This window comes from Neltuma alba, unplaced genomic scaffold (genome assembly GCF_004799145.2).
Source record: "Neltuma alba isolate B1F8T4 unplaced genomic scaffold, ASM479914v2 tig00003105_pilon, whole genome shotgun sequence".
NCBI lineage: Eukaryota > Viridiplantae > Streptophyta > Magnoliopsida > Fabales > Fabaceae > Neltuma > Neltuma alba.
In genome coordinates this window covers 1-70,267 of record NW_021633140.1, presented here as the reverse complement: position 1 = coordinate 70,267, position 70,267 = coordinate 1, and the positions used below count along the sequence as shown (strand labels likewise).

Genomic DNA, 70,267 nt, shown 5'->3' with positions numbered 1-70,267 from the left:
TCATTCCAGACGGGCCCCAAACTTTTAGCAGAGGCTCAGGCCAGAAAACGTTTTAAATTATGACATACAATTTATTTACTTTTGTAGAAGCTAAAAATAGCAAGTGGGGGAATGATTCCGTTAGATCTTCAAATTAATATTGAATGGACTACTTAATTTATGTATTGTGCACATCATAAGAAGTTGAAAAGAGGAGTACATATGGAATGCGGCGTTAACGTTGTGTGCTTGAACTTTTGAGCGCCGATGATTTGCATGAAGGGATCGGAACTGTCTTATTTTATTCCCAATGATCACAAAAAACAAACAGAAAGTACAAGGAAACAGATTTACGGATTAAGCAGCTTTCAAATGAACATCATTAAACTCCAATGTTTGTGGTACCCACCAAATAATCAAATCAAACATATAGACATAAAAAGGAACAAATAAAGAATAATAAATAATACAATCATATTGATGTATCCTACACACACACATAAGCAACTACTTAAACTGCAGAATCAATATAATGGCGTTCGCTTCATCTGCAAGATTGATCTGCATGGAAATGAAATCCAAGGGTCATAACAAGAAGCGCTTCTCCTCATAAAGAACGTCACCTAAATTGATTTCTAGTAAGTAATTCAGAAGGGGGGGTGTGCTTATATAGAAGATTAATTATATTAACCTGAGAAAATATGGAATTATGAAATGAGTCATCATCGACTCTTGGAAAAATGATCCTTGGTGTTTGGGATGCGAGTGCCTGGTCTGATGTTAGAGCCCTGAGTACGAGGAGGCTGAGGGGACAAAATGCTCTGGATGTTGATGCTTGAAGAACTCATACTGCTCGCTTCTTCTTCTTCTTTCACGACAGGTTAAGCAGAGAGATAGACCAGATAGGGTTTGCTGTGAATAATAATAACAACGAAGCTTCAAGTTGAAGCAGATATATATATATATATTTATAGACAAACTGGTAGGAAAGATTGTTGATGATGATCGATGAATGAGAAACAGTGAGATAGATGTCTAGGGTTTTCTGTGAATGAAGCTTAGAAGAGGAATGAGAGATTTAGCTATAGGGTTTGCTGTGAATGAAGCTTGAGGAGGAATAAACGTACATATGTATATATAGAGCTTGGCGTGGCTTAACATGGAAGGAAACTGGCTAAGAGATTATTATTAAATGAGTAATAAATGAAGAATTGTAGTAATTTACAGAGAAAGTGCTGTTTCGAACTAATGTACGTAAGTTTATTGGGGAGGAAGCAGACGACCGCTTCAACTAGAGAGCGTTAAAGCCGTGTCGGTGATACATACAGGCGATGGTTATTGTGTGCTGGCAGTGAGTCAAGTCATTTATTCAGTTTGCTTGGCGTCATGCTCCACGTATAACTTCCAGGAATAATGTGTACCCACCCCCCCCAAAAAAAAAAACATGTGTCCCACTTCAAACTTCTGTTTTTGGCTTGCAAACTATAGGAATTGAAAAATGAAAGGAAATTTTGATGGAATTAGCTCATATACCAGCTCCAATCCTAAATAGAAGAGCTAGTTGACTAATTTAAGTAGATTAAGAAAATAAGTTTAGTTAGTTATTTGTAATAAATAGGTGTTGTTTTCCCTAAAATATCCTTACTAATCGAATTTGATGACTAGAACTATCATTATTAGAAGAGTTATTTTAGAAAAAAAATAGATAAATATAAGAAACAAAGTGGATTAGAATCTTATATTTAAAATCAAAATAAAAATCAAACAAAAACTTATGTTAAAGACCGGACGTAGTATTAAGGGTAGAAGGTGCTAAGAAAATGCTTGGCTGTCTGTGGCCAGGCTGTCCTAGCTAGCTACAGCAGGTCAACATACAGTTTAACTAGAACATCATTAAAATATCAATTGTTTGACTAAATTCATATTGTGCGGCCGCGGCCGCTAATTAACCAGTATAGTAATAATTTTGAAACGTGAGATTGCATTTGTCTTTTAATAATTCATTGGGATTCTATACGTATCATGAATTTATCTTACATAGACACACGCCTTTATAGTTTGTGTGGGGCCCGTAATAAACCTTCCTTCGTGCCAAATAAGTTACCATTCCTTGTAGTTTTTAATCGCTCAACTTTCTTTTTATTTATAACATTGGTCCCTATAATTCAATAAAAACTTAGACCATTTTATCCCTTCAAAGACTAAAATCTATGGTTTGAAACTTGAGGGACTAAAACCAAAATGAGGGCAAACTTGAGAGATCAAATATTATATTAACCCATTTGAAAACAAAAGTCTATTTCTAACATATTTATTGTTTTTAACTAAATTTAACTATTTGTTCGTTATCTGTGAATTAGTTATTTTAAACTTATAATAAGGATTGGAGGAATTACTATATATTAATCTTGCCTTTGTTCCTTGCCATATAATAAATTACACTTGCCATGAAATTCGATATTGAAGTTAAAATATGCTTTAGAGTGGCTATTTTTAACGCTAAGGCATAACTTATTTTTATATTATTTTAACATGTTTTGTGAGTCTTTTTTTCCCCTATCACCAGTTAGTCTAAATTTAATGGACTTCTCCTTGCACACCTCTAGCTTGCCTTTTACAACAGAATAATTCAATTGTTAATCAAATTCAAGACCGGGGAAAAATCAATGAAATATATATATCTTAACATAGAATTGCATTTTCCTTTAATTTGGCCATGTGTGCACCTCATTGCACTTAAACACAATACATTTTGACCAAACTAAACTTACTCTATTCATACATAGAAATTACAGGGTCTAGCAAACTATGTTTATTTGGGTGGAATAGAGGCCTACAGAAGTATTTGGTATAGAGTATATCTAGGTAAAGAGGGAATTGCGGGAACAAAAACAAAGGTGTTGGAACAAATGCAAGTACTGAAATGAGCCAGGGGACCCATTTTAGACCATGATAATATGTGACAAAGAAGGCACTAATAAAAGCTACTATCATGCTGATGACGGAGATGAACAGTATTATTACTCCTGATATCAGCTTCAATGGCAGTGACTTGGGAAAATCTTGTTCTGCATAACATGAATTGAGGATGGACAAGGAGATTAGGATGGAGGTTGAGATGAAATAAATGCAGATACAACTGACATAGTGAATATCTAAAATGGTAGTTTCTCCAAATAGTTAGGATCTCCTGCGTCGTCGTTGTTAGCACCAGGAATGGTGAATGCAACACAAAATACTCCTGTGGCAATCAGTGTTGAAACAACCATGCAATACTTTGCAGTTCCCTTCATCCAAGACTCTGCTTCTTTTAGCAGTTCTTTGTGTTCTTTGGTGAATAATTCCCCAGGAGTTAGGCCTTCAGAGTTTTTCATCTCTATGAATGATGGTCGCATTATCTTCTTCACTTCCTGCCACATCAAAACATGAATTTTAGGCTATTGACACAAAGTGAAAGAAGCTTGAACTTTATACATAGACCATAAGGGGAAGATACCTCAAACCATAATAGTTCAACCATAATCTGAAAGCTGCTCCTGAGAACAAGTCAATTCTTGTGGTGCTAATTTCGCAGCAAAATGCAATAAAGTGGATTTATCAATACTATCCACGGAAGAAACTATGAAGTCCATGCCAGGGCCTGTTTTATGTATGAGATTGAAGATGCTAGCATGCAAAATTCAATGTGAATTATACTTTGTTTCTGCTATCCTTTTCTGTCATCAAATCAGGGCATGTTTTGTGTATGAGATTGAAGATACTTGCGTGCAAAATAGCATTGTGAATTATACTTTGTTTCTGCTATCCTTTTCTGTCATCAAATCAGGGTAGGTGCTCAAAAGCTCCACTAGAAACTCAAAATTTCTAACTTCAGCGGCGTAGAATATAGCTTGGGAAGGTTCTCTTATGAGTCCCATCATGCTTGACTCGTTTGGAAGAATTTTATTCCAGATATTCCTAACAAGCTCAATAGCCAGATTCTGCCTCACATCTGGAACAATTCAATTATGTAATGAAAAAGTAAGACGATGAAAATGTCTTCTTAAAAGACCAATTCCTTAAAGTATTGATATATTTATGGCATTTGTAATATTGCTCTGTTTTTGCTTTATAATTTAAAATTTTTGAGTTTGCTATTAGCATAACATAAGAGTATTTAACCAAGAAGTCTAGAGTTTAATCCTTCCCACCTCTTAGCATAAAAGCGTGGTGTAATTGTATTGACACTTAATCCTAAAGTGTTTTCAAATGAAGGGCTAGTTAGATACTGCAATATAGCAATAGATGAACTCACAGAAAATGCCACATTGCAGCTTGATATTTTGAGTTGAATTGGCCACTGACAATCTATTCCTAGTCTTACCCTCGGATGAATACATTTATTTACGAGTTAAGCATCTTTGCTCAGTATCTTTTTTGTATCAAAGTTATGCATCAAACTATGCTTGCCATGACGAAAATAAGAATAGGCAAGAACAGAACAGTTTTCTTCTCTCAGCACCCTCCTTTCCTTCTTTCAAGTAATCAAGAATACGAGGTATTTCTACTTCAGCCCATTAAATAACATAAATGGGAAAATATTCTAATGACTTAGTTTTCCTGATAATGTTGATTGTAGTCACTTACTGGACTTCATGATCTCTTTTTGATGTGCGGGACTGGACTCCGGCAACCAGAACTTGAAGGCTTTCGAGCTAACACATGTAAAGCTGTGCCATTGTCTCCATCCTGATTGGCCTCTTTTGGAGCAGTACCAAGGCTAAATCTGCAAAACGTTCCAATAATGCTTGAATTGCAGATTCTAATGCATAATTGTTGGTGTCTACCTGTATATGCTTCGACTTCTTTGGTTACAATTCATACAATCCTTTAGATATGTGTGACTAAGTGAGGTGCTTGTGGTTCACGCACCACAACTAGTGCAATCATACATATGATTAAGTTGGAGTACTCTAAGCATGCACTTTTGAGAAAGGTGAAAATGATGATTGAAACAGTCAATTATTTGTATTTTGATCAGTCATCAATTGCAGGATGGTAATCTATTAGTTAAGCCTTTCATTCTGTCAAGTACACCCTGCATATTGAACTTTGCCAACTGAACTAAGAAACACGAGGGTCTGTGTGAAAGCTTCATGTTTCTAGAGAAATATTCTTGCCCTCCAATGCTTGCAGCAAACATGACTTGACTGGTTCACAAGCTAAATCCCTCCAAGTCTACGGTGAAAGTTAGCTTGTCATACCATTTAGAACAAGCATGAGCAAAGACTAGCTTAAGGAGTTTATAACATAATGAGAAGAGATGTTTACTTCAAGCTTGCTTGCTATGATCTCTATTTTCCCCACGACAATAGATGTCACTCCTTGTCCACCCCTGCGAGTTGGCAAGAGTACATTTTTTTTATAGCATTGTTTCAGCAATCTTGGTGTTCCCAGCTGCCGCAGCAAAGCGGAAGGCAGTGTTCCCTTTGTAGTCTTGCAACTCCAAGTCATTTTCCTTCATTAATTTCACGAACTGTTCAACCAGGTGGACATGTTTTGCTCCTGCTGCTACATAGAGAACCGTTAACCAACCCTTGGTTATGGCCGCAGTCAGAAGGGTCAAATCTTGTTCCATGATGTGCCATACTGCTTTCCAATCACCTTTCAAAGCTGCTTTACGAAGAGGTACGCAAATATTGAAGCATTTTTCTCCGGCTTCTGATGAAACAAGTAACAGCAGATTAAAAAATATATACATGTTTTAGTGGATTCAGATTTGTTAAGAATCCTTGGATTTCTTGTGCTTGAGAGTAGGAAGTTCAGTGTTGAGTCGCATGAAGTAGCTAATCTTTAATTAGAAAGTGTTGTTTTCATCATTCTTACCGACGTAACTCATGACAGAGGGACAATTATTTCAAATGACAGATATAGGTCCGTACATAGATGTTTAACATGAAAAGGGTTTAAATGGAAACACCTGAAATGAGACAGGGTAACCTGACAATTTTGTAGGTAATATTACTATTTCATAATCTAATATATTTTATTAGACATTAATGCAGAATGTTTAGGACATGGCGCGTGAACTGTGAACAAGAAATCAAGGAAGTAATCATAATCCCTAAAAATAAGACAGCAAGTTGTCAGTTGGTCACCAGGGGTAGTTTTTAGTCATTACAATGACTCTGCAAGCCTCTCAAAGAACTATGAAAAGTCAGATATGTATGAGCCAAGTATCATCTCAAATTAGAACATAGGACCCTTAACATATTCTGATCTTGTTGTCTTTGCCGACCCACATTTTGATATTATATCAACTAACGTATTGATATGGCCGTGTTTAGTGTAAAGGGCGCCTATATAGTTGTAACTTGTAAGTTCCGGAAAGATAACTAGAGCTTGATCCATGAAGATACTTGCATATATGGGATAGAGAGATTACCCGTATCTGATAATACATGAAGGGAAGGCGTCCTAAACTGAGCTGAAGCAGCCCTTTGAGGCTGCCGATGTGATTCTGAGCTAGTTGTTGAATGTGCATCAGATGTAGCTACGTGTTTAAGTGATTCTCCTTATAGTATTGTTATTTGTCCTTTAGGTTTTCTGATAGTGATTTAGACCATGAAGTATGTGAACAGAGAAACAATTGGAATTACTACCTCTAGTCCTTAATACAAGACATTGTTTAACTTTTTTTTTGTCTTAAATATAAGACCCCAATCCACTTTGTCTCTCATATTTATTTATTTATTCCTAAGGTAATCCTTCTAATAGTGGTAGTTCTAACCAACACACTTGATTAGTGAGGATATTTTAGAAAAGACAATACATATTTATTAGAAATAACTAATTTAACTTGTTTCCTTAATATCCTCAAATCAGTCAATTAGCTCTTACAGTTAGGACTGGAGGTAGTACTTTGTAACAATGAACTGTATTGCTCTTTGATCTTCTTGACAATTTTTTTGCCAAGAGCACTGAAGAAAGCAAAATATCATGAATTAAAAAATATACACTGTACAGCTTCTTGAGCCCCCCGGGGGGGATATTTCAATGTATACTACACAGATCGTCTTCTTCCTCCTACAATGTGCCAAGAATTTTCCATATGCAATCTCCAGCAAATTTGCCTCTGTGAAATTGATTGACAAGCAGACCTAAAGAAAGAAATCCTCGGAACAATGGAAAAGGTGATGTTGACTAATTCGGGAAATTATATACATGAACACAGAAGAGAATTATGAAGAAGATTAGCAGACGCTAGAGCAATCAGATCAAATAACCTGAAAGCTCAAGAGATTTGTTGTTTTCAACTTCAAATGCTTCTCACAGAATTGAAAAGGCAGAAGAAGAATTGTGAAGGTCTGCTCTGTCATTGGTAGTCTGAGTGAAATAAGAAGAGAAAACGGAAGACTAGCTTATGGTCGAGCTCGAGTCAATAGCAACATTAATTTTTAATTAAAAGTGGAAAAAAATAAATAATTGTAATAATAAAAATAAAACAAAAAGGGTACAAGATAAGGGGTGAGTGGGGGCTACACGCTGTTGCTGTGTTATTTGTTTTGTCGTCTGGAAATCTTTGCACGTGTCCAGTGGGGCCCACCTTAATCTCTTGATATTCTACGATGCGACCCTCAGTCGCAACTCTCAGCCACTGCCAGCGGCCATGGAAGTGAACATGGATACGTGCGCGTGGTTGTGATATAGAAAACACTGCGTTAATGATGGGCAGATCAAGTCTTTCGACTTCATGGATGCTAATCAACTCATTTGCCCAGCGTAATTGTTGGTTCCCCTTTGGAGCCACCAAATGGTTTATCATGTTCTTTAAAGTATCATATAACAATTTGGCCCCAAAAAAAAAAAGTATCATATAAAAAAGGATAAGAAGATAGAAAATCATATACTACTTTTGGTATTTAATATAAAAGTTAGTTTGACTTTTAATTTAGTCCTAAATATAAGACTCTAATCCACTTTGTTTCTTATATTTATTTATTTTTTCCAAGGTAATCTTTGTGGTAAGTGCACATGTTAAATGTTTCATCAAATTTTACGGCTAATATAATATATTTGATTAGTTAGGATTTTTTTTTTTTGCATGTGATGATCTGCTAAAGTAGGGCCACTCTCTCAAATGGTCACGATTCTACGGGACTTTTTTTGCATGCAAAACTAGAAATACATTTGCAGACAATAAAATCAGTGTCTGCTCTCGCCCTCTCTCTCAAATCCTCTCCGTCGTCATCAGCATGCCCTTGCCTTTTCTTTCAGATCTCTCTCTCTCTCTCTCTCTCTCTCTCTCTCTCTCTCTATTACACGGAGGCGCCAATAAACGACACCGAGGACTCTATTTGCTACAATCTTTTGGTCACAAGCAGTTGAACCCATGTCCAAGCAATCTCATGCTTCAACAATCTGACTTTGCCTCTCTCCCTGGGTCCAACATTTGCTCCCACTCATCATTCCTCAATTAGCTTGTGTCGAATATCTGAGTGCCTCTTCTCTAGATAAATACCTCTACTCTACTGCAACAAGCTTCAAAGCAACTCTCTGTCATCTACTTGAACAAGGTTATTTCTCTATATCTATCTCAGAGATCCCCAGATTAAAGCCAAGCTCCACTATGAATTCTAAAAGCATCAATACCCAGAAGGTTCTTACGCTGCCCACTCAGACTTAGCTCGGCTCTGACTCTCCAAGAACTGCTAAGGGCACTCAAATGCCAATCACGCATAAGGCTTTTTCCCTGGCACATACGCCGCATCCTCACACCACCACTTCTTCAAGAACTCCCACTCCAATCCCAACCCCCGTCAAGATCTTCTCGCACACACCATGATCCCTCTCATTAAGTCCATAAACTTGCCGGGTTCGTTTTCATTGACTTGAATGTTATTTTTCGATATCAGCCTCAAGAGTGTGTGTATGTATCTGTTACCTGGCAAAAGCTTTCGCATGTTGGCTATGTTTTTAATATATAACTAAGAAGAAATCTTTTTATTTCTCGTCCGAAACTTAAATACTTTTATACAGTCTTAAAAATATTTAAAAACTCTGAACCAATCAAATTAAAACTTTAATTACAAAAATAAATGAAACCTTAAATCATAAAGTATTTACATCTTACAATATGGAGTTTATAATGTAGCTTGGTTTGTTGTAGGTGAAGAATAGCTAATATTTAGAGCTATACTTCTTTGGAAAGAGTAATTTTTTTATTCATAATTCTTAAATATAATTGTTTGATAAGTGTAATTTACCTAGAGGCATCACAAAATTTGAAGCACCTAATACATACACGAGGCGATGCGCTGATCCTATAATTCGTGTTTATGAACTAAGCAACTAAATATGAGTAACAAATTACGGACGGACGCTTTCACACCATATTAACTGGGCCCTGTGTGTGGGTATGTCAAAAAAAGAGTCCCACATTCTTTGGAATTGTTGGGGTCTAGGTAATGAGTGATTTTGGACTACTAAATGAGCTAAAAGAAGAAGTGAGCCCGTGTGCACAACAAGCCACCAGAAAGAAATCCAGCAATTTCGCCTCATTCCTTGTACACGAGTCAAATGCAGTACTAGCTCCAATAGTATTGAGATTCGCAGTCTATAAAAAGGGCATGAGACTAAAGTTCAAAAGGTACCGCCATGCTCTGAGTTTTTAAGCAACTCTCTTTCTTCCTGTGGTGTTCTACTTTACTAAGTTCTTTGATCATTCGCTGTTCTGCTCAAATTGTTCTTACAGGAAGAATTCATTTAATCTTGAGGAGTACCGCTTCTTGCTTTGCCGGTAGTTGTAGAATAGCTTTTAAGGGTAGTATCCATAGGACATAGCTCAGACTTACCGTTTCTCTGCAGGTATTACCGTCAACAGGATTTGCATAGCATTACGATGAGCCAGAAGATTCGCTAGACTTTTGGAGAATTTAGGTGTTGCCACCAACACTTTTGTCTCTCTCTTATTTTTGTTTTATATTGAGGCCATGACTACGCACTCTCACAATAATCTTAGCTAAATTATGAGCTAGCGATCCATATGCATATTTAAAACCGTGGTTAAATTATGGTTCAACCATAATTTTTGATCAGGTATAATCTTATGCTATGCGCATGAAACATACATACATATACAAATACACACACATATATAACAAACAAAAGCATGAAAAATTAATAATATATAAAACGATCTGCGCTTAATAGATAGATATATATTATATTTTAAATATAAGTGGCTTAAGCATATTAATGATAATAACAAACAGTGGGCTTCAATTTTGAGTAAGTTTTTTTTTTTGGTGCTATTTAAAAAAAAACCAATAATAAAAGTGTTAAAATAAATTACGCCTACCATGAAGTATGATATGGCAGTTAAAATATGCTTTGTAGCGGCTATATTTAACGCTGCGGCATAAATTATTTGTATATTACTTTAACATGCAGCTTTTGTTAGTTTTTTTCGTACTATTAGTTAGTCTAAATTTAATAAAAAAATTTAGCTTATAGTACAACGGAATAATTCAATCGTTAATCAAATTGAGGATTGGGGGAAAAAGATCAATGAAATATTTATCTTAACATAGAATTGCGTTTTCCTTCAACTTGGCCATGAGAACATATATTGCAATAAAATACGATACATTTTGACTAAACTAAACATATTCCATTCATACACAGAACTAGAATTAGAGAGTCTAGTAAAGTACTACCTCCAGTTCTAATTATAAGAACTAGTTGACTAATTTGAGGAGATTAAGAAAAGAAGAAAAATTAGTTATTTGTCATAAATATGTGTTTTTTCCTAAAATACCCTTGCTAATCAAGTGTATTGGCTAACTACTATTGTTAGAAGGACTATCTTGAAAAAAAAATACATAAATATTAGAGACAAAGTGGATTAGGGTCTTATATTTAGAACCAAAATAAAAGTTAAATGAGATTCTATATGAAGGACCAGAGGTAGTATATCATTATTTGGTCGGAAAAGAGACCTACAGAAGTATTTGGCATAGAGTATATTTAAGCAAAGAGGGAATTGCAGGAACAAAAACAAAGGTCTTGGTACAAATGCAAGTACTAAAATGAGCCAGGGGACTTACTTTAGAGCATGATAATATGTTACAAAGAAGCCATTGCTAAAAGCTATCATCTTTCTGATAGATAGTGCTATTAGCCCAGATATCAACTTCAACGGCAATGACTTGAGAAAATCTTGTTCTGCATAACGTGAGATAAGGATGGATAAGAAGATTAGGATGAAATAAATGCAGATGCAAAATATCAAAAGAAGTGTGTGTTGGTGTGTTGGTGTGTCAAAAGAAGAGTCTCACATTGTTTGGGATTGTGGGAGTTCAGGTAATAAGTGATCTTAAATGAGCCAAGAGGAAAAGTGAGCTTGCATGCACAACAAGCCACCAGAGACAAACCCAGCAACTTCACCTCACCTCTTGTGCATGAGTCAAGTGCAGCACTGAACACTTTATTGGAAATATCTATCTAAATTTTAATTATAATTATATCTCCTCAATATTTGTAATCAAAGATTTTATTCATCTTAAATAGTCATTAAACAAGTTATTACTACTTGAAACTGCTCATTTAATTATAAATTAATTGTTATTAAGTGTGTTTAAATGTGCCCAATGGTATTGAGATCTGCAGCCTATAAAATAGGCATGAGACTGAAGTTCAAAGGGTACTGCCATGCTCTGAGCTTTCAGGTAACTCTCTTCCCTCCTTTAGTATTCTGCCTTACCAAGTTCTTTTATCTTTCGCTGTTTTACTCACCGTGTTCTTATAGAAAGAATTTGTTTAATCCTAAAGACAGTATCTATGGGATACAACTCGGATTTATCATTTCTCTGCAGGTGTTACTATCAACAAGATTTGCATAGCATTACAAAGGAGCTGGAAGATTCCTTAGACTTTTGGAGAATTTAGGTGCTACCGCCAAACACTTTTGTCTCTCTCTTATTTTTGTTTTATATTCGGGCCATGACTGCAGACTCTCACAATAATCTCAGCTAAATTATGAGCGAGCCAGCCGTATGCATATTTAAAACCGTGGTTAAATTATAGTTCAACCATAATTTTTGATCAGGTATAATTTTATGATATGCGCATGAAACTTACATACATATACAAATATGCACATATATGTAACAAACAAAAGCATAAAAAATTAATAATATATAAAACGATCTGCGCTTAATATATATATATATATATATTATATTTTATACATAAGTAGCTTAAGCATATTAATCATAATAACAACCAGTTAGATTTAATTTTGAGTAAGTTTTTTTGTGTTATTTTGGAGTATTCAAAAGGAGGAAAAACCAATAATAAAAGTGTTAAAATAAATTATTTGTATATTACTTTGACATGCAGCTTTCGTGAGTTTTTTTTTCTTATACTATTAGTTAGTCTAAATTTAATAAAAACTTTGGCTTATAGTACAACAGAATAATTCAATCGTTCATCAAATTCAAGATTGGGAAAAAAGATCAATGAAATATTTATCTTAACATAGAATTGCGTTTCCCTTCAACTTGGCCATGAGAACATATATTGCAATAAAATACGATACATTTTGACCAAACTAAACATACTCTGTTCATACACAGAATTAGCGAGTCTAGTAAAGTATATGATTATTTGGTCGGAAAAGAGACCTACAGAAGTATTTGGTATAGAGTATATTTAAGCAAAAAGGGAATTGCAGGAACAAAAACAAAGGTATAGGTACAAATGCAAGTGCTGAAATGAGCCTGGGGACTTACTTTAGAGCATGATAATATGTTACAAAGAAGCCACTGCTAAAAGCTATCATCTTGCTGAAGACCGAGATAGATAGTATTATTAGCCCAGATATCAACTTCAATGGCAATGACCTGAGAAAATCTTGTTCTGCATAACGTGACATAAGGATGGATAAGAAGATTAGGATGAAATAAATGCAGATGCAGTTGACAGAGCCGAATATCTTTTCTCCAAATAGTTAGGATCTCCTCAGTCATTGTTGTTAGCACTAGGAATGGTAAATGCAGCGGAAAATACTTCTGTAACAATCATTGTTGAAAGTTGAAATAACCATGCAGGACTTCGCAATTCCCTTCATCTAAGACCCTGCTTCAACGTTCATTTATTTTCTCATATATATATATATATATTGGCATGTTATATATCCATATGTTAGTGAGATTTTTGTCACTTTAAGCTGACCGTAATAACCAACATAAACTTGATGCGTTATTGTATTGTACATGACGCATGAAGATGCGGATCAAACACGATTGAATTGTTCAGCTGAAAAAGGCGTAAATTAGAAGAACAATGTCGTGAATGCTTTCCTTACTTGGATGTAGTGTATATTCTTCCGGTCCTAAATATAAAACTCTTTCTATAGTATAAATTACATTACAAAATGGGTCTTGTATTTAGGATAAAAGAAATATAATTTTTTTTGAAGGGTTGGGGGTTTATTTTCAGGCCACTTGGATCCGATCGCTTTCTTTCAGATTTCTCTCTCTCTCTCTCTCTGTCTCTCTATCTCATCTCCCCTTTTGCTAGGTGAATGGATCGGATTTGTTTCTTTTATTGGTTTTGATTTGATGGGTTCGGTTGATTTTCTAAGGCAATGGTCGAGGCCGAAGACCAAAAAGCTTATACACGCGTGAGTTGAAAAAAGAGGACAAGGGAATAATACTTGTAAATCCCACCTGCAAGGGCCCATCTCAAAGGTTGTCCCACAATTGGACTGCTGTTGCATCCAAAACAAGTCAGGAATACGTGGCCACCGCTGGCAGACAATAAAACACTCTGACCTTCTTTGCATTTACCTTAGTTACATGAAAAGATACATTTAAGTTCAAACTGTTAATTTCATTAAAAATATTATAAAAAATACTTGTTAATTAAAAATATTGACAATGAAATTACTAGCAGAAATTAACAGTGAAATAATTTTCTGCCGACAATTTTTCATTAGTAATGAGCTGTTTGTTTATAGTGATATATAAGTGAATTTTTTGTCACTTCTGCACAAATGCACTTTAAGATGACCGTATAATAACCAGCACTAACTTGATGCGTTATTGTATCGTACATGACGCATGAAGATGCGGATCAAAGGTATAAATATGTATGAACAAAGCTTGATGGAAGATTGGACGCTTAATTCACTGGTTTTACCAAAAAAATAAATTGATCTTTAATTTTTGCATATATATATTTTAGATACGAAACACAAGTGATAAAGGTGGGGGTGATCATTTTCCTTTCTTTCGGATTTTTCTCTCTCTATCTCCTCTCTCTCCTCTCTCTCCTGTTGCTGGGTGTATGGATCGGACTTGTTTATTTTATTGGTTTTAGTTGATTATGTAAGGGAATGGCTGAGGCCGAAAAGACGAGAGATTATATACATGAGTGAGTTGAAAAGAGAGGAAACCCGTTATTCTCAAAACAGGAAAAAGTATAATTGAGTTAGAAGAGCGAGAAAACTCGGTGGTATCATTATTATTCTCGAAACAAAAGAAAATAGAAAAAATTGTAATAAGATCTCATCTAACAAAATTAAATACAAAATTTTTTAAAAAAATTATCAAATTAATATGAAGTCCTGACAAACCTCATTATAAGAGATTTTATTTGTCTAATTATCAAATTATCCTTATCTTTTTTTCTTTTAAATATGCATTGACAATTAGTTGGGAAAACAAATAGAGCCCGTTGAGTCAGCCTGTTTAGGCTCAAAAATTATGAGGGCCATGTTTAAAGTTTTCTCCCTCAAATAGAAAACAAGTCCTACAAGGTTAGCCCTACAAGGCCGAAAGCTTAAAAAAACTGGCCCTATAGAGCCAAGGGCTAGCCTGTTTAGACCCTTTTATTATTATTTTTTATTTTTTAATTTTTATTGTGTAATTATAATATTATTAATTTTTTACATTGTTAATGATATTTCAAATATTTAGTTATTATTATTATTTTAAAATTAAATTTTACAGAATGGTTTGATTTATTTAGTTTTAGACAATAATTTGGTCAATTAAATTTTTAAAAAAATGGGTTAATATGAACTTTAATAATAATTTGATTTATATTATATGTGTTGATATTTTTAAACTATATATATTTGATAAGGGAGTATTTTTATACTTATATAACTTGTGATTCTATAATTTGAATTAGAAATTTATGAGTTTCAATAATAGTGTTTCTCAGATTAAAGTAAAATAATAGCTAGACTATAAAATTTAAAAGTGAAATTCCTATAAAGAAGAAAAACTTGATATTTTTGTTACGAAAGAAAAGCATGTATATATACACACACACTTGTGAAGAAGAGTAATTGATTATGGTGATGATGAAGTTTCAAAATATTAATAATAATATTTATTTATTACACATTTGCACTGTAGATGAAACTTTTGGATGCTGTTATTTTGTTAATGAATGTTTTAGATGTTAATGGATATTTATATATGATGATATTTATATTTGTGACTTAATTTTATTCATATTTCTTTCTTTTATTAATAATTTCATTGGTTTATTTTCCTTTTTTTATAAAAAATGTGAGAAATATGAAAATAGCTTTTTTTTAAAAATGGGCCGAAAACCCATGAGCCGGCCCTGAGCCCGTTAGTTAAAGGGCTGAGCCTAACAAATTGGAATATTTTTCTAAATTTTGGTGTTGTAGGGCCAACCTTTTTAAGCCGGCTAGCCCTACAGAGTCGACCCTGTAGGGCCGGGCTCCACCTCTATTGACAACTGAAAGTGTAATCATTAACAAGTTGAGGTGTAATAATTAACAACTATCGTGGAGGATATTGACAATTTATACATTACATTTTTGTGATGTACTGAAAAAATATGTTACTAATACCTTGGTAACTAAACAAATAAAATCTCTTGTAATAAAGTCCTTCATATTAATTTAATATTTTAAGGGATTTTTTTAATTTAATCCTCTTAAATGGCACCTTATTACAATTTTTTAAAAAAAAATGCATAAAATCAATGGATGCTCTCTCTCCTCTCCTCTCTCTGTGTATCAGCATTAAATATAAGTGAGTTGCCTTTCCTTTCAGATCTCTCTCTCTCTCTCACTCTATGCACGTCGTCATCGACAGAGTCCTAGAGAAAGAAATATTATTGCCACAATCTGACTTTGCCTCTCTCGCCGTGTCTAACCCACACCCATCCTGTCATCTCCTTGAAATTTCTATATCTCATCCAAAGGGTTTCAGAGGTGATCCTCAGATTAAAGGCAAGCTCCACTATGAAGTCTGAACGCATTAATACCCAGAGGGTTCTTACGCCCCCCACTCATCACGCTCAGGTCAGCTGTAAACCTCCGGCAACTGCTAATGGCACTCAAATGCCAACCACGCAGCAGGTTTTTTCCCCAGCAAATACGCCATATCCTCTCACCACCACTTCTCCTTCAATAAGGCCTGCCACTCCGATCCCAACCCCCCGCATGATCTTCTCCAGCAAACCATGATGATCCCACTCCCACCTCTCATTGAGCCCATAAACCTGTCAGCTTCGTAGTTACTCCTCCTTTTTCTTCCAATATATAAACCATAGATACCTATATATCTTTCATTGAGTTGAATAATCTTAACGTTAAGCTCCAGTTTTGCCCCAGAAGTTTTCACCTAGGACGTGATACTGCCATCTCGGCACTCCCTCCCTTTCCCATCTCTCTCCTGATGAGCTTTAACATCATCGGGTAGGAACGTTGAGAATGTTGGGAATGCATTCACAATGCAATAGAAAAAAGATTGAATGCAACAAACCATGTATCACTACTTTCACACGAGATTCTGTCTTATTATTGTATCACCGCGCAGGATCTTTTATGGAATGCTGATAAGCTCGTGCGAACAATACGTAAAGTTGCAGGAGAAAGTTCAAGAGAAGAGAGGGTGCATATGGGAAATGCAGTGTATGAATAGTGGAATTCTGAAGAAGGAAGAAGAAAGTATAGTTGAGTGAGACAAAGGCCATGGGGGAAGTGGGCAGCTGAAATCAGAGATCCTTTCAAAGCTGCCGAGTCTGGCTTGGCACTTTCGACACGGCGAAGGAGACTGCCCGGGCATACCACGAAGCTACCCTGCGTTTCGGAGGCAACAAGGCTAAGCTCAATTTCGCAGAAAATGTCAGATACGGCAACCTGGGACCACGACGGCCGTGGCTTATTTGAGAGGTTCGGGTTTTGCAAGTACCCTTTTGTCCATTCCGACGTCCACTGAGGTGATTGTTCATGCCAAATCCCTTCACCACCATCCTTCCTTGGTTCTTAGCCGGCGACAGCTAGTGATTTTCATAGGCACACGTAGTTTTCAGAGCTTCCCATGAATGTTTGCGATCAGATGGTTATGTCATCTTCAATGGCTCGTCATTTTCAGTCATCAGCGTTGTCGTCAGCTTTATCATCGTCGTCGTCGGCTTCATCTTCTACGATGGCATCTCTAATAATATCTCATCAGGGAGGTTTCCTGACAGGGCTGCATAGTGTAGGTGCGAGAAGAATCAAGAGGCAATCCACGGTGGTTCACCCCGGTTTTTTTTGGGGGGGGGGGGGTGTTGAGGTGGCAGTGCCACCTGGGATGCAAGTAAGGATGAGGGCAATATTACTAAGTTTTTTTTTTTTGGGGGTGCAATATTACTCCTCAAAAAATTTCTGAATACTCCTCTATGAAAATTTTTAGGAAAAAATTACTTCTCCGGTTCTTAATATATGACCTAATTGTTAAGTTAATTTTAGTTTTAAATATAAGACCTATTTATCATATCTATCACTTTTTTCCTAAATTATCCTTATAAATATTACCTCAACCATAATCAAATAGAAGAAGAAGAGAGGATATTAAGGAAGATAATTATGGTATTTTAGGAAAAATATGTCATATTTCTTATAATTAACTAACTTATCCAATTTTTTGATATAATTAAATTAGTTAAATAGGTCTTATATTAAGAACCGGAGGAGTATAATGTTATTTTTCGATATCAGTTCCAAGTATACATGCAATGCTATCTGTTACCTTGTAGAAGCTTTCGCATACTGGCTATATCTTTAACTAACACACACACACGTATTATAACTAACAAAGGGGTACTTGCAGAACCCGAACCTCTCAAGTAATGAGCATATATAATATGTGTGCTTGTGTAGAACACTAAGAAGAACTCTTGTATTTCTCGTGGAAAACTTATAAATATAATATGCAGATTGTCTCAGGGATATTGAAGTGAGATGGCTTTCGTTAGGAAATGTGTGCTTGTGTTTATAATGCAATTTAAACCATTTAAAAGTTTAGATTTAAAATTTTTTTATATACAATATTTTAATGATTAAAACAGAAAATTAATTAAAATTTATATTAAAAAAATTTAACTGCCCAAAATCGATGTGAATGGTCGAAACAGGGATCATGTGTTTTGCGTCTGAGCTTGATTTCCGTTGACCTATTGTCCGTGTTTAATTTGGTTGTAGAAGCAGTTTGACCAAAGAAAAATTTGGTTCTCCAAGCAGAGACAGTTGGCTCTTGGGCCCCGTATTTTGAATGTCGCCTAGTTTTCAATATCGAAACACATTATTTAAGACTTCAAGCATGACTCGGATAAACTTTAATAACTAGCCGTAAGAATACGTATTTTAGAAAGCCTTAAAAATATTTAAAAACTTTGAATAAATCAGATTAAAGTTGTAGTTATAAAAATAAATAAAACCTTAAATAATCAGGTATTTACATTTTACAATATATGAGGAATAATTAATATTTAGAGCTAATTCTTTGGAAAAAGTATTTTTAGAATTTATAATACTTGAATATAGTTGTTTGATTAGGTGTAATTTACTTTGAGGCATCACAAAGTTCGAAGCTGTCAATATGGACACGAAACATGGTGTTGAACCCATATTTTGTGTTTATTCATGAACGTAACTAAACAGATGAGGAAAATAATTAAGATGACAACTTGGACGGACGCTAATTTCACATCATATTCACTGGCCCCAAAAAAAGAACGAAAAAATTGTTTTATATGTTATACTCCTCCGATCTTATATATAAACTTTACTTTTAAAAAAAATTTAGTTCAAAATATAAACTTTATTTTTTAGTTTGTATAAACATTTATTACTTTTTTATGATTGTATCCTTAATTGACTGTATTTAATGCTTCATCTCCCTTATTAATATTATCTCTATATATTCTTTTTCATTACCTTTTCATTTATTGCCTCTCTCATTTACTCTCTTAATAAATAATGGCAAATTTAAAACAAAAGTATTTCTAACCTATTTATTATTTTTAACTAATTTTAACTGCTAGTCTGTTAAACGTGATTCGGTTATTTGAAGCTTATATATAGGATCAGAGGAAATACCATGTAGGTTAAGACACAACTTTTCTATTTTATTATATATAATAATTCAAAAACTCTCGAGAGAGTGGATTCTCAGAGGGCCCTACAATATATTAGCTCATCTCTTAATTATAAGAACTCGTTTATAGACCACAAATAAGATGTTATATAATCAACAAGTGTTGGTCCAAGTGAAAGGGATTTGAGCACTTTAAATATCATGTCTTGGGTTCAGAGATTAGTCTCTTACCGTTCAAGTGGGAGAATACTATGAGCAACAACAAAAAATAAGGTCTTATAATTAGAATTGGAAGTATTAGGTTTTTATACTTTGGGATTGTTTTGCATGTTAAGTACTGCTTAGCTTTTAATAAATCTTTTTAATGAAACTGTGAAATTGTTTGATCCTTGGCAAGACATATGGCGGATTTAATATTTGAAGATCTAACGGAATAGTAATTATATATAGGCCCCCCCCCAATTATTTTTGTTACAAATTAAGCTAATTAAATAGCCACTAACCACTAGCCAGCATACACATAGATATGTAACAATTTGCTTTTGCAAACTAAAAGAACCGTATATCACAATATACTTATTGACCACACCACTTATCGTGACTAAATTACATGTTAATCACCAGGGTTATGAAAAATCATGGTTAGTTCAACGGCAATTTTGTTAACCATTGATTAAGCCACATATGGTTCGGCCAGCCACGTGCGTCTAAAATAATCTTCCCCAAATCACGGGTTAGTCCCAGTTTTATATCCATATTTAGATCATAATTAATTCAGGCCACAACTACACACACTAGCACACAATAATCGCAGTTAAATTATGAGGGAGCCACTCATACGCATATTTTAAACCATTATTTTTTATCAGGTATAATTTCATGATATGCGCATGAAATTTGCATATGCAATATAAAACGATCTACGCTTAATATTTTATATATAAGTGGCTCAAGGATATTAATCATATATAATAACAAACGGTTGGCTTTGAGTAATTTTTTTTGTGTTATTTTCCAAAGGAAAAAACTAATAATAAAAGTGTCAAAATAAATTACACCTATCATGAAGTATGATATTGCAGTCACATCATGCTTTGTAGGGGCTATATTTAACGCTGAGGCATAAATTATTTTATATTACTTTAACATGTTTTGTGGGTTTTTTCATATTATTAGTCAGTCTAAATTTAATAAAAACTATAACTTATAGTACAGCAGAATAATTCAATCGTTAGTCAAGTTCAAGATTGGGGAAAAGTATCAATGAAATATATGTGTTAACATAGAATTGCCTTTTCCTTCAACTTTTTTTTTTGGGAGAAAGTCATAAAGCCATTACTGAAATAAAAGATTATATATAAGTGAGTTGAAAAGAGAGGAAAGGGAATTCTGTGATGACCTGCTAAGTAGGGCCACTAATCCTCACAACATAAAGATTATATACAAGTGAGGGGAAAAAGAGAGGAAACGGAATGCTTTATAATATGATCTGCATGGTAGGGCCATTAATCCTCAAAACAAAAAAGATTATATATAAGTGTGAGCTTAAAAGGGAGGAAGGGAATACTTTATGATATGACCTGCTAAGTAGGGCCATTGATTCTCAACAAAAAAGATCATATATAAATGAGTTGAAAAGAGAGGAAGGGAATGCTTTATAATATGACCTGCTAAGTAGGGCCACTAATTCTCAAGACAAAACTTATATATAAATGACTTGAAAAGAGAGGAAGGGAATGCTTTATAATATGACGACCTGCTAAGTAGGGCCATTAATTCTCAAAACTAAAGATTACATATAAGCGAGTAGAAAATTAAAGAGAAGAAAGGGAATGCTTTATAATATGACCTACTAAGTAGGGCCATTAATTCTCAAAACAAAAGAAATTATATATAAATGAGTTCAAAAGAGAGGAAGGGAAGGTTAGTTCTCTCTCCTGAGTGGGAGCATTTTCTCTCTCCACGTGAGAGTTCGTTACGGCGATTATCATCGATTTCGCTTGTGAATCCTGAATCCGTCGTGTTGTGTGATAGTGAGAGACTGATCTGAGTGAACTTCGTTGCCCACTGTGACCAAGCGAAGAAAGAGTGTTTTCTCTGTTACACATTGTAACACGAAAAATAGTGAGGAAAGAAGTTTCAGAGGGACGAGGAGAGGTGGAGATGGAGATGGAATTTGGTGAGAAGCGTCGTGATAACTGTATGAAGAGAATCCCGATGAATTTGTGGTGGATCTTATCTGGAAAAGAATGAAGACCATAGATTGATTGGTGGTGCTCTGGTTGGAAAGATCATGTCGAAAAAGAATTTAAATCCAGCAACTACATCCAGATGATTTGGAAAGGATGGAATCTTCAGAAGAATGAGGACCTTGAGATAGTTGAAGTGGATCATAAGGATTTTATCTTCGAGTTCTGTAGGAGAGATGATTACGAGAGAATTCTGAGAGGTCGATCGTGGTCGATCAATGGTTTGTTACTGAACATCCAGTGCTGGGATGATGAGACGGTGTTTAGCAAGTAGATTTTGATTTTTGTCCATTCTAGATTCAATTTCACGATCTACCTCGTGCAGCAATGGATATTGATAATGTGTGAAATTAGGAAGTCTGATAGGTGAAGTTACAATGGTCGAGGATCCAATGACAGAAGGCCTAGACAAGAAGTTTTTTATGTGTGAGAGTCATTGTGGATCTAAGGAAACCTTTGGTAACTGGAATGTGGGCTCCTAGAACAAAGAAGGATCCTATTTGGATCAAGGCGCGATATGAACGTCTACAGAATTTTTGTTTTGCATGCGGCAGAATTGGACATGATTTGAGATATTGTAGTTTCTCAAAAGAAAATGATGGAAACCTCTCAGCTAAGTATGGGTCCTGGTTGAGTACTCAAGCTGCTAGGAAAAATACTGATGCCATTAGAGTTCTTAAATCTAACTGGGAGGAAGCTGATGGTTATAAACAATACACTGAGAAGCAGGGGAAGGAAAGACGAAGGCTGACCGGACAATGTAATCAGATAAATGATAAAAGAGGAAAAGAGGAGGAAGTGACTCTGGAGAATAAACAGCAATGTGATAATTGTGTTCATGAATCAAAGGAATTCGAGGGGAATGCTCTGAAAGGAAAAAATTTGCTACCATCAAAAGTTGAACAAGAAAATTCTGAAGAAAAGAATAAGAAGGAGTCTAATGAGGGCAATCTATGTAGATCAAAAGGTAATAGAACAATTATGATCAATAGAAATAGCAACTCAGTGGATAAGGAGAATCTCTCTCCGGTTTCTATGAAGGAAGATTTTTCTAAAGCTTTGGTCGTTTTTGGAAGTATATCACCAATGGCTGAAGTCACCCTTGGACTAATGAATTTTGGTTTGAAAAGAAGGGGCGATGACATAGAAGAAAATAATAATAAAAAGAGAAGAAAGCTATGTTTTGAAAATGTGGTAGAACCATAGAACCCCATTCATGGTCATGTCAAGAAGAAGGAAGTGAAAAGAAGTATCAGGGCTGTTAAAAAAAGCATAAGACAGAAAAGAGGAAATGGAGAGTGTTCATTGCTGAATTTTGACTTTTCTTCCCAGTTGAATGTAAGGGAAGATACTCAACATCCTGTTAACGGTTCTGGTGACTGGCCACAATCAGTCACCAGAGAGCCATGATCTTCATCACTTGGAATTGCCAGGGTCTTGGTGCTTCCCTGGCAGTAAGGAATCTAAAGGAGGTTTGCACTAAATATAGACCTTCTTTAGTGTTCCTAATGGAAACAAAAAAGCATCAGAGTTACTTAAAAAGAATTAAGAAGAAGCTTGGCTTTCATAGTGAATTCTATATGGATCCTAGAGGTAGAAGTGGTGGACTGGCGGTCTGGTGGATGGATGAATTGCAAATTGATCTTATATCTGGCAGTTCAAACATTATTCATGCTAGGATCTCTTGCACAAGTGAAGATGCACCTTATTTCCTTACGCTGGTTTATGGACCCCCAAAAGAAGCAGAGAGGTCTCGGGTTTGGGACAGATTGGCGAGCTTGGCTACTTCTATAAACGGCTCCTGGTTGTGTGCTGGAGATTTCAATGAAATTCTGAATCAGAATGAGAAAATGGGGGGAAATCCAAGAGCTGCTAGGAAGATTCTAAGATTCCATAAAATGATCAGTGACTGTGAATTTCTGGATTTAGAATTTAAAGGTTCAAGATTCACCTGGGCTAATGGTAGAATAGGAGTGAACAATATCAAAGAAAGAATAGACAGAGTTTTTGGAAATGGTGAAATGAGAGAAAAATTTCCAAAAGCAATGGTCTTTCACTGTGAACCTATAGGATCAGATCATCATTTATTAGTGGTGGACCTGAATTACCAATAGGAAAAAAGTCCCAGACTTTTCAGATTTGAAACTTATTGGTGTAAGCATGAGGAATATGATGGGGTGGTTTGTAGAAGCTGGAATTCTGATAAATACCAAAATAGCAATGTTGCAGATGAAGTGGCTGCAAAACTGGTAAATTGTAGCAAGGCTTTGAGATCATAGAGCAGAAAAGCCTTTCCTAATAATAGGAAAAGAATTGAAGTTTTGATGAGTAAGCTGGAAGAATGTAATAATCAGATGTTGACTGAGGAAATTCTGATACAGAAAGAGGCTATTTCCCGTGAAATGGAAGAGGTATGGAGACTGGAAGAAAAATATTGGCATTAGAGATCTAGAATTAAACGGTTAAAAGAAGAGGATGGGAATACAAAATTCTTTCATCTCACGACTATCCAGCACAAGGCAAGAAATAAAATCCTGAGATTGAAAATGAAAGTGGGAGATGGTTGGAGGAGGGGAAGTCTGTTCACAAATTTTGGTGAGTGAAACTTCTCTTAGGCAATCAGCTATGTTGATTGCAAAATTACAGAAGCTGATAATATGCGCTTAATGAGAGCTGTCGCTAAAGAAGAAGTCAAGGCAGCTTGTTTCCAGATGGGAGGGAGGAAAGCCCCTAGTCCTGATGGTTTTATTGGGCAATTCTATCACTGTTCTTGGGAAACTGTAGGTGACAAGATCTTTGAATTGGTGAAAAATTGTGTTGAAAATGGTCTTCTGATTGATCCTGTGAACACCACTGATTTGGTGATGATTCCAAAGACTGATAAACCTGAAGTTGTCACTCAATATAGACCTATAAGTCTTTGTAATTATTGTTATAAATTGCTTTCAAAGGTCTTGACAAATAAAATGAAGTCTTTGATGCCGAGGATAATTTCTGAGAACCAGTGTGCTTTTGTTGAAGGAAGAATAATTCATGATAACATTGTTTTGGCACATGAGGCATTCCACTATTTGAAAAGAAAGAGGGGAGTCAATAAATTTGAGTTTGCCTTGAAAATGGATATGAGTAAAGCCTATGACAGAATTGAATGGGATTTTCTTGAGCATCTTTTGTTGAAGTTGGGTTTCGACTCAAGATAGGTTGCATGCATCATGAGTTGTGTCAGATCAGTGAGGTATTCTATTATGCTGTCTGGGAAAAGAATTGCAGAGGTGACTCCAAAAAGGGGAATAAGACAAGGTGACCCTCTCTCACCTTATCTCTTCATCTTGATTGCAGACGTGTTATCTAGTATGATTAAGAAGAATGTGGAAAGAGGCTACCTAGAAGGCATTAAGTTGAGCCACTCCTGTCTAATTCTATCACATTGTCTTTTTGCATATGACTCTTTGTTTTTTATGAAGGCCTTACGGAAAAACTGCAGAAGGTTAAAGAAGATTTTTGCAGTATATGGAAATGCTTCTGGTCAATTAGTTAATCTGGAAAAATCTAGAATTTATTTTTCTGCAAACACTGATGAAAAGAGAAGAAACCGTGTTTGTAGGTGGCTAGAAATAAAAGAAACCAGAGATCCAGGGAAATATCTTGGCCTCCCTATTATTTGGAGCAAGTCAAAGGCTGAGTCACTTGCCTTCAATCGCGAAAAGATGATAAAGAAGATACAAGGATGGAAATAGAAATACCTTACTCAGGCTGGAAAGGAAGTATTGATTAAGGTTGTAGCTAATACGGTTCCTGTTTATCCCATGACTTGTTTCAAAATGCCTATGAAAACTTGCAAAGAGTTTGATAGGTTTATCTCTAAATTCTGGTGGGGGAAGGGCTTGGAAGAAGATGGGATCCACTGGAAAGCATGGAACATCATGACGTTGCAGAAGAAGAAAGGTGGCTTAGGATTCAGAGACTTTGCACATTTTAATCTAGCCATGTTAGCAAAGACTGCGTGGAGATTAATTCAGAATCCTGAGGCTTTATGGGCTAAAATGCTGAAGGGTCTCTACTTTCTTCATTCTGATTTTCTAAATGCTAGCAAGGGGGGGAGAGCCTCATGGGGTTGGTCTAGCATTTTAGAAGGAAGAGAGTTTCTGAAATAGAATTTAGCATGGAGAATTGGAAATGGTAGGAAGGTGAGGGTTTAGGAGGACAGATGGGTGGGGGAATGTGCTCTGAAGTACCTTGGAGGAAATAACTCTGTTGATATGGAAATGTTGGTAAGTGACCTCATAGAAGATGGCCAGTGGAAGAAGGAACTCCTTTGTGATATGTTTAATTTTGAACTGGTCCAGAAAATATCACAAATCCCTTTATCTTCATTGGAGAGAGGGGATACTCTAGTTTGGTTAGGCAACAAGAATGGCAACTATTTTGTGAGGTCTGGATATGCTGAGTTGAAGAATGGCAAGAGTGTTTCAAGGAGAATGAGACCTAAAACTTCCTATGTGATACCGGAGGGACTTTGGAGTGAGATTTAGAAACTTAAAGTTCCTCCAAAAATTCAACATTTTATTTGGAGAGCAATACATGGTGGCCTAGCTACAGCTAAGAATTTATTCAGGAGAAAGTGTTGTAAGGACCTAGTATCCAAAATTTGCGAAAGATGTGATGAAACAGTGGAGCATTGTCTTCTTCTCTGTGACTGGGTAAAGAAGGTTTGGTATGGCTCGCCCATTGGAGTTATGGTGAATGAAAGGAGAATTTCCATATTTGATAAGTGGTTTTGGCTGATACTAGGTGAAGGCAGAAAAGGCAATTATTTCCAAAAGGCTTTGCTTGCTTCTATCTGCTGGCATGTGTGGAAGAGTAGATGTAGTGTTGTCTTCCAGGATGTTGAGATAGAACCAGGAAAAACGTTGAGGAATGCTATCTCTTTAATTAATGAATTCTGGATTGCCAGAGGATGGTTGAGGGAGAACGAGTCAAATGCTGCTATGAGAACCCTGGAAAAGTGGAATGCACCTGGTGCTGGAATTATTAAGGTAAATGTAGATGGTTCTTTCATGGCTAAATCTGGAAAAGCAGGAATAGGAATAAGTTTCAGGAGCGAAAATGGCAAGGTCTTACAGGTTTTTGCTGAACAAGTACAAGCTTCTTCTGCTTTTATTTCAGAAGCTCTTGCTGTCAGGAAAGCATTGGACTTGATACGGATGTATGGCAATGGCAAATTCCTCATTGAGATTGATTGTGAGGTCCTATTCAAGGCGGTGAAAAATGGTACCGGTGCATACTGTGAGTGGCAGTCACAAGTTGTAGTTGAAGACATAATTGCACGTTTGAGTTCTGATACAGACACTGGTTTTGATCTTATCTCTAGATCAAGAAATAAGGCTGCAGATTGGTTGGCAGTCTCAGTTTAACGGGGGTGAGAGTTGAAGGTTGCTTTGCCCAACCTCCACCCCCTCTTAGCAAACTCTTATTGGATGAGGAGTCTTGGTTTGACACTGTTTGCACTGCAGGATCAGATCAGGTTGTTGATGAGGAAGTTGGCTGACGGAATGCTGGTGCACCTGTATGTCTTGGCAGCTTAGATAGATCTGGTATTGGTTAAGGCTTTGTATCTGGTTTTCTGCTTTCTTTCTTTGGTTTTATTTTGGCTCTTGTTATTGTCTTTTTTTGGTTTCAATTTTGTGTGTTAGGTTGTATTCCTAGGCGTTTCTTGAGTGTTTTTATTTTTCAGGCCTTAAGTGGCTATTAGCGTGTGTACCTTGTTTTTTTGAGTATTAATAAAATGGACTCTTGTTTTGGTCAAAAAAAGAGAGAGAGGAAGGGAACACTCGTTAATATGCCCCGCTAAAGTAGGGCCCTTAATTCTCAAATCAAAAAGAATTATACGAGTGGGTTGGAAAGAGACAAAAAATGGAATACTTTATAATATGACCTGCTAAGTACTGCCATCAATTCTCAAAACCCAAAAAGATTATATATAAGTGAGTTGAAAAGAGAGGCAGGGAATACCATGTTAACGCGATGATCTGCTAAAGCAGGGTCACTCGCAAATGGTCACATCTCTGTGGGGCTACTGTTGCAGGCAAAACTAGAAATACATTTGCAGACAGTAAAATCAATGTCTGCTCCCCCCCTCCCCTCCTCAAATCCTCTCCATCATCAGCATGCCCTTGCCTTGCCTTTCCTTTCCTTTCCTTTACGATCTCTCTCTCTCTCTCTCTCACCCGGAGGCACCAATAAACGACACAGAGACTCTAATTGCCAGTACAATCTTTTGGTCACAAGCAGTTGAACCCATGTCCAAGCAATCTCATGCTTCAACAATCTGACTTTGCCTCTCTCCCTGGGCCCAGCATTTGCTCCCACTCGTCAGGCTTCAAAGTCTAGTCATTCTTCAATTAGCTAGTGTCGAATATCCGAGTGCCTCTTCTCTATAAATACCTCTTCTCTACTGCAACAAGCTTCAAGGCAACTCTGTCATCTACTTGAGCAAGGTTATTTCTCTATATCTCAGAGATTCTCAGTTTAAAGCCAAGCTCCACTATGAATTCTGAAAGCATCAATAACCAGAAGGTTCTTACGCCCCCCACTCAGACTCAGCTCGGCTCTAACTCTTCAAGAACTGCTAATGGCACTCAAATGCCAACCACGCAGAAGGCTTTTTCCCTGGCACATACGCCGCATCCTCACACCACCACCTTTTCAAGAACTCCCACTCCAATCCCAACCCCCCTCAAGATCTTCTCCCACACACCATGATCCCTCTCATTAAGCCCATAAACTTGTCAGGTTTGTTTTCATTATTTTTCGATATCAGTCTGAAGTATATATACGCAATGATATCTGATACCTGGCAAAAACTTTCGCATATTGGCTATATTTTTAATATATAACTGACAAGAACTCTTTTACTTCTCGTCCGAAACTTAAATCTTTTTACCTACTCCCAATCCCAACGAAAAAGCTAAGTATGACGTACAATTTCTCTCTTCTCTTTATTAGATTGTATATGCTCATCCCCGATTTCGTTTTCATGCAGATTATGGCCCGTGGAGTGCCAGAGACATTGGAGTGAGATGGCTTCGTTAGGAAGAATGTGTGTGTGTGTGTGTGTGTGTCTCGCTAGCAGAGATGAAACATTATGTGTTTATGCTTTGCGTCTGAACTTGATTTCCATTGATCTATTGTCCTTGTCTAATTTGGTTCTATGAACACAGAAATAATTAGCTTGTGGGCACCGTACTTTGAATATGACTTAGTTTTCAATGTTGAAACTGGAACACATTATTTAAGACTTCAAACATGCATGACTCTGAAACATAAGTAGTCTTTAAAAAATTTAAAAACTCTGAATCAATGACATTAAAGCTTTAATTATAAAAATAAATGAAACCTTCGGAGTTTATAATGTATCTTGGTTTGTTTGTAGGTGAAGAATAACTAATATTTAGAGCTATAGTTCTTTGGAACGAGTACTTTTTGGATTCATAATACTTAAATATAATTGTTTGATTAAGTGGAATTTACATTGAGGCATCACAAAATTTGAAGCAGTCAATATAGACACCAAGCGATCCGTTGATCCTATAATTCGTGTTTATGAACAAAGCAACAAAATATGAGAAGATAACAAATTACGGACGGACGCTTTACGGGCCCTTTTGTCTCTCTCCTATTTTTGTTTTATATTCAGGCCATGTTTACACACTCTCACAATATATGCAGATGCATCTGAGGTATCGAATATCTGAAATAGTGAATTTCTCCAAATAGTTAGGATCTCCTGTATTGTTCTTGTTAGTACCGGGAATAGTGAATGCAGCAAAAAATATTCCTGCAGCAATCAGTGTTGAAAGTTAAAACAATCATGCAGGACTTTGAGGGTGTCTAGATAAAAACAAAACAATAATTTTAAAAATATTTTTACAGTATACGAGGTAAATATGTGAAAGAATTTGTAAATATTTCTAAAAATATTTCTAGGATTAGCCAAACATTTCTTTTTGTAGTTTCCTTACTCCAAGACCCTGCTTCTTTTAGCAATTCTGGAGAAATAACAAAATTCTTTTTTAGTTAAAACTGAAAACAATAAATAACTGTAATACTATCTCCAGTCCTAATTTAAAATACTAGAAAACAAAAGGGTGTAAGGTCTGAAAAGGACGCAATATGCCGTTGCGTACGGCCACCCTTGTTCTTGTAATGGGGAGATCTTTGCATGGGGCCCACCCATCTTAATTTCTAAATATTCTACTGTGCGACCCTCAGTCACAACCAGCGCCAGCCGCCATAGACTTTTAAGTCTTTAACAAATATACGTGTCCGTGAACGTGGGGGGAGAAACATTGCAATATTTACCCATTTGATATTTCATTTCAAACTGTATAACATTTTCGTTTGGAAAAACTAATTTGAAAGTCTTTATAGTTTGTCTTAGTTTTGAATCAAGTCCCTTTTTTTTTTTTATTGGATCCTTTAACTTTACATAGTTAGATTTGTTAGACCCTGCTGTTAATTAAACACTAACGGCGTTAAAACTCTCATTACCTATCTCCTTCCCTGTAACCTCAAAAAGTTTCAGAACAAAACTCTCCTCCCTAATTCATTGTTCGTTCTTCGTTCATTGCTCAATATCTTCGTTCATTCCTCCTTTGTTCTGCTATTGAAGCAATTACAGTGATTATGGCTGCATCTATCCACCGGCGGCTACTTCTCATTTGTCTCATTGAAATTCTGCACCATTTTCGGCAAGCAAAGTGAACTTAGCTCGAACTCCGATCATCCTCCATCTTTATTCGACAAGTATTCATTGGTGGCGACGAGTTTCTCCAGTCAGAGATTCCTCAAAACAGTCAGAGATTGCTTGTCAAAGATGAACGACCTTCTCAGCCACAACTTCAACACTAGCTTTGCTGAATGATTTCAAACCACCGCTTTCCTGAGCTTTCAAGAAATCTAGATTAATGGGTTGATCTTAATCGAAGGCGTAGCTGAGAGAAGTACTAAATTTGTGCAGTTTTACTCCATTTTCAGAACTCAAATGAATATGAATTTATCGAGAAAAAAAAGGGCATGTCACAATTACAAGTGGAACCCAAATTCACATAGCTTAAATCAAACTGATAAAATTCTTTTCTTTTCCAGAAAACTCAAGGAGGCTACTAAAACAAGAAAACTACAGTCACCACTACCATTCCTGTTAGCTGCAGAAAATACATAAACAAAGTCAAAGAATCAAGCAAAATTTTCACCATTTGAAATCGCAACTCATCACCAAAGCGAGATGGAAAACTTCATTGGAATTTGGGCAGAGTGAGAAATCTTTGCTTCCCCGCAAGCATAGAATAAGCATGGAATACCTTGTAAAGTAGGTGAGAGAAGAAGAAAATGGCTTTGAGCTCAAGGCTTTCAGAGGAAACTAGACGAAGGTTAGCTGGAGAGAGGAAAATAATTTGCCAGAAAGTCCATTTCTTCGACGACTATATGAAGGAAGTGAATAGCGATCAGATTGTTTTATCTAAAGGAGGCAGTACGGATGCGATATTGTAGATGACCGAGGAACATGAAATGGCAGAGATTGCTTGGGGAACGGAGCATATACTATAGCACCTTACTTGAGTTCAGAATGAATCTGAAAAATTTACCATGGGGAAATTAAAAAAATATATATAATAAAACTAGTTAACGGCAACAGTAACACTGTCAATGTTTATTTAACAGTTTTTAATTTGAGAGACTAATGGATCTAACGATGTAAAGTTAAAGGATTCTATAAAAAGGAAAAAAAGCTTAGAGACTTAATTTAAAAGTGAAGTAAACTAGAAGGATGTCCAAATTAGTTTTCTCTTTTCGTTTTATAAGCTCTCATTGTCCCATAAGTAAAAAAGTTAGGCAGATAGGATTTAGGAAACCATATATATACTTGGTTTTTTTGTGTCATTTGTATTCAGGAAAACAGATATATATATGTTAAAAAATGCATTAGAAAATAAATTTCTATATATACTTCAATGTTTATTCATTTTCTCATATACATATATATGGTATATGTTATTATCCATATGTTAGTGAGTTTTTTTGCAATTTTAAGCTGACCGACATAACCAACACAAACTTGACGCGTTATTGTATTGTACTTGACGCCTGAAGATGCGGAGCAATGGGATAAATCTGTGTGAACAAATTTTGATAGCTAAATTCACTGTTTTACTTAAAAAATAAATTGATCTTTAATTTTTGCATATATATATAAATTTTAAATACCAAACAGGTTTGAGTTGTCGAGTGGTAACTGTGAAGCGTGATCTTGGATTGAAGGCCTGTAAATTAGAAAAACAACGTTGTGAAAGCTTTCCTTACTTGGATGTAGTGCATAGAATGTTTGTTTATTGGTTTTGGTTTTGAGTTGAAGGGCTCGGTTGATTTCCCAAGGCAAGGGCCCGGGCCAGAGTATATTTAAGTGAGTTGAAAAGGGAATAGTACTTGTAATTATGACCAGCAAGGGCCAATCTCGAAGGTTGTCCCACTATTGGACTACTGAGTAGTAATACGTGGCCACTCGTGGCAGACAATGAAAGTGACATATGCTCTCTCTCTCTCTCTGCGTGGTACAGGGAGGTGCGAAACTGCCAATAAACGACAGACTCCTCAAGAATCTAATACTACTGCACCACCCTGACTTTGCCTCGCTCGCACTTCAGGTTTTCACGGCTTCGTGCGTATTCACACACAAACACATATACACACACACACACACAGCATTGTAATTTTCTGCCTATTGTGTATTTCAAAGTTGAATTCTAATAATTTTTTAATTTTCTCACTAACTATTCACATAGATTGCAAAATCAAATTGTAATTCTTATCAAGTCATTATATCATTATGTAACTAGCTAGCGAAAAATCAAATTAGGATAAAACACCCTAACCTTTATATTTATCTTAATTACACGAACTTTTTTTTGAAAAAAATACGTTTAAGTTCAAACTATTAATTCTGTCAAGAATATTCTTAAAAAAAATGCTTTTTAATTACAAATATTGTCAATGAAATTTTATTAGTAATGAACTGTTTTTTTTGTAGTGATATATTGGTGAATTTTTTTGTCACCTTTAAGATGAGCGTAATAAGCAACATTAACTTGATGCGTTATTGTACCGTACATGACGCATAAAGATGCGAATCCAAGGAATAAATATGGGCGAACAAAGCTTGATAGAAGATTGGATGCTTAATTCACGAAACTAATTTTAGTGTTTATCGCTTTGATAAGCATTTTAAACTCATCAAATCTAAATCATTCATATCTCATTTAGATAGTCTAGATTTATTTATTTTTATTTATTTATTTAAAATAATTATTTTAGTATGTATAGAATCTAAAATAGAGATAATATTTTAATTTTCATTCTTTCAAAGAAATATTTTTTCTGTTTAAAAATAATTAATTAAAAATTTTAAATCTAAACCGTTTAAATTAAATATAAACAATCCTGATCTAATGAGTTTATGGCGCTCATCAAAATGATAACCATTGTTTTTCCCAAAAAATAAACTGATATTTAATTTTTGCATATATATATATATATTTTAAATACCAAACAGGTTTGAATGTTGAGTGGTCATTGTGAAGCGTGATCTTGGATTGAAGGCCTGAAAATTAGAAGAAAAATGTGTGTGAGCATTTCATAACATAAAATCAATGTATGCTGCGCTCTCTCTCCTCTCTCTGTCATCAGCAATAGTTATAAGTGATCGCCTTTCCCTAACCTCTCTCTCTCTCTCTCTCTCTCTACGTCCTAAACGACATAGCCCTAAAGAAAGAAATATTATTGCCGCAATCTGACTTTGCCTCTCGCCGTGTCTAACCCACACACTTCTTGTCATCTCCTTGAAATTTCTAATATATCTCATCCGAAGGGTTTCAGAGATAATCCTCAGATTAAAGCCAAGCTCCACTATGAATTCTGAAAGCATCAATACCCAGAGGGTTCTTACGCCAGCCACCCATAACACTCAGGTCGGCTCTAACCCTCCAACAACTGCTCGTGGCACTCAAATGCCAACCACGCAGAAGGCTTTTTCCCCAGCAAATACACCACATCCTCTCACCACCACTTCTTCTTCAATAACCCCGGCCACTCCAATCCCAACTCCCCGCATGATCTTCTCCCGCAAACCATGATGATCCCACCTCTCATTGAGCCCATAAACTTGTCAGCTTTGTAGTTACTCCTCCTTTTTCTTCTAATATATATACCATATATACCTATATATCCATACCCTTTTTCATTTGAGTTGAATATTGCCCGGAAGTTTTCACCTAGGACGTGATGCTGCCATCTTGGCACTCCCTCCCTTCCCCATTTCTCTCCTAATTAATGGGCTTTAATTTAACATCATCAGGTAGGAACGTTGAGAATGTTGGGAATGCATTCACAATGCAATAGAAAAAAGATTGAATGCAACAAACCAGTTATCACTTTCACACAAGATTCTGTCTTATTATCGTATCACCACGCGGGATCTTTTATAGAATGCTGATAAACTCGTGCGAATGAATACGTATTGCAGGAGAAGGTTGAAGAGAAGAGAGAGTGCAAATGGAAAATGCAGTGTATGAATAGTGGAGTTCTGAAGAAGGAAGAAGAAAGTATAGTGGAGTGAGACAAAGGCCACGGGGGAAGTGGGCAGCTGAAATCAGAGATCCTTTCAAAGCTGCCCGAGTCTGGCTTGGCACTTTAGCCACGGCGGAGGCGGCTGCCCGGGCATACCACGAAGCTACCCTGCGTTTCGGAGGCAACAAGGCTAAGCTCAATTTCCCAGAAAATGTCAGATACGGCAACCTGCGACCACGACAGCCGTGGCTTATTTGAGAGGTTCGGGTTTTGCAAGTACCCTTTTGTCCATTCCGACGTCCACTGAGGTGATTGTTCGTGCGAAATCCCTTCACCACCATCCTTCCTGGGTTCTTAGCCGGCGACATCAAGTGATTTTCAAGGCACTCGCAGTTTTCAGAGCTTCCCATGAATTTTTGCGATCAGATGGTTATGTCATCTTCAATGGCTCGTCATTTTCAGTCATCAGCGTTGCCTTCAGCTTTATCATCGTCGTCGTCGGCTTCATCTTCTACGATGGCATCTCTAATAATATCTCATCAGGGAGGTTTGCTGACAGGGCTGCATAGTGCGGGTGCGAGAAGAATAATCAAGAGGCAATCCACGGTGGTTCACCAGGAAGAGAGGGGGGGTGGTGAGGTGGCAGTACCACTTGGGATGCAAGTAAGGATGAGAGGAATATTACTAAACTTTTCTTAGGAGGTTCAACATTACTCCTCAAAATTTCTGAATACTCCTGCGTGAAAATTTTTAGGAATAAACTATATCTTAACCCATAATGTTATTTTTCGATATCAGTTTCAAGTATCCATGCAATGATATCTATTACCCGGTAAAAGCTTTCGCATACTGGCTATATTTTTAATATGTGTGTGCGTGTGTGTGTTATAACTACCAAAAGGGTACTTGCAGAACCCGAACCTCTCAAGTAATGAGCCTATATATAATGTGTGTATAACACAGAAGAACTCTTGTATTTCTCGTGCAAAACTTAAATCCATACGAAAAAGCTAAATATGAAGTACAATCTCTCTTCTCTTTATTAGGTTGTATGCTCATTCCCGATTTCGTTTCGAGGCAGATTGTCGCAGGGATATTGAAGTGAGACGGCTTTCGTTAAGAAATGTGTGCTTGTATGTATAATGCAATTTAAACCATTCAGAGATTTAGATTTTAAACTTTTTATATAAATTTGTTTAATGATAAATTTATTTTTTTAAAAAAAATTATTAGCCGTAAGATTATATTTATCTTAAATTCTACACCTATTAAAACAGAAAATTAATTAAAATGTATAAAAAAAAATTTAACCATCCAAAATCGATGTGAATGGTCGAAACGGGGGATCATGTGTTTTGCGTCTGAGCTTGATTTCCGTTGATCTGTTGTCCTTGTTTAATTTGGTTCTAGAAGCAGTTTGACTCTAGAAAAAAATTTGGCTCTAGAAGCAGAGACAATTGGCTCTGGGGCCCCGTATTTTGAATATCGCCTAGTTTTCAATGGCGAAACACATTATTTAAGACTTCAGACATGACTCGGATAAAATTAAATAACTAGCCTTAAGAATACGTATTTTAGAAAGTCTTAAAAATATTTAAAAACTCTGAATAAATCAAATTAAAGTTGTCGTTATAAAAATAAATGAAACCTTAAATCATAAGGTATTTACATTTTACAATATATGAGGAATAATTAATATTTAGAGCTAATTCTTTGGAAAAAGTATTTTTCGAATTTATAATACGTGATTAGGTGTAATTTACTTTGAGGCATCACAGAGTTTGAAGCTGTCAATATGGACACGAAACATCGTGTTGATCCCATACTTTGTGTTTATGCATGAACGTAACTAAAAAGATGAGGAAAATAAGATGACAAATTGGACGGACGCTAATTTCACATCATATTCACTGGGGCCCTTCCCCCGGCCCCCCAAAAAAAAAAAAATTCTTATATGTTATACTCCTTCTGATCTATATGTAAACCTTATTTTTTTTATAAAAAAAATTTTGGTCCAAAATATAAACTTTATTTTTTTAGTTTGTATGAATATTTATTACTTTTTCTATGATTTTATTCTTAGTTAACTGTATTTAGTGCTCCATCCCTCTTATTAATATTATATCTATATATTCTTTTTTATTACCTTTTCATTTATTGCCTCTCTCATTTATTCTCTTAATAAATAAGGGCAAATTTGAAACAAAAGTATTTCTGACCTATTTATTATTTTTAACTAATTCTAACTGCTGGTCTGTTAAACCTGATTCGGTTGTTTGAAGCTTATATATAGGATCGAAGGAAGTACCATGTGGTTAAGACAAATCTTTTCTATTTTATTGTATATAATAATTCAAAAACTCTCAAGAGTGGATTCTCCGAAGGCCCAACAATATACTACACCTTCTTTTAATTATAAGAACTTGTTTATAGACTACAAACAAGGTTTTATATAACCAACAAATGTTGGTCCAAATGAAAGGGACTTGGGCACCTTAAACATCATATTCTGGGTTCAGAGATTAGTCTCTTACCGTTCGGGTAGGAGGATACTCTGAGCAATTAAAAAAAAAACAAAGTCTTACAATTAGGATTGAAGTATTGTTGTCAAACCCACGAGTTGACTCTCTAAGTTTAATGTTTTTACATTTTTAGCCAACAAAATCGTGTCAATTTACTCTTAAACTCGTGATAACTGTAAACTCAGTTAAACTTACGAGTTTATTTACCGAGTTTACTGTTTTTACATTTTAAGCTTGCAAAATCATATCAACTCGCTCTTAAACTCATGCTAAATTTTTGGATTTGATTCCGTTTAGTGACTTTATATATGAATTTTATAGAAATTTCTTTGTTGAATGTAATAAATTATGATCATTGATGGATATAATTTTAATTATTTAAATTTAAAATATATTTAAATGAAATTATTCTCATTTTTTATATATTAATTATTTGATTATATACTTTTAATACCAATTTATTAATAAAAGTAAACTTTTACGAGTTTACGATTCGAGTTTACAATCCGAGTTTATCTCATTCTCACAAGTTTGTTTAAACTCGTGAGTTTGACGACTGGGGGCAGTAGGTTTTTAGAATTTGGGATTGTTTTGCATGTTAAGTACTGCTTAACTTTTAATAAATTATTTTTAATGAAACTGTGAAACTGTTTGATCGGGAAGACATATGGTGGATTTAATATTTGAAGATCTAACGGAATAGTAATTATATATAGGTCCCCCCAATTATTTTTGTTACAAATTAAGCTAATTAAATAGCCACTAACCACTAACCACTAACGAGCATACACATAGATATGTAACAATTTGCTTTTGCAAACTAAATGAATCGTATATCTCAAAATGCTTACTGACCACACCACTTATTGATAAAATCGTGACTAAATTATTTGTTAATTAATCATCAGTGTTAAGAAAAACCATGGTCAGTTCAGCGGCAATTTAGTTAACCTTTGATCAAACCACATGGTTCAGCCAACCACGTGCGTCTAAAATAATCTTTCCCAAATCAAGGGTTAGTCACAGTTTTATATCCATATTTAGATCATAATTAATTCAGGCCACAACTACACACACACGCACACAATAATCGCAATTAAATTATGAGCGAGACACTCATACGCATATTTAAAACCATAATTTTTGATCAGGTATAATTTTATGATATGCGCATGAAATATGCATATACAATATAAAACGATCTACGCCTAATATTTTATATATGAGTAGCTCAAGGATATTAATCATATATAATAATAAACGGTTGGCTTTGAGTAAGTGTTTTTGTGTTATTTTTCCAAAGGAAAAAACTAATAATAAAAGTGTCAAAATAAATTACCCCTATCATGAAGTATGATATTGCAGTCACACCATGCTTTGTAGGGGCTATATTTAACGCTGAGGCATAAATTATTTTTATACTCCCCTGATTCTTAATATAAGACTTATTTAACTAATTTGATTAGATTAAAGAAGTTAGGTAAATTCGTTAATTATGAGAAATATGACATGTTTTTCTTCTTAAAACACTATAACCATCTTCTTTAATATTCTCTTTCACTCTTCTACTTCGTTAAGTTGAAGGAGTATCTACAAAGGCAATTTAGAAAAAATTAATAAATATGAGAAATAAGTCTTATATTTATGAACAAAATTAACTCTATAATTAGGTCTTATATTAAGGATCGAAGGAGTATTACTTTAACATGTTTTGTGAGTTTTTTCATATTATTAGTCAGTCTAAATTTAATAAAAACTATACCTTATAGTACAGCAGAATAATTCAATCGAGTCAAGTTCAAGATTGGGGAAAGGATCAATGAAATATGTGCGCTAACATAGAATTGCATCTTCCTTCAACTTGGCCATAAGCACATCCTATTATTGTAATAAAATACAATACATTTTGACCCAACTAAACGTACTCTATTCATACACAGAATTACAGAGTCTAGTACAGTATATGATTATTTGGTCGGAAAAGAGACCTGAAGAAGTATTTGGTATAGAGTATATCTAAGCAAAGAGGGAATTGCAGGAACAAAAACAGAGGTATTGGTACAAATGCAAGTACTGAAATGAGCCAGGGGACCCACTTTGGACCATGATAATATGTCACAAAGAAGGCACTGCTAAAAGCTACCATCATGCAGATGATGGAGATGAACAGTGCTATTAGCCCAGATATTAACTTCGATGGCAGTGACTTGAGAAAATCTTGTTCTGCATACCGTGAGATAAGGATAGACAAGAAGATTAGGATGGAGGTTGAGGATGAAATAAATGCAGATGCATCTGACACAGCAAATATCTGAAATGGTAGCTTCTTCAAATAGTTAGGATCTCCTGTGTCATTGTTGTTAGCACCAGGAATGGTGAATGCAGCAGAAAATACTCCCGTAGCAATTAGTGTTGAAACAACCATGCAAGACTTTGCAGTTCCCTTCATCCAAGACTCTGCTTCTTTTAGCAGTTTTTTGTGCTCTTTGGTGAATAATTCTCTAGGAGTTAGGCCTTCAGAGTTTTTCATCTCCATGAATGATGGTCGCAATATCTTCTTCACTTCCTGCCACATTAGAACGTGAATTTGTTATGGAACTAACAGCCTCTCAGCTTCATGAAATCATACATACACAAACCATAAGGGTAAGATACCTCAAACCATAATAGCTCAACCATCATCTGAAAAGCTGCTCCTGAGAACAAGTCAAGTCGGTTTTGCGGTGCTAGTTTTGCAGCAAAATGCAATAAATTGCATTTATCAGTAACATCCACAGAAGAAACTATAGAGTCCATGTTTGGACCTGTTTCATGTATGAGGTTGAAGATACTAGCATGACGATACAAAACAGCGATGTGTATTATACTTCGGTTTCTGCTATCCTTTTCCGCCATCAAATCAGGGTAGCTGCTCAAAAGCTCTACTAGAAACTCAAAATTTCCAACTTCAGCGGCATTGAATATAACTTGTGAAGGTTCTCTTATGAGTCTCATCATGCTCGACTCATCTTGAAGAAGAATTTCATTCCAAATATTCCTAACAAGCTCAATAGCGAGGTTCTGCTTCACACCTGAAACAATTTAGTTATGTAATGAAGAAGTAAGACAAGGAAAAAAAAAGGTCATAAAAAATCAATTCCACACAGTATAACATATTTATAGCATTTGTAATATTGCTGTGTTTTTAACCAAGCAGTCTAGAGTTTAGTCCTTCCCACCTAGTATAAATGTGTGGCGTAAATGCATCGGCACTTAATCCTAAAGTGCATTCAAATGAACGAAAAGTTAGATATTGCAATATAGCTATAGATGACCATACAGAAAAACAGCCACATCGCAACTTGATGTTTTGATTTTTGAGTTGAATTTGTCCTTGACAACCTATTCCTAGTCTTACCCTTGGATGAATACATTTATTTATGAGTCAAGCATCTTTGCTTTGTATTACCCGTTCTTAATATAAGGGTTACTTTGACTTTTAACTTGATCCCAAATATAAGACCTCAATCTATTTTGTCTCTCATGTGTATCCTTTTTTTCTTAAAGTAGTCCATATAATAGTTGCACATGTTAAAAATTCCATTAAATGAAAATTCTAGTCAATACATATGATTAGTAAGGGTATTATAAAGAAGACAACACCTATTTATTACAAATAACTAACTTAACTAATTTTCTTAATTTATTCAAATTAGTCAACTACTTTTTATATTAAGGGTCGGAGGTAGCATCTTCCTTGGGTCAATAGTTATGTATAGGATGATTGGAGTACTTTCGCTTTTAAAATTAGATTCAGCCTATGCCTGCCATAATGAAAATAAGAATAACCAAGCACAGAACCGTTTTCTTCTTGAGAATCTTTAAAGCAAGAACTGATGGTAGCTTCTTTCACCATCCTGCTTTCCTTCTTTCAAGTAATCAGGAATATTAAGTATTTCTTCTTCTGCCCAATAAATAACATAAATGGACAAAATAATCTAATTACTTAGTTTTCCTGATAGTGTTGATTGTAGTCACTTACTGGACTTCATGATCTGTTTTTGATGTGCGGGACTCTGGCAACCAGAACTTGAAGGCTTTCGAGCTAGCATATGCAAAGCTGTGCCATCTTCTCCATCCTGAGCTAAAGCTAGCTCTGGCCTCTTTTGTAGCAGTACCAAGGCTAAATCTGCAAGACGTTCCAATAATGCTTGAATTGCAAATTCTAATACATAATTGTTGGTGTCTACTTGTATATGCTTCAACTTCTTTGTTTACAATTCGTACATTGCTTTAGAGATGTGTAACTAAGTGAGGTACTTGTAGTTCACACACTACATCAAGCGGAATCACACATATGACTAATTTTGAGTGCTCTCACCATGCAATTTTAAGAAAGGTGAAAATCATAAATGAAACAGTCAATTATTTGTGTTTTGATCATTCATCCATTGCTCGATGGTTATATATTGGTTGAACCTTTCATTCTGTAAAGTCCACCCTATACTACCTCCGGTCCTTAATATAAGAGCTAGTTTAACTCAATTCTAAATATAAGACCTAAATCCACTTTGTTTCTTATATCTATCTTTTTTTTTTTTTTAAGTAGTTCTTATAGTAGTTGCACATGTTAAAAATTCTATCAAATGGTAGTTTTAGCTAATACACATAATTAGTAAGGATATTCTAGGAAAGACAACACTTATTTATTATAAATATCTAACCAATTTTTTTAATCTACTCAAATTAATTAACTAGCTCTTATATTAAAAACCAGAAGTAGTATGTTGAATTTTACCAACTAAATTAAGGAACATGAGTGTGGGCCCTCCAATGCTTGTGGTAAACATGACTTGAATGATCCAAAGCCTTAAATCCCTCTAAGTTTACTGTGAAAGCTAGCTTGGCAGACCAATTAGCGCAGGCATGAGCAAAGACTATTTCTATCATCTCTATTTTCCCCCAAGATCTTATCCCCCAAGATCTTCTGATCAGGAGCAAATAACAATGATATGTTTATCAACTTTAAAGCTCAAATAAACTATTTTGCCTCTCACCCTATACTGATTGACAGCTTGGGGACCTTATACTTACCATAGATTCCAGAGTTGATACAAATGAAGAACAGTAGTTTCCAATCCCAGTCGTCAAATATTTCATAACTTTTAGGATATAGATACGATGCCATTTCACATTTCCCTTGTAAAACAGCCATGACGACAGGAGTCACTCCTTGTCCACCCCTGATATTTGGCAAGAATACATTTTTTTGTAGCATTATTTCAGCAATCTTGATGTTCCCAGATGCAGCAGCGAAGCAGAAGGCTGTGTTCCCTTTTTGGTCTTGTAATTCCAAGTCATTCCGCTCCATTAATTTCACCAACTCTTCAACCAAGTGGACATGGTTTGCTCCTGCTGCGACATGAAGAACCGTTAACCAACCCTTGGTTATGGCCGCAGTCAGAAGGGTCAAATCTTGTTCTATGATGTGCCATACTGCTTTCCAATCACCTTTCAATGCTGCTTTACGAAGAGGTACACAAATTTTGAAGTATTTTTCTCTGGCTTCTTCTGAAACAAGTAACAGATTAAAAAAAAAAAAATTTAGTGGATTCAGATTTGTTTAGAATCCTTGGATTTCTTGTGCTTGAGAGTAGGAAGTTCAGTGTTGAGTCACATGAAGCAGCTAATCTGTAATTAGAAAGTGTTGTTTTCATCATTCTTGCTGGTATAACTCATGACAGACGAAAGATTCTTTCAAATGACAGGTATTGGTTGCTACGTAGAGGTTTAACATGAAAAAAGTTTAAATCGAAACACCTGAAGTCAGTAACCTGAAAAGTCAGAGATGTATGAGCCAAATATCATCTGAAATTAGAACATAGGACCCTTTACAAATTCTGAACTTTTGTCTTTGCAGATCCAAACTTTGATATTACACCAACTAATATATTGATACGGCCGAGTTTATTGTCAAGGACGCTTACATAGTTTTAACTTGTAGTTCTGGAAAAAGGAAAATAGAGCTTGATCCATGAAGAAACTTGCATGTGAATCATCATATATAGGATAGAGATATTACCTGTATCTGATAATAGATCAAGGGAAGGCGTCCTAAACTGAGCTGAAACAACCCTTTGAAGCCGCTGATGTGGTTCTGAACTTGTTGAATGTGCATCAGATGTAGCCATTTCTCCTTGTAAAGCAAACACAAATTTGATTAAGTACTTTTATAGACATAACAAATCATTCTCCTCTTGTAGTTTTGTTATTTGTACCTCAAATACTCTGATAGTGATTTAATTAGACCGTGAAGTATGTGAACAGAGAAACAAATGAAATAACTTAGCAACAGTGAGTAGAAGTGCTCTTTGACCTTGTTGGCAATAAATATGATGAAAAAGTGCTTTTGCCAAAATCACTGTACTGAAGAGAGCAAAATATCATGCATTCAAAAGCATATACACTGCACAGCTTCTTGAGCATTTTTTTTCCTGCTGCTATTTAAATATACACTATGCCGGTTTTCTTCGTCCTGTAATAAACTAAGAATTTTCCATATTTAAGAACTTTTCTTTACCTCGAGACTTGAACTGAAATCTGGACTTTTGTTTCTCCAGCAAATATGCCTCTGAAAGTGATGAACAAGCAGATCTAAAGTAATGAATCTTTTGGAAAAAGGAAAAAGTGATGCTGACTAATTAGGAAAATATACACGAACAGAGTAAAAAGTTATGAAGAAAATTGACAGATACCAGAGCAAATGAGATCAAGTAACCTGAAAGCTCAAGAGATTTGCTAGAATTAACTCATGGGGTCGATGTTGTTCCCAACTACTACTGTTTCTCAGACTGTAAGAGGCAGAAGAAATGTGAAGGTCTGCTCTCTGTCATAGTCCAAATGAGAAGAGTTAAAAGAAGACAGAAGACCAGTGTTTGGTCAAGTCAATGGCAATATTATTTTTTAATTAAAGGAAAAATCGCAGAAAGAAATTTTAAAAATTAAAAAAATTACATACAAGACCCGTTCATAAAATTGTTATTATTTGTTTATCAATTATTGTCAAAATCTATACTAATTTTATAATGAACCCCTATTTATAATTTTTCTATTTATAATTTTTTTTTAACTTTTTTCTTAATTAAAAGTGAAAACAATAAATAATTTTAATTAATAAAAATAAAACACAAAGGTGGAAGGGTTAGCGGTGAGTGGGGCTAAAAAATTATCCGAAAAGGAAGCAACATCCCGCTGCTGTCCCGCTGGTTCTTGATGTTTGGAAATCTAGTTTCCACGTGTCCACTGGGCCCACTTAATTTCTGACATCCATTATCTCGCACCATGAAACAAGAAAATTACAATAAAACCCCAACCAAGAGAATTAAATATAAAAAAATCATTTAAAATTATCAAATTATTTTGAAGTTCTAAAAGAACATATTACAAAATATTTTATCTGTTTAATTATTAAATTATTTTTATTATTTTTTTAAATTTTGTATTGACAACTGAAAAAGCAATCATTAACAACTTAAGGTGTAACGATTAACAACTATCGTGACAATTAGTGACAATACATTTTCTATCAATAGCTGTCATGATAGTCATTAATCGTTACACCTTAAATTGTTAATAGCTATTCTTTTAGTTGTTAATGTAAAATTAAAAAAAAAGACAATTTGATAATTTAACAAATGGAATCGCTTACAATAACGTCATTTAGGACTTCAAAATAATTTGATGATTTTAAGAGATTTTTTTTATATTTAATTCTCTTGAGTGGAGACTTATTGCAATTTTATCATGGAATACTCTTGTTTTTTTTTTTTTGTGGTTTGGATCTACCGTTGCCCCTTGCGTCTTAACAAATATTATTTTTAATATAAAAATTAATTTGGTATTTAATTTGATTTTAAATATAAGATTTTGATCTATTTTATTTTTAATATTTATTTATTTTTCTTTCAAGTAATACCTATAGTAGTTGTATATGTTAAGGAGTTATTATTAATAGGTAATTCAAATATACATAATTAATAAAAGTGTCATAATAAAAATAAAATCTATTTATTACAAATAACTAATTTTTTTAATTTCTTCAAATTAATTAACTAAATATTATATTAAGAACTGAATGTAGTATGTGTGTTGGTGGAACCTCATAGTGGAGAAAATTGTGATATTTATCCATCATCTTTAATATTCATTTAATTTTTCATTAATAATATATAATCTCAAATAATGATTTTATAGCTCATATAGTTTAGTGACACATATGCTTCTTGTAAATAAGAAGTTGCAAGTTCGATTTTACTTATCATCTCATATTATTAATGTCCACCCCTCTAATTCAAAAAAATATTGTATAGCTCTCATTTTCCCAGAAATAAATATATACGCATGCGTGAGTGAGTGTGTTCTTTTTTTGGCCTGAAAAGTGAGCGTGCGTATTCAAAGATAGCCAGATAAAAAGAAAACATTAACGAATACATATTGATGACATTTAGACTTCACAGACTTTCTAATACAGATGCATTATTGCTGCATATCCTAATTTATTTTACCCCAACACCATAATTATATAATCAAGCAAACAAAAACAAAACAAAACAAACAAAGTGAAACTCTAGCATAATTCAAAATTACCAACACGACCAGGATTTGGAGGGGAGGGGAGGAAGACGGAAAGAATTTAATCATTTTTTTTTTATTTGACAACGCACAAATTTTAGGAGGAAAGGAAAATTTTAAAAAATTTTCCTTCTCCTCCTCTCCTCAACCTCCCCTTTAAAATTGGGAGGATTTGGAGAGAAAGGGTAATATTTTGCTATGTTGTGATTATTATACTCATATTTTGTCATGTGATGACCATTATGCCTACATCTTAAGTAAAATAAGGGCGAAATTGTCCATGTAAAAATATTTTTCCCTCCCCTCTCCCCATGAATGAAACAGGGTAATATTAAAACCCTTCCCATCCCTTCTTTTTTTTATAAATCCAAATAAGGTAATATTAAAATCATTCTACTCTCCTCCCCTCCCCTTCTTCTCGTTGAGTATATTTGGTATGAGAGATTTGGAGGGGAAGGGAGGGAGGGGGAAAGATTTTAATTATTTCTTCTTGTTTGGCAACACACAAATTTTAGGAGAGGAGGGAAATTTTTTTTAATTTTTCCTCCCCTCCCTTCCCCTCCTCAACCTCCCCTCTAAAATTGTGAGGATCTGGAAGGAAAGGGTAATATTTTGTCATGTTGTAATTATTATACCCATATTTTGTCATATGATGACTATTATGCCTATATCTTAAATAAAATAAGGACGAAATTATCCATGTCAAAATATTTTTCTCTCCCCTATTCTCATGAATCAAACGAGGTAATATTAAAACATCTCTCCTCCCCTCTTTTTTTATAAATACAAATAAGGTAATACTCCTCCAGTCCTTAATATAAGACCCATTTAACTAATTTGATTAGATTAAGGAAGTTAGGTAAATTAGTTAATTATAAGAAAAGTGACACATTTTTCCTAAAATACTATAATCATCTTTTTTAATACCCCTCTCCCTCTTCTATTTGATTATGGTTGAGGGAGTATCTATAGGGGTAATTTAGAGAAAATTGATAAATATGAGAAATTGGTCTTATATTTAGGACCAAAACCAACTCAAGAATTGGGTCCTATATTAAGGACCGGAGGAGTATTAAAATCCTTCTACTCTCCTCCCCTCTCCTTCCTTTTATTAAAATCCCTCTCTTTCCCTTCCTCTTGTTTAACAACACACAAATTTTAGTTATCAATTATATTGGGAATTGACGTGCGTAAGAGTAATGAAAAATCACATACGAACTTGCCATCTAATGCATTATGGATGGATCTCATTTCAACCACTCGTTTCAAACATAAATTCACTTTTTCCTTGTTATGTTTGGCTAGGATATGTATTCTATTGATTCGTGTGCTTGATGGACACAATAAAATAATCCAACAATATACCAAGCGATTCTTGTTATGTGACTTTTAAGTATGTAATACGAATTTAAACTCACATGAATCAATGCATGGATATATTTGCACTCTTCATTTTTTGTCTCGATAAAGTTAAAAAAAAAAAATCATTTCCTATTTATTTTTACTCTTTATATAAAATATAAATTTAATTTCATAATTTATTGATAACATACCAGATCAATACTATGTAACTATCATCTCATTACATTAGTTGTTATTACATTCTGTTATATTCCCTTTTTTTTTTTTTTAATCCGAACGAGTACTCATGAGTTCCTTGAGCCAATGAAAATTTCAAAATCAAAGCTCCATTGGGTCATTATAAAGTTATTAGGCCATTTAAAATAGCTTATAAATAGTTTTTTAATTATAATTTAGAAAATATGAGATAAGTATGTGGAAAAAATTTTGTTTCAACTTACATAAAATATATTCATAAATGCTTTTCATCGAGATCACGAACAAAGCCATCATCCTTGAACCAAAGCTCCTTTGGGCTTGCCTATGCCAATTCGATATATGGTATGTTATGCATATCTTTGTGCAAAATATATCAAATGTAAGGTGCTTTAGGTAACTGTTATCTAATAGGATTATGTTAAGTGAAAGGGGTTAACCTGTACAACACGGTGAATTAAAGTTCAATTCCCAAAAATGTGCCCATCTTAGCAAGAAAAATGTTTTTTTTTTGGTGGTGTTTAGCTCACCGGCACAAGAAAAGGGGGCTTTAGTTTACTCTAATTATAGATACAGATAATATAAATTTCTTGTTACAGCTTTTTTTTAACCAAAATTTTCTTGTTATAGGTCATTCCTTTAAAATTAATATTATTTGAAATGATGCTGACTAATTAGGAAAATATACACAAACAGAGCAGAAGGTTATGAAGAAAACTGAAAGATACCAGGGCAAAACGAGATCAAATAACCTGAAAGCTGAAAGAGATGTGCATGAAGTAACTCACGGAGTTGATGTTGTTGGCTCCAACTTCAGATGCTTCTCAGACTGTAAGAGGCAGAAGAAATGTGAAGGTATGCTGTGTCTGTCACAGGTGGGTAGTCTATATGAGAAGAGTAAGGGGAAGACTGGCATTTGGTCAAGTCAATGGCAATATTATTTTTCAATTAAAAGCGAAAACAATAAATACTTTTAGTAAATAATAAAAAAAAAAAAGAAGTGGGGTCAGCCTGTAAGGTCAGGGGTGGGTGAGGGGCTGAAAAATTGTCCCAAAAGGACGCAATATGCTATTGCTGTCTGCCTTGTTTTTATCGTTTGGAAATCTAGCAGCGAATGTTGTCTTTCCACGTGTCCCTGGTGCCCACTTAATCAATGTTTGATATCTATTACACCTGTACCACGGGACACTCAGTTGAAAGCGGTCTTTTTTTTTTTTTTTGGGGTGGGATCCACTGTCTTGGCCATGGACCCTAACAAGATGCTCCTCCCATTTTTAATATAAAATATATTTAACTAATTTAATTATATTAAAAAAATTAGGTAAGTTAATTAATTATAAAAAATATGATATGTTTTTTTTAAAATATTATAATCATCTTTCTTAATATCCTCTCTTCCTTTTCTATTTGATCACGGTTGAGGGAGTATCCATAAAGGTAATTTAGAAAAAATTGATAAATATGAAAAATAGGTCTTATATTCAAGACTAAAATCAACTTAACAATCAGATTCTATATTAAAGATCGAAGGAGTACTATATTTTCTTTAATATAAAAATTAATTTAATATTTAATTTGGTTTTAAATATAAGATTTTAATCTATTTTGTTTTCAATGTTTATTCATTTTTCTCTAAATAATCCCTATAATGATTGTATATGTTAAGGAGTTATTATAATAGGTAATTCAAATAACATAATTAATAAGGGTGTTTTGGGAAAGATAACATCTATTTACTGCAAATAATTGACTTTCTTAATTTCTTCAGATTAATCAACTAGATCTTATATTAAGAATCATAGTAGTATGTGTGTGTGGAATGTGGTAGCAGAAGAAATTGTGACAATTATCCATCTTTAATATTCAATTAATTTTTCATTAATAATATATAACTCTCAGATAATGATTTTATAGCTCATACAGTTCAGTGACGTATATGCTTCTTGTAAATAAGAAGTTGCGCGTTCTAATTCAAGAAAATAATGTATAACCCTCATTTTCCCAGAAATGTGTGTGTGTGTGTGTGTGAGTGAGTGTGTGCATTCAAAGATAGGCAGATAAAAAGAAAGCATATATGAATACATGGATAACATTTGGACTTCGTAGACTTTCTAATGCAGATGCATTAGTTCTGCATATCCTAGTTTATTTGCCCCAACACCACAATTATATAATCAAGCAAACAAAAAAGTAAACAACGCGAAACAATAGGATAGTTCAAAATTACCAACATGACCGCAAATTCTTAAGGCTTATCAATTATAAGCTGTTTAGAATAGTTTATCAGCAGTTTTTCAATCGTGATTTACGAAATACGAGATAAATATATATGAGGAATTTTATTTCGACTTACGTAAAACATGTTTATAAATGATTTCAATCGTGATGACAAACAGGACATATTGGGCATTGGCGTGTGTTAGAGTAATAAAAAGTCAAACATAAACTTACCATCTAATGCATTATGGATGGATCTCATTTCAACCAATCATTTCAAACATAAATTTATTTTTTTCCTTGTTATGTTTGGTTAGAGTAATCTATAATCTTCGTGTATTCTATCGATTCATGCGTTTGATGGACACAATAAAATAATCCAACAATATGCCAAGTGATTCTTGTTATGTAACTTTAAGTATGTAATATGAATTTAAAATCACATGAATCAATGCATGGATATATTTGTACTTCCCATTTTTTTATCTCGATAAAGTTTAAAATATAATTTCGGATTTATTTTTACTCTTTAGATAAAATATAAAAATTTAATCCATAATTTATTGATAACATACCAGATCAATACTATGCAACTATCATCTCATTACATTAGTTATTATTACATTCTGTTATATTCCTTTTTATTTTTTTTAATCCGAACGAGTACTAATGAATTCCTTGAGCCAATGAAAATCTCAAAATCAAAGCTCCATTGAGTCATTATAAAGTTATCAGATTGTTTAAAATAACTTATAAATAGCTTTTTAATCATGATTTACAGAATATGAGATGAGTATATGAAAGAAATTTTGTTTCAGCTCATAAAATATATTCATAAATGTTTTTCATCGAGATCCCATGCAAAGCCATCACCCTTGAACCAAAGCTCCTTTGGGCTTACCTGTGCTGTTCAATTCGATATATGGTATGTTATCCATATCTTTGTGCAAAATATAACAAATATAAGGTGCTTTAAGTAACTGTTATCTAATAAGATCATATTAAGTGAACGAGGCTAACCCTGTACAATGGGGTGAATTAAAATTTAATTTCAAAAAATGTGCCCATCTTAGCAAGAAATTTTTTTTTTGGGGGGGGGGGTGTTTAGCTCGCCGGCACAAGAAAAGGGGGCTTTAGTTTACTCTAATTATAGATACAGATAATATAAATTTCTTGTCATAGCCAAAATTTTCTTGTTATAGGTCATTCCTTTAAAATTAATATTATTTGAAATGATGAAGTGAAGTTAGGAGAGAGAAAAGAGAAGAAAACTGTAAATGACTTTTATCTCTGTCCTGCGCAAAATGACTTGCCACCACATTTTTTCTTTGAAGAGAAGGCAAAATGATTGTCATTATAGTAAAATTAACAGTCTACATCGCATGGTTAGTTACTTGTAAAAAAATCAGGGAGAAACGGTGAAAAAACAGGAGCTGTTGAAGCCTGTCATATTTTATCTGAATTTCAACTAATAACTCCAAATAATCCTAACCCATATAATACGGTTGAAAACAGATTAGCTCTTAAAATAAGTCATTAAATATCAATTAGGATAGATTAATACATAAGTTATGCTTATCGTTATTATTAAATAGTTGATAGTTGATGTTTTTACATTTCAGAATGATTAGATGAATGAATTAAATTAATTGATTTTTTTGACCAGCCAAGTTAATTGATTAATTAATTGGATGGATAGTCTAGTTATATCAACAAAATTATTTTTTCTTAACCATATAATATGCGAAGTTAGATTTTCATAATCATCATTAATCCAGTACTCGCCTAGTTCTGCCAATCTACGCCTCCAATGGCTTCTGCTATTCCATTTCCATGAGCTACAGACACATACACCGAAGGGGAGAGGTGTTTCTCTTCGCTCCCTGACATTATCCAATTGCGCCCTGTGGTGGATCGACCATACGACTATACCAGCAGGCCACCCAACCCTCCTTTCTTCATTGTTCTTCTTTCTTCGCGCGATCGCGGGTTTCGCAATGGCGCGAAAATCGGCTCTGAAGCGAACCCTCGTTACGTTCTTCGTCGCTTTGGTCACTTTTGCCTTTTTCAGCACCTTCTTCAACCCCACCAACGTTGCCAATTCCTCCGCCAAAATCGATGACACCGCCTTCTCGTCTAATTCAGCTAAAACTGCTTCCGTCGTGCTCAGGGAGAGCAATCATCGCTCTGGGAATTTGCCTGTCAAAGTCTACGTCTATGATCTTCCCACCAGGTTCACCTATGGAGTCATCGAGCAACATTCCTTGGCGCGTGGTGGTAGACATGTCGATGATGTGACCACTCTCAAGTACCCAGGACATCAGCACATGTCGGAGTGGTACCTTTACTCTGATCTCATGCGGCCCCAGTCCGCGCGTGCTGCTTCGCCTGTTGTTAGGGTATTGGATCCCGAGGAGGCAGACCTATTCTTTGTGCCGTTCTTTTCTTCTCTGAGTTTGATTGTGAACCCGATTCGCCCCCCCGGTACGACGGACTCTGAGAAGCCTGTTTATAGCGACGAGCAGAATGAGGAGGCGCTGGTGGAGTGGCTGGAGGAGCAGGAGTATTGGAAAAGGAATGATGGGAGAGACCATGTGTTTGTCGCTTCAGATCCGAATGCGCTGTACCGGGTGGTCGATAGGGTAAAGAACAGTGTGTTGCTTGTGTCGGATTTTGGGCGTCTGCGACCGGACCAGGGATCCATTATTAAGGACGTCGTAATACCATACTCTCACCGAATCCGAGTGTATGACGGTGATGTTGGTCTCGACAATCGCAAGACGTTGTTGTTCTTCATGGGCAACAGATATCGCAAGGAGGTAATAAATAATGTTTAGTTTTACATCTACATGTGATGCTCATAAATTTGGTAGTTATAATTCATGCTATTGTGAGCTTACTTTTATTATGGATTTTTGCTTTTTGGATGAGGTTTAGTTTGTGTCCGATTGATATAGTACATGTCAGAAATGAATGATCCTCTGTTGATATTAGATTGGATTGGTGGGTGGTTATTCTTCAGAAGATGTGCGACCGAGTACGCTAATGGGAAAGCGTAGATGAGATTCAGATTTTGAAAGGAAATTGATTGATGCTTTCAACATCGTGGATGTTGAAATGTTTCCATTACATGTGCTTTGCATGGACACAAAAAAAGAAAAAAAATGTTTTGAATATATATGAAAGGAACAAAATTCGTTGCACTAGACATGGATCCATATATGATTGCCAATCATTCAATATTTTGCTATGAGGTTTGGATTGTGATCATTACTTAACTCCTGCCGTCTCTTTCTCGGATGAGCATAAGAACTTTGGTCTAGCCTTCCATAAATGTTGGCAGAGCTAGTGCCACCTGCAATGTTAAACCTTATTCATTTTGTAATTTTTTTATTTAAAAAAGCACCTTGATTTGGATTCTTTTCATTGAAGATAACTGCTGTAAGCACTCTTCACCACTAGAAGCTTGCATTCATGCAGTTTCTCCATAATTTTCTATGATGAGGCCTTTTCCCTTTCAGAGTTTCTTTTCTCTTCATAGTCAATTTTGCCAAAGCAATCAGCAATCATCATATTATAGGGTAGGGCCATTGAGAGAGTCGAAAGAGTCTGTTGATATATTAATCTTGTTGATTGAAAATTATCTATGTCAAGAGGCTACTATAATAACTTACGAGCTTTAATTGAGCTTCAATTTCCTTACACTGGTTTTGGTCATAGAAAAGTTCTCCTCTCCTTTGGTCTTTATTTTCAGAAACACTATCATTTTCTCCAGGGATTCTGAAACTGAGTTTTCTTTTTCCTAATGTCGTGCAAACCATGGACCATCATTCTGCACCTTCATTTGCCTTGTTTTTTTTTTTTTTTTTTTTCATTTGCCTAAATTGCAAGTAAAATACAAAAAATAAAAAGCAAGGAAGTATAGTGCCTTGGTGCAGGAACTCTCTTGGGACAATTTCTTCCTGGAACTGATTTCCTTATATTCCAATCTCTTTGACAGGGAGGCAAAATTCGTGATACACTCTTTCAAATTCTTGAAAAAGAAAAGGATGTAATAATAAAGCATGGAGCACAGTCCAGGGAGAGTAGACGCGCAGCTTCACAAGGAATGCATACATCGAAGTTCTGTTTACATCCTGCTGGAGATACTCCATCAGCTTGCCGACTCTTTGATGCTATTGTTAGCTTGTGCGTTCCAGTGATTGTTAGTGATAGTATTGAATTGCCATTTGAAGACACTATAGACTACAGAAAAATTGCAATATTCGTAGAATCTACTGCTGCTATAAAGCCTGGATACTTGGTGTCAGCGTTGAGAGCGGTATCTCCAGATAGGATCCTTGAATATCAGAAAGAACTAAAAGAGGTTAGTAATGGTGGGATGAAAATTTTTTTGCATTGTACATGTGTTTAATGTGCATTACGACATGATGAGTTACGTTTTCGACCAAACTGAATTGTGATAAGGAATGAGAACCAGTTTCTCTTGCTCATTGGCCCCTATTATTAATCATGGAACACGTGGTTTGAACTATATACTCTGATTGCATTTTTTTTTCCCTTATTCTAAGTGCATGGCAATTGTCTAGTCTGTTTTAGATCCAAGTGTGTTGGAATTTGTGACCATTTAATCAGCATTCAATCTGAATTACAAATAGATTAATTGAGTTTTAATTAAAACTTGGGTGAGCCGTTTACGATAGTGAAAATCTCATTTTTCATGATTATGCATTTTTGTTTCAATTTTTTAGTCTTTGTTTCCTCACTTGCATGGCTAATACAGGAGCCAATCTTGTTTGCTTCAAATTGAGTTATGTTTCTCCCCTCTTCTTCCCCCCCCCCCCCCAAAAAAAAAAAGATGACAAGATATTGACATGTTATATCTCGTTGCAGGTGAAGCGATACTTTCAATATGCGGAATCAGATGGAACAGTTAATGAAATCTGGAGACAGGTTTCAAGGAAGCTACCCTTGATCAAACTGATGATTAACCGTGAGAAAAGGCTGGTCAGAAAGGATTCTGACTGCTCTTGTGTGTGTACAAACCGGACTGCAGTTAGTACTCTATAGCGGCTCTTTGGTGAGTGTATGTTTTATTTTCACTCTTGGAGGGCTATCTCACTAGTCCAGGGACGAGTTCACCATATTCCAAGATTCCTGGCACGTTTTGTGGTAGATGCCACCATACAAATATAAATTTTCATAAGACACGATTTGATAACTTGGTTGTACCTTAATTTGTACAGGATAGGATATACAGCAATTTGACTATTCTTTTAATTCTTTGAAAGGTTCCCGTTTCTTTATTTACCTCTAGTTTTGTCAAGATGGATTTGGTGCCATGGCTCACTCATGAAATGTCTAGGTTAGATTTGTCACCATGACCTCACTTCTATTTTATTGTTACATTCTTGATATTTTTTGTTTATATTAGTAGGTACATAATTTAAATTTAAAGTCTTTAAATACTCGAAGTCTTGCTACCTGCCGTAGAAGCTTTCGGATCCAATTCACTTCCAAATTCCTATTAATCTAACCTTAAACAGAAATCTTCAATATTTTTGCGTCAACGGAGATTTTTGCATTTCAATGTATCGCGCGAGGATTCTTAAACGAAACGCATCATTTTCTATAACTAAATGTGACGTGATTTCTTTTCTTTGGAATATAAAGATCGCTGAGACACTTGAAAAAAAAAAAAAAGGACCAAATCGGCTAACAGGTCTCCACATCCCAGAAGTTGGAGCAAAATAGTCGTAATTAGCTTGATGAGCCAATCATTTTATATGGGTGTTCGTTTCAACATGCGGATAATTTTATACTCTCATGTCACATGCATTCATTACTTCTTTTAACGGGCAGGAGCTTTGTAATCTAACATCTTCCTAATATTTGCAATAAGATAATCATAGCAAAAGAAATTCATCATCCTGCTTAATTAAGCCCTTGTCGAATTAACCACAGAACTAAGATCAATGGCCCCATGTAGCTAGATGGTTTACATTATGTCTGTAATAAAGACAGCTCTCATGCAGAAGCAATCATTATCCATGTGAGGTTATCAGAGGAGGAGCTGTTAGGCCGGGCTGTTATTGTGACATGGGACGATGATAACAATAATAGAAAAGGAGATTTAAGTTTCAAATTCTAACAGCCATTGCTTTTCAATCTTCAACCTGGTGGCCATTTCATCTGTCTCCCACCTAATACATGCAAGTGCAGATGATACACAGATTGACCTGCTCATAATAAAAGAGAGAGAAGGAGGATGAATGGGATTGGCAGCAAAAATGGCTCATTAAGCAACTGAAACTAAACCCACACAGAAATGAGCTTACAGGCACTGGGACCGTTGTTGATGACCACACGAAATCCATCAACAATACCTTCCTTCTCAGCCACTATTTTTGCAGCATACAGAAGCTGACCTAGTATCTCCTCATGTCTAGGATCAGCCTGCAAAGATGCTACATATCCAATTAAAATCGCCACACACACATGCACACACACAGTAACACGCACATCTTTCGAGTTTATGGATCCCTGAATTTATGAACAATCAGTGAAGTTTAGAAAGCGGATTTTATATTAATCACACAGTTCGTCGCTGCTATGATGGTAATCATTTGAAATGCATACTAAATAACGATTGAAAATCTCACCAATTCCATGCTTATGAAGAAAAAATTGAAATCTATAGAAAACAACAAACAAGAATTGGAAAAACATATCAATCAAACAGGAAGAGAGTCACATATCCTACAAACCACGGTATATGAAGCCAACTTTCTGCCCCTTGAATCAAACAAAAGCAATTACCTTTCTTTTCTTTACTCTTACTACTTATCCTCTTGGACAGGAAGGAAACACGTAGTTTCTCTTTTGTTTCCTGTTACTTCCTTTCTCCAATCATTGCCTACAAATCTTCCTACAGCAGAAATTTGAGAAAACAGCAGCTAAACCTCATTTTACAAGATACACTGCCTATAGCGGTCACTACTTGGAAGGTTAACCCCCCCCCCCCCCCCAAAAAAAAAAAAAAAAACACAAAAGAGAAAAAAGCACAGCACAAACATATCATACAAAATTTTCTTCCACGTACAAAAAACAATATGCAAAGGGTGACTTATTACCTTCCCAAGCTGCGTCAGTCCATCTCTAAATTTTGGAATGACCAAAACATGAACTGGTGCCTGGGGATTAATGTCCCGAAATGCTAGGACCTTTTCATCTTCATACACAATGCTTGAAGGGATTTCCTTATGTATGATCTTGTCAAATCTGATAGATAAAAGGGTTACCAGATTGAACACCAGGAAAAGAAAGAACAAAAATAAAACAATCAGACAATTAAGCAATTATGTTACTATACTTGTTCTTTCATACAGGATACATGGCTGTCCTGATGTCTAAAATATTATCATTGATTTAATGAAAATACCCTTATGTACAAATTACGTTAAGATCAAGGAAGACATTGGTCATCCTTTATCCCAAAAGGCATTTCGAAGAATCATATCGTTTTTTTTTTTTTGGTTAATAAAGACTCGTATCATATTTACCAGAGCCTGAATGGCCATACCCAGCTACAATTCATTTCCGAGTGAAATCCTGTGAAAGATATTCAAAATCCTTTCAATACATTTTCCAAAACTCAGTCTAAAACATTCTTTCCGAGGGACAGAGAAGTTCAACAATGTTGATAATTTTGGCTGATTTCTACTATGAAATCACACGGAGATACTTTATATTTTATGTTTCATCACAGTAATTCACTTCTCTATGACAAGGAAAATGACTGAGCTATAAATGTTGAAACCCCAACATTTAAATATTTGCAAAACTTGCCAGCTCAATTATGATAAACTTGGGAAGTCCAAAATAAAATATTCCAGAGTGATAAGCAAGCAGTGTGTTAAAGACTGAGAGTCAGAATGGCTGTACATTGTTGGGGCTCCACTATCAGCATCGAGAGCAGCTGCTTTCGCTGCAGTCTCTTCATTATTTGTGGCACCAGTACTGAAAGGCAATCTGTACTATAGGTCAGTTGCTAAAGTTATTCAGAGACGAGACAAAAAACATTCTGAAACGGACAAAGTTAAGATACAACTTCTAGGTGCTTTCTATTAAGTTCTCCCACATAAATATAACTAGTATATATTCTTTTACATCTTCTCTCACATGATTGTCTTCCACAAAACTCCCTTGACATGTGATGTTATCTTTAGAAAACCTAATAATGAGTGCCAAAAGAAACCTTACCTAATCATAGTTCTTTTGAAATCCAGCATGCAGTATTTGGCACCAGAAACAGGTTCAGGTTGTCCACAATGTTTAAAAAAGAAGAAGAAGAAGAAGAAGTCTTGTATACTAAAAGGTAAAACTAAATATCATGCTTTTCACTAAAGATAACAATGGTAATAAACTCAAAAAACTACCAAGGTACACAATACTTGAAAATTTCCTACGGATATCAAATTTAATAAGCGGGCTCACTTGATTAGTCCAAGGTAAATAGATTGGTACATAAAATTGCACTCTATCTGAATCTATTATGTCTGCGCACCATTACAAGTACACTACTATCATCTTGATAATTGATGTATTTTAGCTACAACCACATTCCTCGGATTTATTTTCATAATTTCTCCCTAACAGGAATTTTATTCGTCTTGTCATGATAGCTTAGGCAATGAGCTGAGTCAAAGTGAATTTATACACCGAATACTCTGACTACAAAATGATTGGTACAATAACATCAGTTCTCTTTCGCTTTCTTTCTCCAAGAACACTCCCTGTATTTCCTTATTGTGTTCCTATCTTTAACCTCAATAATGCTAGAACTTTTGAATGCTTTCCTCATTAAATTATGATGCAGTAGCTAGCACCTTGGTAAGAATTGTCACTTGCATTCTTAAAGAACAAATGATATGCAAAATTAAAACATAATCTTTTTAATAGTACGACGATATTTTTAAATCTTTACTAAAGTCAAAACCCTTCGTTCCCGTTACACTTCGGAGATTAGATTTCTTCCAGAAAAGAAAAATGATTTTTTTAACTCTTTGACTACTACTAATGCAAGTTATCGATCCTCTTAACTGTCATTTTTCTCCATAATAACCTATTTGAAACCTGAATTTCGCAGAACCTTCTATTGTAATCTGCTTCATTCCATCCATCATTCATCTATCTCTCTGCAATTTCCCTCATTTTGCCAGCTTCGCAATCCGTAAAAACTTAAAACAGCAAAACGCTAATTATACGGAGCTAACGATTTATTTCTAGCGCAAAATATGCAAACGAAGCTAAGTAGAGAAGGAAGAGATGAAAGTAACACCTGCGAGATTGGATAGGAAGAATAAACTTGGAGAAATTGTGGTTTGCCGCTTTCACGAAAGGCACGAAAAGTCTTGGTGATATCAATGCCGAGGAGTTCCTGACAAGTATGCGAAGCCAGACTCAATATCACATAAACAATCCGGCAATGAAGAATTTGTATTGTACCTAATCAGTGAGAAAGGAATTGTCGCAGCCATAGCTCCCAATGAAGCAGAGCTGATATCACCTCATTTTTTTGGGAAAATTTCTAGCGAGGGAAATATATTGAGGACTTACCTACTGCGGACGGGTACTTCCAGAGAATGTAAAATCTCTCATCTGCACCGTTGAAGTTGGTGGGCCATGTCACTGTCGTGATTAACATATCTTGTGGTTCTAAAATTGCATTTCGTTTTCCGATTTGCTCGTTAAAAAAACATAAAGAAAAGAAGATTCTCCAACAGAACAGGAAAAAATGGCGAATTTTGTTCTTCAGGTTCCAAGTCGGTTGAGGAACTTCCCAGTCTTTTCTTCGTCCAACGGTACTTGCTATGATCTCTTATTTCTATCAATGAGAAATAGTTTCTCCTTCTTTTTCCTATTAATCTGTAATTATTAAATTATAATATTCCTCAGTTAATTGATAACTATTATTTGGTTTATATGGATTAGGGGCTTCTCCTACTGCTTCTGGAACGGGAAGTGTTGGTGCTGCAGGACCAGTGATTCTGGAGCTTCCTCTAGAGAAGATAAGGAGGCCATTAATGAGGACAAGGGCAAATGATCCTGACAAAGTGAAAGAACTTATGGATAGTATTAGCGAAATTGGACTTCAAGTTCCTGTAAGCACTTGTTTCCCCTGTTAAATTTTCTTCTATTTCTTGTTCCCTTTGGGGCTTTGTGTAATTGGGTTTTCTCTGTTTGGTTTCTGGGAAAATGCTTTGAGGGAAGTTCATAGAGGGAATTCTGATGGATGGTTTGTTTGAGCAAGGATTGTCACTGCAAGTTGGTCTCTAGCAATATACAAAGAGGGAACTTTGTTGAGTTTATTGTTGGTGCAACGATTTTCACTGCAAGTTGCTAAACTCATCACTATTATTTGTTTGAATTCTCACCGAGGAACCGCTTTTGTTAGACAACTTCTGTGGTAAAGATGATTTGCTTTCGGTTTTCCCACTGGTTGGTTTCTCGGAAAATGATTTTTGTGGGAATACTGCGTGAATTATGACGGGTTTCTTGTTGAAGCAAGCGTTTCCGCTGCAAGTTAATCTCCAGCGTTAGAGAGTTCGTTTCTATGATTTATTCTGAGTTTAATATGTTTTGCACCGCCAGGTGAAAATAAGATTATCAGCTTTAGGTTTCCCCTTAAGTTGGTTTCTAAGAAAAAAATTACCGAGGGGTTAAGATGAATTATGCTGAATTTGTTGGAGCGAGAATTTTTAGTGCAAGTTGATCTCCAACAAGTTTACGGTTGGTATGGAATCTTTAAAATTTATAAGAAAAATCTACTCACTTTTTTACACTAAGCAGCAATATACTTCAAGCTTTCTAATGAGCATAGAGTGAAGCTTTTTCTGGCAAAGTTGTTCCCTGAAAACTTCAAGCTTTGCTTCCAATGGCAAACATCTTTCGTATGTTGTTTTTTCATAAAGAAATATGAATTACTCAGGTGTGGAATTTCTATTAACTATAAGAACTTGATGTCATTGGGTATTTCCCAAATGAAAGTCCGTGTTTTGTTGCATTGTTAAGTGTGGTTTGATGCAACTTGGTATGTATAATCGTATCATCCTCCTAAGTCATATTCAGTGCATGCCTTTTTTATTCCAATCACTTGTAAGGGATATAAGATGTGTAACTAATTATAGGAAATGTTTAGTTTAGCTGCAAGCTGGATTTTTGTGTTCATGTAACACTAGTGTTTCCTCTTGTTTGGGCTAAATGTAATTTTGATTCATCAAAATATCACGGACAGAGCTACTAAGTTATCTGACTTTTATTGATCCAGATTGATGTTCTCGAGGTTGATGGAGTCTATTATGGTATGTACAAAATCTTGTAATTTATGAACTTCCCTTGCATGGTATAAAGTATCACCATTTAGCCATTTTTTATTGTGATATTCAACAGTAACAGAACCCACACATTAGAACACAATCACAAGTTCAACCATTTACTGTGCATCATAGCTTCAACACATGTTCATTCGCAAACCAATCCAGTTGCTCTCGTCTCTGAAGAGTGTGTAGATTTACTATTATTCTTCTTAAACGGACAAAATTGATGGTTAAAACTACTATATACTATAGCTCAAGAGTAAATCACGATTAGTTTAGGTATATGAGAAAGGAGTTATGTCAGAAATCAGGAAATTGAGAGAATGTTGAAAGATCTTGCGTGGTGGTCTCAGTCAAAGATTGATATATACTTCTGTTTGATTTGCAGGCTTCTCTGGCTGCCACCGCTTTGAGGCTCACCAGCGCCTCGGGCTTCCGACCATCCGGTGCAAAGTTCGCCGCGGTACAAAGGAGACTCTAAGGTTTGTCATTTTGTTTTAGTGAACTCTAAACAAAAGCTTGGTGAGGTAAATTTGCCATCTCTGCTGATAAAGGATTTGGTTTATCATCATGCAGGCATCATTTGCGCTAGCATCATATGGTCATGAAAATATATTTAGGCATGTCACAAGTATATCTTAGCAGAATCCTTCTATAAGGGAGTTCAGTTCTCAATCTGTCAAGAATTTCTTAGCTGCTTCCTGTGGTTCCCATCCATTACTTGACAGTCTTCTGTGTGTTGTTGACCATGGAATATGAGTCAATGGAATCTGACTATAATATATGAAGATGCCAATGTTTCATGCCCAGAAGAGTAGAGGAGACAGACCTGAAAGCTCAGAAAGAAGGAAAGGATAGTGCACTCTTTGACAGTGATCTATGAAAGATTCATTTATATCTTCTGTATAAATTTTTAGCTATGGCTTTATGTTTATATCTGGTGAAGTGTAATAATCTCCATATTTGGTCTTAATTATAAGAGTTAGTTGACTAATTTGAGGAGATTAAGAAAATAAATTAAGTTAGTTATCTGTAATAAATATATGTTGTCTTTCTTAAAATATCCTTGCTAATCAAGTATATTAGTTAGAACTACTATTATTAGAAAGATTTTCTTGTGAAAAAATGCATAACTATGAGAAACAAAACAGATTAGGATCAAAATAAAAGTCAAACGAGGTTTTATATTAAAGACCGGAAGTAGTATATACAGTAGGGCACCTAACTACGGGAAAAAAAAAAGTTTGGAGGAGAAAGAAAATGTTTAAATTCTTGATGAAAATTAAAAAAAATGGAAATAAATTTTAACGTGATAGTTATGAAATGTTACGTAACTCATTTTGAAAGAATAAAGGTCTCGTTGCCAAACTCTCTAATTTTCCTGCTTAATTAAAGCTTTTAAATTATTTGTAACTGTTATTCCTTTTTTCAAATAATAAAGAAGAATACATTTCAATTTCAAATTTATGATAAAAGTTCGGGTGTATTCTCCATGGTGTGTCATTTTCTTTATTATTTGTTACACCGTGTTATTTGCCACAATGCCAATAAAAATTTTCAATTTTTAGTTCACTCACGGCATCAATAATTTATTTTTGTAAAATAAAGTAACACACAATTATTCATCTATATATATTGATTGATACATAATGTAAAATTTATCAGGAGTAACATAATTAAAAATTATAAAAAGTACCACAAATATATAATTTACATTGAAAGATTAAATTACAAGTTTAATTCAATTTTAATTAAAGTGAAAAAATATAAAAGTTTATACGAGTTTATAAAATGATAAAATAATACCAAATTCAGACTGCAATTTAATTATGGATTATTATTTTTAGACTTTTTGCCCTTTTCTTCCTTTCGTCTGGGTAAGTAAATCAACACAAAGTCAGGCCCAAAAAAAAAAAAGAAAAAAACAACAACAACAACAAAAAGTACAGAAGCCGGCGAACTGAAACGCAACGAAACCGAGCAGAACCCTGGTTTCGGGGTTTAAGCCTGAAGGAGCCTCTTCTCCGATCAGTGTTTCTTCACCACCGCAATGGAGGGAGTGTCCTACGCTCGCATGCCCAGAGTCAAAATTAGAGAGCTCAAGGATGACTATGTCAAGTTTGAGCTCCGAGACACCGACGCTAGCATCGCCAACGCCCTCCGCCGCGTCATGATTGCCGAGGTGCCCACAGTCGCCATTGACCTAGTTGAGATCGAGGTCAACTCCTCGGTCCTCAACGACGAGTTCATCGCCCACCGCCTTGGTCTTATCCCCCTCACCAGTGACCGTGCCATGGCTATGCGCTTCTCGCGTGACTGCGATGCCTGCGACGGTGACGGCCAGTGTGAATTCTGCTCCGTCGAGTTCCACCTCAGGGTCAAGTGCATGACCGACGAAACCCTAGATGTCACCAGCAAGGACCTCTATAGCTCCGACCACACTGTGGTTCCTGTAGATTTCAGTGACCCTGCTGGTATGGAGGCTTCTGAGAACAGGTAATTCTCCAATGTGATTTCTTTCTTAATGGGAGGGAAAGCGAAAAAGAAAAATAATGCTCTTGACTTTCAAATCCGAAAACGGGGAATATAAATTAGTTTTTTTTATATATTTTCCTGTTTATCTAAGTTATGTCATTTTCAGAACTTAATTCATACTTGACCTGGCGAGCGTTTGTTTGTATGTTCAATGGACTTTTTCCGCTTAATGACATGCTCGAGTTGTATTTAGGGGGATTATAATTGTGAAGTTGCGTCGAGGGCAGGAACTGAGGCTGAGAGCAATAGCTAGGAAAGGAATTGGCAAAGATCATGCGAAATGGTCACCAGCCGCCACTGTAACTTTCATGTACGAGCCAGAAATTCATATAAATGAAGATCTCATGGAGACATTGACGCTTGATGAGAAAAGAGAATGGGTTGATAGTTGTCCTACCCGTGTGTTTGATATTGATCCTGTAACGCAACAGGTTGGTTTCTATTTGCTTATGCTAGTTATGCACTTTATACACTTTTCAGTGATTTCGTCACCGGTGCTAGTTCCTTCCATTTGGCCTTCCACTTATACTCTAGAATTTTGTGGGTGTGAACATTTAACCCTCCCTAGATTCTAGGTTTGGTGCTGAAATGATGGTTTGGTGCACTGTAGTTCTGTATTTCACTATTTCTCTTTGGATCTAACCTTGCATGGACATGTTGCACTGCACTGTTCATGACTATAAGTTTATGATCATACTATGTGATCTGTAACCTTCTCCTCTTCCTGTTTGGCTTTCTGGGTTACAGTAGACAAGAAAGTACAATTGAGGGTACCTCTTGATGTCCTTTTTCTGGCTCTTCTTTGGTTTTTGTTTTTTTATGATGTGTAGTCCTTGTAGTTTGTAAAGATTGCTGGCAGTTGGTTTTCAAGTTTGGGTTTCAGTTGCTTTATGGCAGTGATCCTTAGTTTAAGCTCACAGAAACATAAAGACGGCACATGCCACAATAAAGATACACCTGGTTTCCAGAGTTTGGTGAATCTCTGAAGATATTTGTTTTGGTAACAACCTGCAGTTACTTCGGTTGGATCCAAATTGCTGAGGTGGTTATGGTTGCCAGAAATGTGATTAAATGTGGAGAAACATGGCTGATGCAGATTCCAATCATAGGCATGATGCAGTAGTGTGAAATTTTTCTTCTTTAAGATAGAGCTAACGATTTCATGAGTTTTAGGCTCTACAGAAGTGTCAAATGTTATAATTTGAGGAAGTTGTATGGCGATTCATGAAACAGCCTCTGATATTTGTTAAAATTGATATTATCCTGAGCTGAGGCGCATTTTCTTGAGAAGATACTCTTACTCAGTTCTTTCTTGCTGAATCAAATCTGAGTTTCGGAAATTGATATATCTGATTTGAAAGCTCAAAAGCTTCTGAAATTGGTGTATTCAGAGAAGACAACCCAAGTCTTTTCAATAGGCACTATCTATGACTTGTGTTTATATATTTGAGTTACTCCGCATCATCTACCTTTTATAGGTGAGATCTACATGAGAACCTCTGATTGTCCCTAGTCAATTTAATGAATTTATCATAGCTAACTTGTTACCATCTACCAGGTTATGGTGGCTGATCCTGAGGCATATACTTACGATGATGAGGTGATCAAGAAAGCTGAAGCTATGGGCAAGCCTGGGCTTGTGGAAATCAATGCAAGGCAAGATTCCTTCATATTCGCTGTGGAATCTACGGGTGCAATCAAAGCTTCTCAGTTGTTATTGAATGCCATTGACGTTCTTAGGCAGAAGCTAGATGCAGTCAGGCTCTCAGACGACAATGTGGAAACTCTTGAACAGTTTGGTGAATTAAGTGCACATTTGTGAGGAGGTTGATCGGGAACAAAGGGACATAGATAGGAACAAATTAATGGTCAAAGTCAATCGTAACTAGATATATAAACATGTTATTGAATATGTTAATGCCTGTTTTATGATCGGTCTGATTAACTGATGTCTCGTGGATCGTCCTGCCCAAGAATTTCTGTTTGTTGATATTGTTCGGCCTAGAACTTGTTTATTGGACCATGTATTGAAGTGAATAGCTGCAGCTTGTGCTGCCTTCCCTGAAATGCTAATTATCTTTCGAAGACAAAGTTACCGCTTTCACGTCTGAATCACTGGTTCTGTTTGAAAGATTGTGGCTGGCATATGGCGCGCCATAATTTTTCTTCTGGCCGGCGCCCTATTGAAATGAAATATCTTGTTCTTATGAGAAACGGGTGAGATTAGTATATATTACTAATATAATATTTCAAAATTCGACCTCAACTGGATTTTTCCGTTAGTTGTCTCATTTGCCAGAGTTGGGACAATGTTATAAATACGTGGAAATATGGGTATACGTTTTCTTTAGTTGTACAATATTTCATTATTAATATATATGCGTATGTATTGTTTAATTACGTAGTAACCAAATATAAGGTGCATTAAAACACAATGAATTTAAATTCTATTAAATCCAACTAAAAATTATTTGTTGAATCAAGCGAATAATATTTAAAAATGAAATAACACCTTATTCCATATAAAGTTTGTATTTACTTGTGAAAAAAAAAACGAGAAATATGTACTGTATTTTATTTCTTCCAAATTGTACGTCGACACATTTCAGAGGAAAATATTGAAGGTGAAAGAACTCGCATGGTAACAACAACCTAGTTTCAAACAACGAAACAACCCAGTTTCTCTGTCGCGTGGATGGACTAACAACAATTTTACATTCATTTCAAACCATTTATCTGATTAGAAAGCTACAAATCACTGTACTAATTAATTATGTTCTTAGAAGTAAATATGTTTTTCATAATAATAACATTTATAATTGGACCTTTGACCCATTGGTCGACGCCGCTGACTATGTAGAGATCTTAGTACCCCGTTCTTTGGTAGGACCACTATTACAAAGCAATACTGATGATATAGACATAAACTTGTATTGAACTACTCAGGCTACAAGAGGAATCGAAAGCGAAGTGCAATATACATTTTGCCAAAATTTGAGGGGAACCTGGAAATTAGCTAAGCTAGGGTGATGAATACCTGATCACTAGCAGCAGCTCTAATAACTTACTAGCTCTTTTTCTGTTGAGCGTTTTCCTCATCTTCCCTACTTGTATGCTAGAGGACCAGATCTAGATACAGCAAACCTCGGTAGGGGACTTGGTCCTGTGCTGCCAGAAGTTGAGCCTTCCACAAATTTCGCTCGATTTCGGCTTGAACTGTAATCCAGAGGACCTGAACGACGAACATTCCTGTGCTTGTTATCCACGCTCTTTGAGCCACCACTATCAGCTTCATAAAAGTGGTGCTCATGACTGTGTGATGAAGATCCTTTGAAATAACCTGAATCATTGCTACCATACTGGGCGTGGAGTCCCCACGAGGCTGCCGTATTACAGGAGACGCATGCGCTAGCAATATTGCAGGTGAGTGCCGTGGTGAAGAGCTCAATATTGCCAATGGAGCGGATGGAGTATCTGCATAGTATTGGCTGTATAAAGATCGGAGAATGGCATAGGGGACATGGGCTTCAAGTGAACTTCGCGGAAGGTATGGTGAGATTTCACAAAGTTGGTCAAGGAATATAAGCTGTGCTACCAGATGAGATCTGATAAAATAAATAAATAAAAAACTCAGCATGAACCATGAAACAGTAAATGTTTCAGATAAACAGAGCACTTGTACCAAAGAAAGTCAACTGCAATCTATTGCAGCCATGCGTGCCTGTACATTCAAACGGACATATATTTGGTTCAACCACATGTTTTCTAATAGTCTGTATATATACTTACCTATTTGTTTCACTCCAAGAATCTAGAATAATCTCTGCAGAGCATTTCACAAATAACTGCATTGTGGACTTAATGCTTGCTTCAGCCGACATGTGGCTTGAATACTCAGGATCCATTGCCTCACTAGCATGTCCATTAGATAAAGACTGTCTCTGCTGATATTCACGTTCCAATCTAACAAATTCACTTCCTGCAAACACTGCAGAAATGCACCTGCCCAATATTCACTAAATTGGTAAGGAGAGTGAGACAGGACAAATGAGACAATGAGATAAATGACAATCAAATCCTCTAAAAATTTTACCACATACTGATTCTCATTTCAGTTTCTAAAAGTTCAATCAACAAAATGAAACACTAAGACACTCTCAGTCCAAGCTGATAAAATTAACCAATGGCCTTCGAATAGATAATAAGCATGCAAATACAAAATACAAATCATCATAGAAGCTTTAAACTCTACTCTTTTTACATTATAGCTATGAAAAATTATAATTCATTAGACCTGTGATACAATGCTAACCTTGCCAAGCAATGGATGTTGTTACTAAAACCCTCTGTGTCCACGTTGAATGCAGTAGTGGTCCAAATATTAGATGTCATGAATGTGGCAAATAAGTAGGGTAACAAGCTCCAGGAGCCATCATTCGCACCACCAACTTCTTCTAAAATTGATCTTACCCACTGTGAATCATGATCACTTACCACACCTTGAGTATTTGCCACTCTTCTCATTCTCCTGATCTCCCCCTTTTCAGGTATTTCATCAGGTAGATGCTTAACGATCCCAGCTAGAAGTGAATGTATCAGAGGAGCCCCTTCTTCAAGTATGGCACCAGCAGCCTCGGCTAGCAACCGATCAAATGCCAGAGCTAGGCCAGCCTGAATACAAAAACTAACTACAGTTTCCAGATCAACTATTTGTTTTATAGAAGCTTCTCTTTCAAATCTATCCCCAGAAAGGAGGCTGGCTGCAACTGTTTCCAATACGTCGCGATTTGATCTTAATGATGTATCAATGCAATTTAAAAGTGCAGCAGTGTGTTCTTTCAGCATTCTGTCCAGCCTGTCAACTCCATAGCCACCAAATATACGTACAAAAGACTGCAATTCCCTGAGATCTGTAACTGAGTCTGCAAAATATCCACCAACAGGCCTTGTACTCTTAAAGCATTTATGAATTGGTACAAACAATATCCCAGCACCTGACACATCTTTGATTATGTTATCTATATACCAATTGCACACAGACTCTGTAGCCAATCCAGTATGTTGCTCTGCCGGCTTGTCAAACAAATGTAGCGAAGAAACAGGTCCACAAAAGGCTTCTGAAAGTAAAACTTCCCGAATGCCCTGGGTAAGATCCATGCTGATGTGTTGCTCTGCAAGGTGCACAATGCTAACATGTCTTCGAATCAGGGACTCCAGAACAGAAGGCCGTTGAAGGTCATTATCAGTTTTCAATACTCCAAGCAATCTTCTCCTGAAGTTCCCAAGGATACATTCTCTCATGTACTGCATGAATAGCTAAGCGTTAAAATAATAATACAAGGATCTATAGATTTACTAGTTCTAAACGTGTATTATGTAGGAATGGAAGTGGATGGATGCTAAACTTGTATTAATAATTCATTACATTAACATTTAGTCAATATTTGACCATAATATCAAGCTAAATACAATATAATTTATACTTCTTATAATAACACTCTCCAAAAGTCCTCAATTGCTCAAAACTAGCACTGATCAATAATTGCTTTCCACCAAGACAGACTCTAGACTGTTTGCCTCAGCAACATTCTAAACTAAACCACAGAAAGTGATGGAGAAGAAGAAGATGCATTCCTAACCTCTCTTAGAACAAAGACGTGGTTCAATACACAAATAGGTTCCATGTCATTTAAAACAGAGCATAAGTTAGTCAGCCTCTGCATTGCAGCTTCTAACCTGTTATCAAAGAAAAAGGAGAAAAAAGGCACTAGTTAGTTCCAGAAAATTTTGATTGTGTGGCTTGGCACACATGTACGGAGGAGATAACAAGAACATACATTTTGATAGAACTGTTGTTTTCAGGAAAGCTCTCGTGGCCAGGTAAAGCAAAACCAGCTGCTCCTTTAGGAGATTTATATGAAGGAATAGAAACTCTAGATGCATAATTCAGATAAGAAGCTGCTTGCTCAGGAAGAAGCTGATCCAGATATAACAGTAAGTTTTTAGTTTTGTGCTGTGGGACTAACTTGTTAAAGTAATCATAACTTTTACCTGATTCTCCAGTGCCCCAAATCCTCCCTCGGAGTCCAAAATGTTTATTAATCCTTCCAATCCTCCCATGATGGATTCAATCAAGGACTCAACATAAAGCACAGCATCCCTACCAATTTTTGTTACCTGATCGAACAAAATAAATTAAGTAACGACCCATATTGGAAACACTTCCAATCATCATGCATGCAGCTTTTTGTTTTGACGAATCAGAGGATGGCAAAGGAATGATTTCAGGACATAATGATTAATTTGAACTTGAGAATCCATTTCATAAAAAGTCAGTGCCATTCTTTATATTGTGGAACTCTGATGAGTGAAATTGGAAACAACAGAATTCAAAGTAGCTTAATATAGAAGAACTTAGAGTCTACTCACTATAAATGAAGATAAAGAAATATCTCTCAGGGCCTAAAAGTTGCATGAAGCCAGTCAAAAATGTTAAACATCTCCTTCAGCAGATCCAAAAGTATAATGAACCCTTAACCTTTCATGTAACATCAGCATTTCATGGAAGGAAAATTATAAAAGCATTATCCATTTCGTTAAATAAATGGAAAAATGCCATAGAATTTGAATATCTGGACCATCACATCTTGATTTCACTAAAATTGAGCATTGAAACGAGGCTATAGTGTGATATACAGTGATTCGTTTCAGACTCATGATCGAAACTTGATAAGTTAATAGTCCAACTGCAGGGGAGGAACTGGTTATATGCTTCTACCTCTTCTGGAACAATGGGAGAAGCACACTCTGGGAAACTGCTAGCAATCCCAAGCCACGCGCAGCAATGCTGAGGTCGTCCTTCTGGACCAAACATGGTTTCCGAAATACCTAATTTAAGAATATAGCTCATGCAATTAGTAAGTCAAGTTGGAATTTTAGGATGAAAGGAAAATGTGAGTCCATATCTAAACCAAAGGTTTAATGCTACGGTAGAAAACTAGTCCCTGTTTTCTTCTTTTTTGTTTGTTTGTGGGGAGGGAGGGGGGGCACTCACAGCTGTGAGATGTTGGTGATAGAAATACAGCTTCCTAAGACTACCATGCTTTGAGAGAAGTGATTCCAGTTCATCTACACATCTGCATCAAAAGAAAACTGCAGTATTACCATGTCTTAATTTACTTTCCTTTTACATAGTTTTCAACAGA

At 35.4% G+C, this 70,267-nt stretch overlaps 7 protein-coding genes, 1 long non-coding RNA gene and 1 pseudogene across 16 annotated transcripts; 5 read left to right on the top strand and 4 right to left on the bottom strand.

Annotated features, from left to right (window-relative positions):
* Window positions 1-254: 254 nt before the first annotated feature.
* On the bottom strand, window positions 255-1,069 carry LOC114740313 (uncharacterized). The gene is made up of 2 exons (XR_003739682.1): window positions 671-1,069; window positions 255-540 (listed from the first exon to the last, which is right to left on the bottom strand). It is a non-coding gene; the product is annotated as an uncharacterized LOC114740313 (long non-coding RNA).
* Window positions 1,070-23,028: 21,959 nt separating this feature from the next.
* On the top strand, window positions 23,029-25,359 carry LOC114740307 (uncharacterized). Its single transcript, XM_028928425.1, has 5 exons — window positions 23,029-23,670; window positions 23,782-23,871; window positions 23,977-24,033; window positions 24,238-24,516; window positions 25,087-25,359. Exons 1-5 carry the CDS (start codon window positions 23,029-23,031, stop codon window positions 25,357-25,359), a joined length of 1,341 nt encoding a protein of 446 aa, XP_028784258.1.
* An 84-nt stretch (window positions 25,360-25,443) lies between these two features.
* Window positions 25,444-25,776, top strand: LOC114740306 (uncharacterized mitochondrial protein AtMg00310-like). Its single transcript, XM_028928424.1, has one exon. It carries the CDS (start codon window positions 25,444-25,446, stop codon window positions 25,774-25,776), a length of 333 nt encoding a protein of 110 aa, XP_028784257.1.
* Window positions 25,777-38,616: 12,840 nt separating this feature from the next.
* On the bottom strand, window positions 38,617-47,782 carry LOC114740310 (ankyrin repeat-containing protein NPR4). 8 transcript variants are annotated; one of them, XM_028928429.1, is made up of 8 exons: window positions 43,500-43,605; window positions 43,325-43,375; window positions 43,023-43,063; window positions 42,827-42,940; window positions 41,839-42,315; window positions 40,787-40,933; window positions 39,421-39,836; window positions 38,617-39,331 (listed from the first exon to the last, which is right to left on the bottom strand). In XM_028928429.1, exons 4-8 carry the CDS (start codon window positions 42,933-42,935, stop codon window positions 38,717-38,719), a joined length of 1,764 nt encoding a protein of 587 aa, XP_028784262.1. In that variant the 5' UTR covers window positions 42,936-42,940; window positions 43,023-43,063; window positions 43,325-43,375; window positions 43,500-43,605; the 3' UTR covers window positions 38,617-38,716. The 8 variants fall into 8 exon arrangements, with proteins under 8 accessions (XP_028784262.1, XP_028784266.1, XP_028784264.1 ...); XM_028928433.1 differs by having other exon boundaries at window positions 42,827-42,937; XM_028928431.1 differs by having other exon boundaries at window positions 43,523-43,584.
* A 3,181-nt stretch (window positions 47,783-50,963) lies between these two features.
* LOC114740305 (probable arabinosyltransferase ARAD1) lies at window positions 50,964-54,530 on the top strand. Its single transcript, XM_028928423.1, has 3 exons — window positions 50,964-51,968; window positions 53,150-53,515; window positions 54,043-54,530. The coding sequence occupies exons 1-3, from the start codon at window positions 51,147-51,149 to the stop codon at window positions 54,217-54,219; spliced, it is 1,365 nt and encodes a 454-aa protein (XP_028784256.1). The 5' UTR covers window positions 50,964-51,146; the 3' UTR covers window positions 54,220-54,530.
* Window positions 54,531-55,087: 557 nt separating this feature from the next.
* LOC114740308 (14 kDa zinc-binding protein-like) lies at window positions 55,088-58,743 on the bottom strand. Its single transcript, XM_028928426.1, has 6 exons — window positions 58,657-58,743; window positions 58,490-58,588; window positions 57,094-57,180; window positions 56,283-56,430; window positions 55,488-55,605; window positions 55,088-55,388 (listed from the first exon to the last, which is right to left on the bottom strand). Exons 1-6 carry the CDS (start codon window positions 58,686-58,688, stop codon window positions 55,321-55,323), a joined length of 552 nt encoding a protein of 183 aa, XP_028784259.1. The 5' UTR covers window positions 58,689-58,743; the 3' UTR covers window positions 55,088-55,320.
* Window positions 58,744-58,835: 92 nt separating this feature from the next.
* Window positions 58,836-61,204, top strand: LOC114740309 (sulfiredoxin, chloroplastic/mitochondrial-like). 2 transcript variants are annotated; one of them, XM_028928427.1, is made up of 5 exons: window positions 58,886-59,012; window positions 59,143-59,312; window positions 60,479-60,512; window positions 60,916-61,009; window positions 61,104-61,204. In XM_028928427.1, the coding sequence occupies exons 1-5, from the start codon at window positions 58,946-58,948 to the stop codon at window positions 61,117-61,119; spliced, it is 381 nt and encodes a 126-aa protein (XP_028784260.1). In that variant the 5' UTR covers window positions 58,886-58,945; the 3' UTR covers window positions 61,120-61,204. The 2 variants fall into 2 exon arrangements, with proteins under 2 accessions (XP_028784261.1, XP_028784260.1); XM_028928428.1 differs by lacking the exon at window positions 60,479-60,512 and having other exon boundaries at window positions 58,836-59,012.
* A 1,356-nt stretch (window positions 61,205-62,560) lies between these two features.
* On the top strand, window positions 62,561-65,174 carry LOC114740304 (DNA-directed RNA polymerases II, IV and V subunit 3-like). The gene is made up of 3 exons (XM_028928422.1): window positions 62,561-63,023; window positions 63,256-63,493; window positions 64,621-65,174. Exons 1-3 carry the CDS (start codon window positions 62,578-62,580, stop codon window positions 64,882-64,884), a joined length of 948 nt encoding a protein of 315 aa, XP_028784255.1. The 5' UTR covers window positions 62,561-62,577; the 3' UTR covers window positions 64,885-65,174.
* Window positions 65,175-65,758: 584 nt separating this feature from the next.
* Window positions 65,759-69,936, bottom strand: LOC114740303 (protein NAP1-like; annotated as a pseudogene).
* Window positions 69,937-70,267: the final 331 nt, after the last annotated feature.

What these genes read in the sequence shown, in the direction of transcription:
- LOC114740310 (XM_028928432.1), bottom strand. Translation starts at nt 42,935, where the DNA reads ATGGCTACATCTGATGCACATTCAACAAGTTCAGAACCACATCAGCGG. An exon ending in TATCAACTCTGGAATCTATG is followed by an intron (nt 40,934 to 41,838) that starts GTAAGTATAAGG and finishes AACGTCTTGCAG; the next exon opens with ATTTAGCCTTGGTACTGCTA. An exon ending in AAAACAGATCATGAAGTCCA is followed by an intron (nt 39,837 to 40,786) that starts GTAAGTGACTAC and finishes AAATTGTTTCAG; the next exon opens with GTGTGAAGCAGAACCTCGCT.
- LOC114740305 (XM_028928423.1), top strand. Translation starts at nt 51,147, where the DNA reads ATGGCGCGAAAATCGGCTCTGAAGCGAACCCTCGTTACGTTCTTCGTC. An exon ending in GCAACAGATATCGCAAGGAG is followed by an intron (nt 51,969 to 53,149) that starts GTAATAAATAAT and finishes TCTCTTTGACAG; the next exon opens with GGAGGCAAAATTCGTGATAC. An exon ending in ATCAGAAAGAACTAAAAGAG is followed by an intron (nt 53,516 to 54,042) that starts GTTAGTAATGGT and finishes ATCTCGTTGCAG; the next exon opens with GTGAAGCGATACTTTCAATA.
- LOC114740304 (XM_028928422.1), top strand. Translation starts at nt 62,578, where the DNA reads ATGGAGGGAGTGTCCTACGCTCGCATGCCCAGAGTCAAAATTAGAGAG. An exon ending in ATGGAGGCTTCTGAGAACAG is followed by an intron (nt 63,024 to 63,255) that starts GTAATTCTCCAA and finishes AGTTGTATTTAG; the next exon opens with GGGGATTATAATTGTGAAGT. An exon ending in TTGATCCTGTAACGCAACAG is followed by an intron (nt 63,494 to 64,620) that starts GTTGGTTTCTAT and finishes ACCATCTACCAG; the next exon opens with GTTATGGTGGCTGATCCTGA.
- LOC114740307 (XM_028928425.1), top strand. Translation starts at nt 23,029, where the DNA reads ATGATCTTCATCACTTGGAATTGCCAGGGTCTTGGTGCTTCCCTGGCA. An exon ending in AAAAATTTCCAAAAGCAATG is followed by an intron (nt 23,671 to 23,781) that starts GTCTTTCACTGT and finishes TATTGGTGTAAG; the next exon opens with CATGAGGAATATGATGGGGT. An exon ending in ATGAAGTGGCTGCAAAACTG is followed by an intron (nt 23,872 to 23,976) that starts GTAAATTGTAGC and finishes TGTAATAATCAG; the next exon opens with ATGTTGACTGAGGAAATTCT.
- LOC114740306 (XM_028928424.1), top strand. Translation starts at nt 25,444, where the DNA reads ATGCCTATGAAAACTTGCAAAGAGTTTGATAGGTTTATCTCTAAATTC.
- LOC114740309 (XM_028928427.1), top strand. Translation starts at nt 58,946, where the DNA reads ATGGCGAATTTTGTTCTTCAGGTTCCAAGTCGGTTGAGGAACTTCCCA. An exon ending in AGTCTTTTCTTCGTCCAACG is followed by an intron (nt 59,013 to 59,142) that starts GTACTTGCTATG and finishes TATATGGATTAG; the next exon opens with GGGCTTCTCCTACTGCTTCT. An exon ending in AAATTGGACTTCAAGTTCCT is followed by an intron (nt 59,313 to 60,478) that starts GTAAGCACTTGT and finishes TTATTGATCCAG; the next exon opens with ATTGATGTTCTCGAGGTTGA.
- LOC114740308 (XM_028928426.1), bottom strand. Translation starts at nt 58,688, where the DNA reads ATGGCTGCGACAATTCCTTTCTCACTGATTAG. An exon ending in GACTGACGCAGCTTGGGAAG is followed by an intron (nt 55,606 to 56,282) that starts GTAATAAGTCAC and finishes GCATCTTTGCAG; the next exon opens with GCTGATCCTAGACATGAGGA. An exon ending in CAACAACGGTCCCAGTGCCT is followed by an intron (nt 55,389 to 55,487) that starts GTAAGCTCATTT and finishes TATTATGAGCAG; the next exon opens with GTCAATCTGTGTATCATCTG.